Below are 72043 nucleotides of genomic sequence, written 5' to 3' on the forward strand. Positions count from 1 at the left end.
GAGATGTGTGAAATATAAAAAATGAAACAAAGTTGACAAAATATAGCCTCTTGGTTTTGTACTCTATACAACTTTTCTTCAATTCTAAATAAATATTAAATAAATCTTTTTCGTATTTGAAAACTATACTTTATACATCTCAGATATTTAGGAATGTAAAACTTGTGTTTTTTCTTTAAAATAATTTGTGTGAATGTGAGCAGATTTATTGTTATACGAAGCCAATATAGTTTATACCAAGTGGGGCCTCATATGGAACATATATATATATATATATATATATATAAGTAAGATACATATCAACCTTCGTAGAAAAGGAGCTCTTGTTCTAGGCTAAAAGCTAATGCTAGTTGAATGTTTTTTCTTTTTATCGTCCAGTTTTTTTCATCCCTTTACTCTAACCTCTATTCATACTAAACATACTGGACTACCTGAGCTTAGACAAACTATAGCAAAACATGTATCAGAAAGGAAAAGAATTGGCTTCTGGTGCGCACAGGTCTTAATCAGTTGGGGGGATATTGGTGGCGCAGTTTTTAGTCAGTTGTTGCGGGCACTTTCAGTTTTAAAAGGGCACTTTGGTTAATAAAGGGCAGAGTTGGTGGCACCACCTAATGTCTATGTGTGCACGCCACTGATAGGGGGAGTCCTAATGATGTATGAGTAGGTTGGGAAATTTGCTTTGTAAATTGGGGAGAAAATGGGAACAAAATTAATACAAAATTGTCTACCTCAAGATGTAGGTTTTGCAAAGTCTCCATTATGATCCTTCTCCGTTAATGCCATCACCAAAGATTAAGAGATTCTGGTTTTGGATGCTGTTCGCATTTCTAAACTATTTAAGGTGGGTTTTGTATTTTTTATTTTGGGAAAAGGGGCCTGAACAAAATATCTGCATTTACACACATGGCCAGAAGTAGATTTTAAAAGCCAATCACTTACTGTAGATTGACGTCCGTCACATGTAATATTTACATCACAATAACATTGCATTAAAGGAGAGGATGCCTCTGAAGGGTTAGCGGAGCTTGTATTCAATTTAGATCTGTTCTGATTTGTTTTAACGGCAGTATGGATTTATTTTTGCTAGTTCGGCACAAGCAATCAGCTTGAGAAGGTTTCATCATGGTCCTAACAATCCTCACACCAATCATAATTAAATATTCTGAAAAAATACCTTATGACAAATGAATATCATAGAACTAGAAGCCTTTTATAAAAAATATTTTTTTTAGATGAGAAGAAGAGAGTAGGAACATTGGGAAAACATTGAAGGCCTAGGACCACCTTGAAGAAAGTATCTTATTATTTCGAATAAATAATTGTATTACACCTAAAGCAGTGTCTGAAGTGTCTTCTTCCTCATCTTCAAGCATCTTCACAGCAAAGAGACACAGATTAACGGCAGCTGTTGCAAAAAACACTTCTTAAATAAGTATTACATTTTAAAAAAAATCGTTTTTGTTTTTAAACTTTTTTAAATTAGATTTGCTTGCTTACACACTAAAAAACAGAGGTATGATATGAGTAATTTTTTGTACTCAAAGGTACATTCTTCATAATTTTACCCTCACTGGTACAATATTGGTCTTTACAGGGTCAGATTTGTTCCCTCCGAAGTACAAAGTCATTCCTAACAGCAATAAGTACAAATTTGTACCAGTTAACCTGCAGCCAAAAGGTATATTCAGTATTCTGTATCACTGTACTAATAAACTATATATATTTAAATTGCACATTTTTTATTTGAAAGCCAGACAATTTTGGATTATCAAGTTTTTGAGCCATATTCAGTTGATGATAATGTTTTATATATTTATAATCTTTACTGGCACAAAAACATTGGTACAAAAAAGGACTTTCACTGAAAGGTACTTTTTTGTACCTCAATATAAGGTACAGCCCCAGTGACAAACATTATACTCTTTTAAGTACAAATCTGTACTTACTTTTCTTAGTGTGTAGCGATTCATAAAAAGAAAAAGTTCAACCAGGGTAGCCAAATCCCTTTGCTTGTTGTTGTTATAGGCTTGTTAGTGAATGCGTGTGCATTGAGCAGAGATGTTTTTGTACAGGGTTTCCACTGATCAGTGTCACTGTGTAAGTCTTGCACAGTAATACACAGCTGCATCTTCACTCTGCAGATTATGTCCCTTTAGCATTACTGTGTTGCTGCTTGTGTCTCGGGAGATGCTAAACTTGCTCTTCAGAGAATCTTTATAGCGTGTGTCTGCATCGTAATAAATGAGTCCAATCCACTCCAGAGCTTTTCCTGCAGGTTGTCTGATCCAGGCTGTACTATAGCCCGTAACTGAATAAGAAACTTTACAGCTGATGGTCAGAGTTTCACCTGGACGAACCGTCAGGAAATCAGGCTGATTAAGCTCAACAGAGCCGACCCCTGTAAATGAGTGTTACAGTTACTGCACAGATAATAATGAAATATACTAAAACAATTATTTAACATAAATTACAGCTCACATGATGGAGAGATCAGCAGAAGTATCACAGAAACAGACCACATGATTAAGTTTTGGATGCTGTTCCCATTTCTCAATTTCTTAAGGTGGGTTTTGTAGTTTTAAGGAAACGGGGCATGAACACATGATTTGCATTTACACATGTGACCAGAAGTGGGTTTTAAAAGCAGAATCATTGTAAGATGTAAAATTTCCACCATTTATATTACAACAAGACTGCATTTAAAGAGAAGATGCCTCTGATAGATTTTGTATTTGATTCATATTAGTTTTGATTCATATTAGTTCTGATTGTATTTGATTCATATTAGTTCTGATTGATTTTAATAACAGCCTGAATTGGGTTTTTTAGTCTTTTTTAATGCTATTTTTATTCTTATATATTATATTCAAGCTGTGGTGTGATAATCACAATACAAATATATACAAATCAATACATAATAAAAAATCAAACTGTTTTTACAAAAATTGCACAAGTTAGAATGTTATAATTGTATTATAACATTGCCAATAATTCCCAATAATTATAACATTATTGGGAATAATAGTCACGCTTGCTTGCTTCTATATTTATATATGTTAAGTAAAATGGTCTGTTCCTCATGTATAACATGCTGTAGTTCTACAGCACATTGTCAAACCTGAGTAAGTATACAATAATGGAATTAAAAAATAAAGGAATAAAAAAAATCATTTGATGAATGTGTTGGATGTGCTTCTCTGATGGAGACTTACTGACCTCTGCTGGTTATTTCACACATACATGAAATTAAATGGTGCTTTTTAAAGATCTTGTCACATCTTAGCCCATGTCTGTCTTGTGTTTCTCCCTCATTTGGTCTCTTGTGCTCCTGCCCCTCTGTTTACCTGTCATGTGTTCCCAGCCATGTGCTTCTGTTGTGTTTTGTCCCTGGCTGTGACCGAAATGGTTCCCTAATCCCTCATTAGTGTAGTGCTATTTAGGGAGACACTATGTAGTTCACTAAGTAGTGGTAAAAAAGGAGTGAATTCGGACACTACCTCGTCATTATCATGCACCAACACCGGTCGCATAAACACACACAGGTGAGAGGATGAGCCGTGTTTAAAACTCCATAAACACACTGAACTGAGCTCTGAATTAAAGTTAGTGAAGCTCTGAGCTGATCATGAAGACCTTTCTTTGCCTGTTATATTTACACTGTTTAAAAGATAATCCTCACATTATTGAATTACATGAAGAAAACCTAAAATTAACAGCATTAACCGGTTTTATCTGAATGCCACTGTAACAATCTGGCAACCCTGATGGCTCGCTGCCCACTCCGTTTGTTTACCTGCCTGTTGCTTAGTCGCAATGCATTTTGGGACACATTTAGCTCGCTTAGTAAGCAGCAAAGTTTACTATAAATCATGATGCATTATGGGAGTTTTTAGTGCCCTCAAAATCACTCTCGAATTCCCCCTTACGATTCGGACACTCAAATAAAAATGGCTGACTTACTCAATAGTGTCCTAACTAGTAAATAGGGAGCCATTTCGGTCACAGCCCATGTCTCCGCCCTAGCCCCACCCTGTCATCAGATATTTGTAACCCCGCCCCCTCTTAACAGATCCTCAGGTGTTTCCAGTTTCCTGTTCCCACCTTGTGTATATAAGCCCCTTTGTTTCAAGTCTTCTTGAACTAGTCTTTTGTTTGCTGTCTGTGGTCTTGTCAGGTTTGTTACTGTCTCATGCTGCTTGTTGTTAGGTTCCTGTTTTCTAGTTTAGTCTTTTTAAGTTTGTTTTCCCTTCTCTAGTTTTCATAGTTTAGTTATCCTAGTATTGTTTATTTTTGTTTTGCGTTTCCATACACGTGTTTGTTTTTGGTTTGTTTTCAGTATAGCTTTTATTTATTTATATAAGTTTATTAGTTTGTTTATTTTGATAAATATATTTCTGCACTTATGTCCATCCCTCTCATCCGTGACAGATCTTTTGAACTGTATATAATTTAATAAAATAACTTCGCGTCATACGTTACTGGCCTACTGCTGATCTTCAATGTTTCATTTCTTAGCAGTAAGAAATGTTATTGAATTTGATAAGATAATTTCTTATAATTAACAAAATTAATAATTATTCGGATTTCTGTTTATATGTTTAACTATTGATATGATATTTTATTTATTCAAATACATATAGTTTAAATAAGTGGTGTAATCAGGATCCTGTAATGTGAATTAAAAGCAAACACCCGCTGGAACACTTTGTTTAATTGAGGCAGTAACCGGCTGTTTAAAAAAGTTTACTTTTAATACGCATGCGTAGTACAAATCAGGTAGCAAAACTACGTATTTGTGAAGTAATTGTACTACGCATGCGGGTTTCCGGTTCAAATCGGATAGCGACACTACAGTCCGATATACTCACCTCTGAACAACAAAAGAGCTAGCACGGTTAGTGAGTAATGCTAATAATGCTCCAGCAGTGCTAGCCAGGGTTAGCAGCAGGCTATAGACCGATAATACTTACCTCTGAATGGGGAAATAGTGGTTAGCGGCTAATGCTAATGCTACTTCAGTCTGGATGCTGGATAACTAAACTGAAACTCCTGTATAACTCTGTACTTCAGTGGAGTGGCTTTACTGCTCCTTAATACCTGACTGGCAAAATTCACACATAAGGCTCACTAGATAAAAAGGGACACTGACAGTGTTTTGGAAAAAAAATATAAAGAATAAAGAATATTAAGTGTGCATTATAGTGCAAGAAATACAGTAAGGTTAATCATAATAGTTTCATTTTAAAGATACACACTTTAGGGATTTTTAACTGTAGTAAAATTGTATGCATTTTTATGATCATATATAAAATCCTGTATAGTTTTATATGCTAGTTGTTAAACTAGAGCCTGAATCTAAATGAACCACATAACCACATAGAAACAGTAGGGGGCATCATCCACTATTAAATCTAGTTAATTTTGTTCAGGCTTTTGCTTTTTGAATGTAGTGGAGATCATATCTGATATACTGTATATTGTATATGCAGATTAGCCATAACATTAAAACCACCTGCTTAATATTGTGTAGGGAATACTTGTGCCTACAAAGCAGCACTGACCCATTAAACCATGGACTCCTCAAGATCTTTGAAGGTCTCCTGTGGTATCTGGTACCAATACATCAGCAGCAAATCCATTAAAACCTGAATGTTGAGACTTGGGTGACTGGTTCACTGATTTGTTCACCAGTTGTCTTTCCTTGAAAATCCCTTTGGTCCTTTTGACCACCCGCAAACAAGGAACACCAAACCAAGATCTACTATTTGGAAGATGATCTGACCTAGTCTTTTAAACACCCCAAAATTGCCCTAGTCGGAGTCGTTCAGATTCTTAAGCTTTATTAACCCCTTAACAGGCCATGATTTTTGTCAATTTTCTGCCTGACATTAAAACACAAAATCTTGAGGATATCTATTCAAGAATTACATAACAACAGACATCCCAAGTTGCAAAAGTTGATTTCAGGGAGCTTACCCCCCCTTTTTCTCTCACTCACTGAACAAATCCTGTCCGGGAGGGGGGGGAAACACTGCCCGCCCACACTAAAAACTGATTGGCTGTCTCACAGACTCTTTGCAGAGAACAGGCCAATCAGAACCCTCTTTGTTTTCTCTCTCTCCTTCCCACCCGCGATTAGAGAAAAAAAGTCTGTGGCCTGTGTGCGCATTTGAATTCCGGGAGATTATATGTGACTCGTGGGCATCAGGGAGCCACTACCCAAATGCGGGAGACTCCCACAGCTTAAGGGAGACTTGGTTTGTCTGTAACAAGGTTTCGTGTTTGATACGGAACATTACTGAGAAGCATAACTGAAACTGTGAAAAATGGAAAATATAAAAAAATATATAAGTTAATCTGCTAATGTCAAAATATAATAAATAAAATCATAAAATTGGCTCTTTCCTGAACTTTTTAAAATAAATGTTTTCCTGAATGCAAATCAAATCATGTCCTTCAAACTTTTAGTTTCATTATGTTTGTCTAGTTTTTATGTCTATTTACAAACATTTTCAGAATGTAAATCAATTATTTTACTGCAGAAAAAACCTACAGCAGCCTGTATACGGGACAATACATTTTAAGGGGTTAAATAGTCTAATTATGTGATCAAATACTTACTTAAATATGCTAAAGAAATAACTACCACTCTCTATCACGTATGTAATTCATAACCAGTGCTGTATGTTCATTCCATATTATTTCAAGTGACTTTTAATTTTTTTTTCTTTTTTTTATACATAAATAAAAAAGCAAGCTGTGATTAAAACATAACATTTAGAATTAAATTAATTCATTTTTTTCTTGATTATTTAAGTCTATTTTTTGGTCATTGGAGCTCATACTTGTTTTACATCTTATTGTGGAGATATAAATGTAGGACATATTCAGTAACATAAGTGTGTGTTCACAGTGTTTCTGCTCTTAAAACCCACTTCCCTCTTCAAAAGCCTGGTAAATGTTGAAGTTGTTCCCAGATAGAGGGTTTTTGTACAGGGTTCCTGTTGATGTGTTTCACTGTGGGGTTGACGAGCACAGTAATACACAGCTGTATCTTCAGTCTGCAGATTCTGTCCTCTTAAAGACACTGTGCTGCTGGACGTGTCTCTGGATATTTGAAACTTATTTTTTAGTTTATCACTATAGTAAGTGCTACCATCACTACATATCCACCCAATCCACTCCAGAGCTTTTCCTGCAGGCTGTCGTATCCAGTGTGTGCAGTAGCTGCTATCAGTCAGTGAATATCCAGAAACTCTACAGGTCAGTGTAGTTGATTGACCAGGTGCTACAACTGTAGATCCAGACTGGCTCAGTTCAACACAGTTAACACCTGTTGAAAAAAAATAAAATTATAAGTAAAATATAAGTGATGAATATTTCTCTAATGTAAGCTAGCCATATTTATTATAATAAAGTCTCACAGGAAACAGCTGCTAACAGTAACAGCAGTAGAGGAGTAGAGAACATGGTTGATGTTGAATATGAACAAGAATAAACTGTTGATCTTCATCACAGCATGATTTAATATAGAGGGAAAAATGGGGGATTTGCATAGTGCAGCTCATCATGCAAATCTATTTCTTCTCTTCATCTTCATGATGCATTCACCTCTAAAACCAAACCACTGGAGGAAGGTCTGAATCCATAGAAGGAAATCATTAGAAAAAGATTACAGTAGAAAGCAATATATATATAATACAGTTTCTAATATATTTCTAATGTATTTCTAAAACAGTGTTATAAAAAAAGTTTGGGCACTCCTGATAATTTTCATGATTTTCCTTTATAAATCATTCCTTGTTCAGATCAGCACTTTCAGGTAAATATATCATTTAGCAGATGAACAAAGTGATATTTAAGGATTTATAGGATTTACAGAAAGTGTGCAATCATTCTTTAAACTAAATTAGGCAGGTGCATAAATTTGGGCCCCAACAGAAAAAATAACATCAATATTTAGTTGATCCTCCTTTTGCAGAAATAACAGCCTATAAACGCTTCCTATAGCTATAACCAATGAGAGTCTGGCTTTTGCTTGAAGGTATTTTGGATAATTTTTTTATAAACATCTCCAGTTCAGTCAGGTTTGATTCAGGTTTCTGATCATGAACAGCCCGCTTTAAATCACACCACTGATTATCAATAATATTCAGGAAATAATATTCAGGAAATGATCTGAGATGATCATTTCAGAATGTTGTACTTGTTCCTCTGCATGAATGCTTTAGTAGATATTAGCAGTGTTTAGTGTTTAGGGTCGTTGGCATGTTGAAATATCCAGCCCCGGGGGCAATTTCAACTTTCTCACGGATTCTTAAACATTGTTCTCAAGAATCTGCTGATATTGACTGGAATCCATGTGATCCTAAACTTTATAAATTCATAAATAACCACCCTGCAAATAACTCAATTTTAGCTTCATCAGTCCACAGCACATGGTTCCACGATGAAGCTTGATTGTACAAATGTGCTTTAGCTTTAGCATACCTCAAACGACTCTGTTTGTGGCGTGTGCTCAGAAAAGGCTTTTTTCTGCATCACTTTCCCATACAGCTTCTCCTTGTGTAAAGTGCACTGAATAGTGAGCGATGCACAGTGACTCCATCTGCAGCAAGATGATGTTGTAGGTGTTTGGAGCTGCTCTGTGGTCTGTTGACTATGACTGTTCTCACCATCCTTCTCCTCTGCTTATCTGAGATTTTTCTCGGTCTGCCACTTTGGGTCTTAACTAGAACTGTGCCTGTGGTTCTTTCATTTATTCACTATGTTCCTCACAGTGGAAACTGCAGATGAAATCTGAGATTTAAGCTTTTTATATTCTTCCTCTAAACCATGATGTTGAACAATCTTTATTTTCAGGTCATTTGATAGTTGTGTTTTGAGGCTCTCATGTTGCCGCTCTTCAAAGAAGATGCAACCTTTTCTCATAATTGGATTCACCTGTGTATGTAGGTCAAGAGTCAATGACCTTAACAAACAAATGTTGTGTTCCGATAATTACTGCTTAAGTTTCTTTTAAATCAATAAAACCACAAGGGTTACCAAATGTATGCACCTGCCTAATTTTGTTTAAAGAATTATGATTGTATACTTTCTGTAAATCCTATAAACTTCATTTCACTTCTTAAATATCACTGTGTTCATCTCATATATGATATATTTAACTGAAATTGCTAATCCTAACAACCAATGATTTATAAAGGAAAATCATGAAAGTTATCAGAGGTGCCCAAACCTTTTCATACCACTGAATCTTTCAAATACTGTATATCATTGATAATTGTTTTTTTTTTTTTTTGCAGTTTAATCTGTCTTGAAATGAAATAATTTACATTGACTTTAACTGACTTCACTTTTTTCCTGAACCTGGAAACACAAAACCTGTTCTAATCTTTTATTAGGGAATATGTTCTGTAATTGTGCGGTTTGGGAAATCTGAGCCATATTTATTAGTGTAGACTGACACCTACTGGTTGTTATGTGACACTGACTAAACATCTCTTTAAAAGTCTCTTAATGTGTCTCAGTGTTTCTACAGCAGGAGGTTTTTGTACAGGGTTCCTGTTGATGTGTTTCACTGTGGGTATCGAGCACAGTAATACACAGCTGTATCTTCAGTCTGCAGATTCTGTCCTCTTAAAGACACTGTGCTGCTGGACGTGTCTCTGGATATTTCAAACCTGCTCTTCAGTTTATCACTATATCCAGTGCTACCACCACTACATATATATCCAATCCACTCCATAGCTTTTCCGGCAGGATGTCTTATCCAGTTTGTACAGTAGCTGCTATCAGTCAGTGAATATCCAGAAACTCTACAGGTCAGTGTAGTTGATTGACCAGGTGCTACAACTGTAGATCCAGACTGGCTCAGTTCAACACAGTGAACACCTGTTAAAATAAAACATTTTAGATTAATATTTAATAATATAAAAACATTAATGATAAAACTAGTCTAATAATATCTGTAATAAAGACTCACAGGAAACAGCTGCTAACAGTAACAGCAGTAGAGGAGTAGAGAACATGGTTGATGATGAAGATGATCAAGAATAAACTGTTGATCTTCACCACAGCATGATTTAATACACAGATATGAGAGTTTTACATAGAGAATCTCTTCATGCAAATCTGTTGGTGGAAACTTCAACTTCATGATGTGCCACACCTCTTAACCAAACCCCTGAAAGAAGCTTATATTTTATAGACTGAAGTGTTAGAGATTATTTACTGTAGAAATAAAGCAATAGATACACACAGGCTGAACACCAGAGGATTTCAAAAAGATCATGCATTCAAATGTTTTATGTAGTTCATTTTAACATGATAACATTTGAAATAGAAATACACATACTTAAAGTATCACTGAAATTGATCTTCTAACCTGTTAAACCTCATACTTCATCTCAGTGCTTCTCAATCCAGTTCTTAAAGTACCAATACCCTGCAGGTTTTATAGTTTATATTAATTAAATCACACCTGATCTAACCAAAGAATTAACACCTATGCTGAGATAAAGCAGGACAGTGATACTCCAGAACCAGGACTGAAAATAACTGCTCTATAAAATGATTTTAAACATAATATAAAAAATGTAAATGGTTTATTCTTTCCTTTTCCTTGTTCTGTTCTCTTTCTGGTAATGATTTCTAATCATTAAACCAGATTATAAACAGTGCTACTTTTTTAAAATTATTAAAGTTTTCACTAATTGCACTAATCCATTTAAAGGTGTGTGTTCTGTTTATCTGTCCAGCTGTAGAAATATTAATTCTTGTTGTTTTGATGTGTATTTAGCATTAAGCTGAATATAATTGTACTTTGAATACATATTTTTCTACAGTATAGCAGAATAAATATCTTGTTGAGTGTCTTATGAACAGCTGTATATTCAGTCTGTTGATTGAACTTGTTTCTTGAGGCAAAAGAATGAACAAACAAATATATTCCACTGCTTAAGTATAGAAGTAGACTGCCACCCACTGGTTATAATGTGGTAAATGTTGTAATGTGGAAACACTTTGGATTTTGCTCCCATTTTTCAGGAGCTGATCTAAGACTTTTCTATGTACACAAAATGCAGTTTTCTCTCAATTTTTGTTCACAACTGGATCTAAATCTGTGTTAGTGAACACTTTTTCTTTTAGGAAACCTCTTAGATCTTTGAGTTCAGCTCATAAAAAATGGGAGCAAAACCAAAAGACGTTAAATTTATATATTTGTTCAGTATATATTTTTTATTTGCATCATCATCATTTACAAAGAATGTATCAATGATAAAATGTTCTCCTCTAAACTAATCCTATTTACTGTAATAAAGATGAACAGGAAACAGATGCTATTAACAGTAACAGCAGTAGACGTGTAGAAAACATGATTGATGTTGAAGCTTTATAAACAGGAATAAACTGCTTCTTTTCACCACAGCAAGTTTAAATATAGAGGAAAATGTGGAGGATTTGAATAGAGCATCACTCCATACAAATCTGTTGGTCAGTTGCAGCTTTATTTTTATTATTCTCACAACTCTAAAACCAAACCACTGGAGGAGGATCTGATTTTATAGAATGACAGTGGTATAGAGAGAGTGATTTGTGGAAGCAGATCAGGGCTTTTTGGAGAAGAATATAGAAGATTAATTCCTCCCCAATACACACCTTTACAAAAATATATATTATATTTATAATGTATATTTATAATGTTTATTCACTTTAACTAATGGCTGGACCTGCACTGAGGCAAATGATGTGTCAAATGTGACTTAATATGACTTAATAAACAAATGATCTTCTATGCTGAGACTGTTTCAGTTTGATCAGAAAAATCCTGATTTTCAGAGAAATTATGGAGCCTCTCATAATAATTATTCAGAATATTCTCTTTTGAATTCCCATCTTTTAAAAGTGCTCTATTTTTATACAAACCCTTTTGTAGAGACCCCTGATATGCATGTGGGAACCTGAATTACATTAAAAACAAATATTAAGCAAAAATAAAGTCAAACTGAGAGACCTAATCAACTCTACTACAAATTCTGATGCACTGTGGATAGATTTACCAGATAGAGGGTTTTTGTACAGGGTTCCTGTTGATGTGTTTTACTGTGGTATTCTCGAGCGCAGTAATACACAGCTGTATCTTCAGTCTGCAGATTCTGTCCTCTTAAAGACATTGTGCTGCTGGACGTGTCTCTGGTAACTACAAACCTGCTCTTCAGTTTATCACTGTAGTAAGTGTCACCACCACCACATACACATCCAACCCACTCCAGAGCTTTTCCTGCAGGCTGTCGTATCCAGTGTGAACAGTAGCTGCTATCAGTTAGTGAATATCCAGAAACTCTACAGGTCAGTGTAGTTGATTGACCAGGTGCTACAACTGTAGATCCAGACTGGGTTAGTTCAACACAGTGAACACCTGTTAAAAAAGAAGTATTTTATCATTTATAAAGAAAATGTATGAGAGATGAATGATTCTAATTTAACTGAATTGTATTTACTCTAATAAAGACTCACAGGAAACAGCTGCTAACAGTAACAGCAGTAGAGGAGTAGAGAACATGGTTGATGTTGAAGATGAACAAGAATAAACTGTTGATCTTCACCACAGCATGATTTAATACATGGTTAGGATGGAGAATTTGCATAGAGCAGCTCTTCATGCTAATGTGTTGCTCTGCCCCATCTACATAATACCCCCACCTCTAAAACTAAATCCACTGGAGGAGGTTCTGATTTTATTGAAATAACGTCTTAGAGAGGGATCATCTTCTTGAGCTTCTTAATATAATTTTAGAAATTTTAATTCTAGAATTGCAAAGATTTACTGGTAGATTATCCTCAACATGCCATAGATCTTCTTCTCATGGTGTTTTTTTTTTGTACAGAGATTTGAATTAAAATGCTGGTTGTTTTTAAAAGAGCACTAAATCACCATCTATCCACCCACTAACTGAAACTAAATATGTAGAACTGAACATGTTGTAAATAACTGAACCATGCTGTTCACAGATAAAGTACACTATTATAAACTGTTATTAACACCAAATAAACATTTACAAATGGAAACATAACACCACCTATAAATTAGATTTAATATGCTGTTCAAAATTAAATTTTACATTATAAAATTATTCATAATAAGTATGTATTTGTGGGAAAGTTTATTTTATTGTGAAACTTTCAAGTAAGTTTTCTAAGGTTTCTGATCACATAAATTTGTAAACCTGAACAGAACTTTTTTTAAATACTGAAAGAATACGAATGAGTTCTGTCCCATAGTATATTATACATATGTTATTTTCAATTAAATAAATAATCAATATTTAGCATGATCAAAATGTTATTCAGTTTTAGTTCATGATCTTTGGTTAATTATTTTAAGTGATTTATATGTAAACATGAGTACAGCTTCTTATGTGCTGTATTTACTAAGAAAGGCTTTAAGTTCTTACTGAGTTGATATGAAAACTGTACATTAAATCAGTATTTTGTGAGATAGACTATCTGAGATATGTGTGAGATATACTGTATGTGAGTTTCATGCGTGTTATCTGTGCATCTTAACAACTTAACAGCAGATAGAAATGTATGGTGTCTGATTTTAGATTAAAACAGTCTAATCCAACAAATTTAGATCAGTCATCATCAGCGTGTTCAGGTAAATTTATGACGTATTTCTATCTTGGCGGAGGAAAACACAGGTGCTCCACTGACCGATTTAAACCCTGACAACAGTCAATAGTCACGTGTCCATACCTCTCTTGGCTACGCAAGTGTGCCAAGCGTAAGGGACACGCTTAGCTTGTGTACACCCTGCTCCTTTCACAATAAAATTACATTGATGATCTCATAAATTACCACATAAATTATCACAAGCGTGAACACACAGGTCAGTATCCTCTGCCGAGACACGCAAAGCGATGCACTGTTCAGATACTAACGCGCCAGACACACCCGGCTATTAAAGGGACAAGCTGATTGATGAAGTAAAATAATTAATACATGTCTTCTGCACATTTTGAACAGCACAGAGCATATATTTGTGCCCTCATAATACCAAAGACACACAGACACGCCCTAAATCCATCTGCACTATGCAGAATTGACCTCTCGCCTATTGATCACTAAAATAGGGCCCTTAGACGAGTATGAGCCCTGGTAACTCTGACTAGGATGAGCCGATAGCTTTTTACCAAAGCCAAGACAGTAAGTTCAGTCAGAATATCTTGTACAGTCAGCACTCTAAAGCCTCACTGTTTGGATGTCGTTTTTTTACTTATAATAGAATTATTTTCCTTTATTTTTCATTATGCAGTTAATTCCAAAAACACTGTTTTGTGCAGAAGATTCTTTGAATAAACTGGTAAAGCTATTTTTGGACTGGGATTTTTTTTCTTTTGTTGTATCAAACCAGATCAATTGATTAAATCTTTCAAATACTGTATATGAAAGATAATTTTTTTGCAATGAATTCTGTAAAAAAAATGCAACACAAAATCTGTTCTGATTTTATATAAGGTAATACGGAGTTTTGTAATTGTGTGGTTTGGGAAATCTGAGCCATATTTATTAGTGTAGACTGACACCTACTGGTTGTTATGTGACACTGACTAAAGCATCTCTTTAAAAGTCTCTTAATGTGTCTCAGTGTTTCTACAGCAGGAGGTTTTTGTACAGGGTTCCTGTTGATGTGTTTCACTGTGGGTATCGAGCACAGTAATACACAGCTGTATCTTCAGTCTGCAGATTCTGTCCTCTTAAAGACACTGTGCTGCTGGACGTGTCTCTGGATATTTCAAACCTGCTTTTTAGTTTATCACTGTAGCGAGTGCTACCATCACCACATATTCTCCCAACCCACTCCAGAGCTTTTCCTGCAGGCTGTCGTATCCAGTTTGTACAGTAGCTGCTATCAGTCAGTGAATATCCAGAAACTCTGCAGGTCAGTGTAGTTGATTGACCAGGTGCTACAACTGTAGATCCAGACTGGCTCAGTTCAACACAGTGAACACCTGTTAAAATAAAACATTTTAGATTACTATTTAATAATATAAAAACATTAATGATAAAACTAGTCTAATAATATCTGTAATAAAGACTCACAGGAAACAGCTGCTAACAGTAACAGCAGTAGAGGAGTAGAGAACATGGTTGATGGTGAAGATGATCAAGAATAAACTGTTGATCTTCACCACAGCATGATTTAATACACAGATATGAGAGTTTTACATAGAGAATCTCTTCATGCAAATCTGTTGGTGGAAACTTCAACTTCATGATGTGCCACACCTCTTAACCAAACCCCTGAAAGAAGCTTATATTTTATAGACTGAAGTGTTAGAGATTATTTACTGTAGAAATAAAGCAATAGATACACACAGGCTGAACACCAGAGGATTTCAAAAAGATCATGCATTCAAATGTTTTATGTAGTTCATTTTAACATGATAACATTTGAAATAGAAATACACATACTTAAAGTATCACTGAAATTGATCTTCTAACCTGTTAAACCTCATACTTCATCTCAGTGCTTCTCAATCCAGTTCTTAAAGTACCAATACCCTGCAGGTTTTATAGTTTATATTAATTAAATCACACCTGATCTAACCAAAGAATTAACACCTATGCTGAGATAAAGCAGGACAGTGATACTCCAGAACCAGGACTGAAAATAACTGCTCTATGAAATGATTTTAAACATAATATAAAAAATGTAAATGGTTTATTCTTTCCTTTTCCTTGTTCTGTTCTCTTTCTGGTAATGATTTCTAATCATTTAACCAGATTATAAACAGTGCTACTTTTTTAAAATTATTAAAGTTTTCACTAATTGCACTAATCCATTTAAAGGTGTGTGTTCTGTTTATCTGTCCAGCTGTAGAAATATTAATTCTTGTTGTTTTGATGTGTATTTAGCATTAAGCTGAATATAATTGTACTTTGAATACATATTTTTCTACAGTATAGCAGAATAAATATCTTGTTGAGTGTCTTATGAACAGCTGTATATTCAGTCTGTTGATTGAACTTGTTTCTTGAGGCAAAAGAATGAATAAACAAATATATTCCACTGCTTAAGTATAGAAGTAGACTGCCACCCACTGGTTATAATGTGGTAAATGTTGTAATGTGGAAACACTTTGGATTTTGCTCCCATTTTTCACGAGCTGATCTAAGACTTTTCTATGTACACAAAATGCAGTTTTCTCTCAATTTTTCTTCACAACTGGATCTAAATTTGTGTTAGTGAACACTTTTTCTTTTAGGAAATCTCTTAGATCTTTGAGTTCAGCTCATAAAAAATGGGAGCAAAACCAAAAGACGTTAAATGTATATAATTGTTCAGTATATATTTGTTATTTGCATCATCATCATTTACAAAGAATGTATCAATGATAAAATGTTCTCCTCTAAACTAATCCTATTTACTGTAATAAAGATGAACAGGAAACAGATGCTATTAACAGTATCAGCAGTAGACGTGTAGAAAACATGATTGATGTTGAAGCTTTATTAACAGGAATAAACTGCTTCTTTTCACCACAGCAAGTTTAAATATAGAGGTTTTTATAGATTTTATAGAATGACAGTGGTATAGAGAGAGTTATTTGTGGGAAGCACATCAGGGCTTTTTGGAGAAGAATATAGAAGATTAATTCCTCTCCAATACACACCTTCACAAAAAATATATATTATTATATTTATAATGTATATTTATAATGTTTACTCACTTCACTCACTTTAACTAATGGCTGGACCTGCACTGAGGCAAAGGATGTTTCAAATGTGACTTAATATGACTTAATAAACAAATGATCTTTTGTGCTGAGACTGTTTCAGTTTGAACAGAAAAATCCTGATATTCAGAGAAATTATGGAGCCTCTCATAATAATATTGCAGAACATTCTCTTTTGATTTCCCATCTTTAAAAGTGCTCTATTTTTATACAAACCCTTTTGTAGAGACCCCTGATATGCATGTGGGAACCTGAATTACAATAAAAACAAATATAAAGCAAAAATAAAGTCAAACTGAGAGACCTAATCAACTCTACTACAAATTCTGATGCACTGTGGATAGATTTACCAGATAGAGGGTTTTTGTACAGGGTTCCTGTTGATGTGTTTCACTGTGGGGTTGACGAGCGCAGTAATACACAGCTGTATCTTCAGTCTGCAGATTCTGTCCTCTTAAAGACACTGTGCTGCTGGACGTGTCTCTGGATATTTGAAACCTGCTTTTTAGTTTATTATTGTTGTCAGTGCCACCACCAGCACATATCCTCCCAATCCACTCCAGAGCTTTTCCTGCAGGCTGTCTTATCCAGTTTTTATTTGGTGTTATTAACACCAAATAAACATTTACAAATGGAAACATAACACCACCTATACATTAGATTTAATATACTGTTCAAAATTAAATTTTACATTATAAAATTATTCATAATAAGTATATATTTGTGGGAGTGTTTATTTTATTGTGAAACTTTCAAGTAAATTTTCTAAGGTTTCTGTTCACATAAATTTGTAAACCTGAACAGAACTTTTTTTAAATACTGAAAGAATATGAATGAGTTCTGTCCCATAGTATATTATATGTGTGTTATTCAGTTATTAATGTTATTCAGTTTTAGTTCATGATCTTTGGTTAATTATTTAAAGTGATTTATATGTAAACATGAGTACAGCCTCATATGTGCTGTATTTACTAAGAAAGGCTTTAAGTTCTTACTGAGTTGATATGAAAACTGTGCATTTAATCAGTATTTTGTGAGATAGACTATGTGAGATATGTGTGAGATATACTGTATGTGAGCTTCATGCGTGTTATCTATGCATCTTAACAACTTAACAGCAGATAGAAATGTATGGTGTCTGATTTAAGATTAAAACAGTCTAATCCAACAAATTTAGATCAGTCATCATCAGCGTGTTCAGGTAATTTATTTTATTACGTATTTTATCTTGGCGGAGGAAAACACAGGTGCTCCACTGACCGATTTAAACCCTGTTAACAGTCAATAGTCACGTGTCGATACCTCTCTTAGCTACGCAGATGTGCCATGTGAGAGGGACATGTTTAGCACGCGTACACCCCGCTCCTTTCACAATAAAATTACATTGATGATCTCATAAATTACCACGTAAATTATCACAAGCGTGAACACACAGGTCAGTATCCTCTGCTGAGACGAGCAAAGCGATGCAGTGTTCAGAAACCAACACGCCAAAGTCAGACACACCTGGCTATTAAAGGGACACGCTGATTGATGAAGAAAAATAATTAGTACATGTCTTTTGCGCATTTTGAACAGCACAGAGCATATATTTGTGCCCTCATAATACCAAAGACACACAGACACGCCCTAAATCCATCTGCACTATGCAGAATTGACCTCTCGCCTATTGATCACTAAAATAGGGCCCTTAGACGAGTATGAGCCCTGGTAACTCTGACTAGGATGAGCCGATAGCTTTTAGATCTAAGACAAGACAGTAAGTTCAGTCAGAATATCTTGTACAGTCAGCACTCTAAAGCCTCACTGTTTGGATGTTGTTGTTTTTTACTTATAATAGAATTATTTTCCTTTATTTTTCATTATGCAGTTAATTCCAAAAACGCTGTTTTGAAGATTCTTTGAATAAACTGGTAAAGCTATTTTTGGACTGGGATTTTTTTTCTTTGCTTTTGTTGTATCACACCAGATCAATCGATTAAATCATTTAAATACTGTATATCAAAGATAATTTTTTTGCAATGAATTCTGTCTTTAAAAAAAAAAGTGCAACACAAAATCTGTTCTGATTTTATATAAGGTAATATGGAGTTTTGTAATTGTATGGTTTGGGAAATCTAAGTCATATTTATTAGTGTAGACTGACACCTACTGGTTGTTATGTGACACTGACTAAAGCATCTCTTTAAAAGTCTCTTGATGTGTCTCAGTGTTTCTACAGCAGGAGGTTTTTGTACAGGGTTCCTGTTAATGTGTTTCACTGTGGGTATCGAGCACAGTAATACACAGCTGTATCTTCAGTCTGCAGATTCTGTCCTCTTAAAGACACTGTGCTGCTGGACGTGTCTCTGGATATTTCAAACCTGCTTTTTAGTTTATCACTATAGTAAGTGCTACCAGTATAACATATATATCCAATCCACTCCAGAGCTTTTCCTGCAGGCTGTCGTATCCAGCTTGTACAGTAGCTGCTATCAGTTAGTGAATATCCAGAAACTCTACAGGTCAGTGTAGTTGATTGACCAGGTGCTACAACTGTAGATCCAGACTGGCTCAGTTCAACACAGTGAACACCTGTTAAAAATAAAACATTTAAAATAAATATTTAATAGAATAAAAACATTAATGATGAAACTAGTCTAATAATATCTGATGTAATAAAGACTCACAGGAAACAGCTGCTAACAGTAACAGCAGTAGAGGAGTAGAGAACATGATTGATGTTGAAAATGAACAAGAATAAACTGTTGATCTTCATCACAGCATTATTTAATACATGGTTAGGATGGAGAATTTGCATAGAGCAGCTCTTCATGCTAATCTGTTGCTCTATTTTCATAATACCTCCACCTCTAAAACTAAATCCACTGGAGGAGGATCTGATTTTATAAAGTGAAAGAAAATACTCATCAGATCAGGATCATTTTCTGGAGTTCCTGAAATAAAACCTTCTTAACATAATTTTGATAAAACAATCTTATAGTTCTGTAAGAATGACTTGTATGTACACATATTTACTTCTACATCACACTCACTCAGCTTGCCATAGAAATTTCTCCTTAAGCTCTGTTTGGACGGGATTATTTGTACATGGGGTGATATATATTTGAGTGATATATTTGTATTACAGGATTTCAGGAAAATCTATCAAATGTGAGTCTCACAGGATAAGAAATCGTGGAGCAAATGATTGAAATGGTGTGGATACTTAACTGCACACTGCTGACTCCTCCAACATCATGATGATAACCTTATAAGTCTTATAAGACACTTTTGTATTTATGATGAACGTTTAATTAGAAAATTAGCAGCTGTGTGTTCATAACATGCATGTAGACTACAGGCTGTGCTACACAATGGGCTCTATTATACATGATGATCTTACACCCCATCAACAGTAAATTAGTGTCAGAGTATAGAAATATACTGTATTTACGCTGATGAATGTGGTGGTCTGGAAGTGAGGTGTGTAAGGTTAAACTTCTGCCGTGTTTCTATTTTGGCAGCAGGAAATACAGGTGCTGAAGGCTGAATTTCTAACAACTTGGTGCCGTGACCCAGATTTCTCTAAAGAAAAACACCTCTAAAAATCGTTTAGCTCATTTTCTGTGTTTGTCTGACATTTATATATTATTTATACCTGAGGTTTACCAGACGTTTAAAAGATGCATGGTATTTCAGGTGTGCAAAACATGGGTATTTTTACCCACAGAATATTTACCCACAGTTTGATTTCCATGAGATTAATATAACCTGGGGTTTATTTTATGGCCCATTTTTAGCAAAGGTAAAAGGCTCTGGAATCTTTAATCTGGAAAAATGACTGACATGGTGCATTCTGACAGAACTAAAATCCTGATGATGTCTGCTAATTATTACTTTGCCACAGCTTCCCAGGTTTAAATAATTATTGCACACTTTGTGTGAATCCTATAAACTGTCACTGTCTCGATCATTAACTGAAATTGATGATCTGACCAATTATAATTTATAAAGGAAAATCATGAACATTACCAGGGGTGCCCAAACATTTTCATACCACTGTTTATACACCTGATTTTATACAGTATGTATACACCTGATTTAGCTAAGTACAACTGATTCAGTTCTGTGTATTCCTGAGTATATAACACTGACTAAACATCTCTTTTAAAGTCTCTTAATGTGTCTCAGTGTTTCTACAGCAGGAGGTTTTTGTACAGGGTTCCTGTTGATGTGTTTTACTGTGGTTTTCTCGAGCGCAGTAATACACAGCTGTATCTTCAGTCTGCAGATTCTGTCCTCTTAAAGACACTGTGCTGCTGGACGTGTCTCTGGATATTTCAAACCTGCTCTTCAGTTTATCACTGTAGTAAGTGTTACCAGAACTGCATATCCTCCCAGTCCACTCCAGAGCTTTTCCTGCAGGCTGTCGTATCCAGTTTGTACAGTAGGGCCAAGTCGTTAGTGAATATCCAGAAACTCTACAGGTCAGTGTAGTTGATTGACCAGGTGCTACAACTGTGGATCCAGACTGGCTCAGTTCAACACAGTGAACACCTGTTAAAAAAGAAGTATTTTATCATTTATAAAGAAAATGTATGAGTGATTAATGATTCTAATTTAACTGAATTGTATTTACTCTAATAAAGACTCACAGGAAACAGCTGCTAACAGTAACAGCAGTAGAGGAGTAGAGAACATGGTTGATGTTGAAGATGAACAAGAATAAACTGCTGATCTTCATCACAGCATGATTTAATACATGGTTAGGATGGAGAATTTGCATAGAGCTGCTCTTCATGCTAATCTGTTGCTCTGCTCCATTTTCATAATACCTCCACCTCTAAAACTAAATCCACTGGAGGAGGTTCTGATTTTATTGAAATAACGTCTTAGAGAGGGATCATCTTCTTGAGCTTCTTAATATAATTTTAGAAATTTTAATTCTAGAATTGCAAAGATTTACTGGTAGATTATCCTCAACATGCCATAGATCTTCTTCTCATGGTGTTTTTTTGTACAGAGATTTGAATTAAAATGCTGGTTGTTTTTAAAAGAGCACTAAATCACCATCTATCCACCCACTAACTGAAACTAAATATGTAGAACTGAACATGTTGTAAATAACTGAACCATGCTGTTCACAGATAAAGTACACTATTATAAACTGTTATTAACACCAAATAAACATTTACAAATGGAAACATAACACCACCTATAAATTAGATTTAATATGCTGTTCGGAATTAAATTTTACATTATAAAATTATTCATAATAAGTATATATTTGTGGGAAAGTTTATTTTATTGTGAAACTTTCAAGTAAGTTTTCTAAGGTTTCTGTTCACATAAATTTGTAAACCTGAACAGAACTTTTTTTAAATACTGAAAGAATACGAATGAGTTCTGTCCCATAGTATATTATACATATGTTATTTTCAATGAAATAAATAATCAATATTTAGCATGATCAAAATGTTATTCAGTTTTAGTTCATGATCTTTGGTTAATTATTTTAAGTGATTTATATGTAAACATGAGTACAGCTTCATATGTGCTGTATCTACTAAGAAAGGCTTTAAGTTCTTACTGAGTTGATATGAAAACTGTACATTTAATCAGTATTTTGTGAGATAGACTATCTGAGATATGTGTGAGATATACTGTATGTGAGCTTCATGCGTTATATCTATGCATCTTAACAACTTAACAGCAGATAGAAATGTATGGTGTCTGATTTTAGATTAAAACAGTCTAATCCAACGAATTTAGATCAGTCATCATCAGCGTGTTCAGGTAAATTTATGACGTATTTCTATCTTGGCGGAGGAAAACACAGGTGCTCCACTGACCGATTTAAACCCTGACAACAGACAATAGTCCCGTGTCCATACCTCTCTTGGCTACGCAAGTGTGCCAAGCGTAAGGGACACGCTTAGCTTGTGTACACCCTGCTCCTTTCACAATAAAATTACATTGATGATCTCATAAATTACCACATAAATTATCACAAGCGTGAACACACAGGTCAGTATCCTCTGCCGAGACACGCAAAGCGATGCAGTGTTCAGATATCAACTTGCCAAAGTAATCCATACCTTGCTATTAAAGGGACACGCTGATTGATTAAGTAAAATAATTAGTAAAGGTCTTTTGCGCATTTTGAACAGCACAGAGCATATATTTGTGCCCTCATAATACCAAAGACACACAGACACGCCCTAAATCCATCTGCACTATGCAGAATTGACCTCTCGCCTATTGATCACTAAAATAGGGCCCTTAGACGAGTATGGACCCTGGTAACTCTGACTAGGATGAGCCGATAGCTTTTAGATCTAAGACAAGACAGTAAATTCAGTCAGAATATCTTGTACAGTCAGCACTCTAAAGCTTCACTGTTTGGATGTCGTTTTTTTACTTATAATAGAAATATTTTCCTTTATTTTTCATTATGCAGTTAATTCCAAAAACGCTGTTTTGAAGATTCTTTGAATAAACTGGTAAAGCTATTTTTTTTCTTTGCTTTTGTTGTATCACACCAGATCAATCGATTAAATCTTTTAAATACTGTATATCAAAGATAATTTTTTTGCAATGAATTCTGTCTTTAAAAATGCAACACAAAATCTGTTCTGATTTTATTGAAGGTAATATGGAGTTTTGTAATTGTGTGGTTTGGGAAATCTGAGCCATATTTATTAGTGTAGACTGACACCTACTGGTTGTTATGTGACACTGACTAAAGCATCTCTTTAAAAGTCTCTTAATGTGTCTCAGTGTTTCTACAGCAGGAGGTTTTTGTACAGGGTTCCTGTTGATGTGTTTCACTGTGGGTATCGAGCACAGTAATACACAGCTGTATCTTCAGTCTGCAGATTCTGTCCTCTTAAAGACACTGTGCTGCTGGACGTGTCTCTGGATATTTCAAACCTGCTTTTTAGTTTATCACTATAGTAAGTGCTACCACTACCACATATTCTCCCAATCCACTCCAGAGCTTTTCCTGCAGGCTGTCGTATCCAGCTTGTACAGTAGCTGCTATCAGTCAGTGAATATCCAGAAACTCTACAGGTCAGTGTAGTTGATTGACCAGGTGCTACAACTGCAGATCCAGACTGGCTCAGTTCAACACAGTGAACACCTGTTAAAATAAAACATTTAAAATAAATATTTAATAGAATAAAAACATTAATGATGAAACTAGTCTAATAATATCTGATGTAAAAAAGTCTCACAGGAAACAGCTGCTAACAGTAACAGCAGTAGAGGAGTAGAGAACATGGTTGATGTTGAAGATGATCAAGAATAAACTGTTGATCTTCATCACAGCATTATTTAATACATGGTTAGGATGGAGAATTTGCATAGAGCAGCTCTTCATGCTAATCTGTTGCTCTATTTTCATAATACCTCCACCTCTAAAACTAAATCCACTGGAGGAGGATCTGATTTTATAAAGTGAAATTAAATACTCATCAGATCAGGATCATTTTCTGGAGTTCCTGAAATAAAACCTTCTTAAAATAATTTTGCTAGAACAATCTTATAGTTCTGTAAGAATGACTTGTATGTACAAATGTTTACACATATTTACTTCTACATCACACTCACTCAGCTTGCCATAGAAATTTCTCCTTAAGCTCTGTTTGGACGGGATTATTTGTACATGGGGTGATATATATTTGAGTGATATATTTGTATTACAGGATTTCAGGAAAATCTATCAAATGTGAGTCTCACAGGATAAGAAATCGTGGAGCAAATGATTGAAATGGTGTGGATACTTAACTGCACACTGCTGACTCCTCCAACATCATGATGATAACCTTATAAGTCTTATAAAACACTTTTGTATTTATGATGAACTTTTAATTAGAAAATTAGCAGCTGTGTGTTCATAACATGCATGTAGACTACAGGCTGTGCTACACAATGAGCTCTATTATACATGATGATCTTACACCCCATCAACAGTAAATTAGTGTCAGAGTATAGAAATATACTGTATTTACGCTGATGAATGTGGTGGTCTGGAAGTGAGGTGTGTAAGGTTAAACTTCTGCCGTGTTTCTATTTTGGCAGCAGGAAATACAGGTGCTGAAGGCTGAATTTCTAACAACTTGGTGCCGTGACCCAGAAAAACACCTCTAAAAATCTTTTAGCTCATTTTCTGTGTTTGTCTGACATTTATATATTATTTATACCTGAGATTACCAGACGTTTAAAACATGCATGGTATTTGAGCTGTGCAAAACATGGGTATTTTTACCCACATAATATTTACCCACAGTTTGATTTCCATGAGATTAATATAACCTGGGGTTTATTTTATGGCCCATTTTTAGCAAAGGTAAAAGGCTCTGGAATCTTTAATCTGGAAAACTGACTGACATGGTGCATTCTGATAGAACTAAAATCCTGATGATGTCTGCTAATTATTACTTTGCCACAGCTTCCCAGGTTTAAATAATTATTGCACACTTTCTGTGAATCATATAAACTGTCACTGTACTCGTCTGCTATATAATATGTTTAACTGAAATTGATGATCTGACCAATTATGATTTATAAAGGAAAATCATGAACATTACCAGGGGTGCCCAAACATTTTCATACCACTGTTTATACACCTGATTTTATACAGTATGTATAAACCTGATTTAGCAAGAAGTACAACTGATTCAGTTCTGTGTATTCCTGGGTATATAACACTGACTAAACATCTCTTTAAAAGTCTCTTAATGTGTCTCAGTGTTTCTACAACAGGAGGTTTTTGTACAGGGTTCCTGTTGATGTGTTTCACTGTGGTATTCTCGAGCGCAGTAATACACAGCTGTATCTTCAGTCTGCAGATTCTGTCCTCTTAAAGACACTGTGCTGCTGGACGTGTCTCTAGTAACTTGAAATCTGCTCTTTAGTTTATTACTATAGTAAGTGTTACCACTTCCACATATCTCTCCAATCCACTCCAGAGCTTTTCCTGCAGGCTGTCGTATCCAGTGTGAACAGTAGCTGCTATCACTCAGTGAATATCCAGAAACTCTACAGGTCAGTGTAGTTGATTGACCAGGTGCTACAACTGTAGATCCAGACTGGCTCAGTTCAACACAGTGAACACCTGTTAAAAAAGAAGCATTTTATCATTTATAAAGAAAATGTATGAGAGATGAATGATTCTAGTTTAACTGAATTGTATTTACTCTAATAAAGACTCACAGGAAACAGCTGCTAACAGTAACAGCAGTAGAGGAGTAGAGAACATGGTTGATGTTGAAGATGAACAAGAATAAACTGCTGATCTTCATCACAGCATGATTTAATACATGGTTAGGATGGAGAATTTGCATAGAGCTGCTCTTCATGCTAATGTGTTGCTCTGCCCCATCTACATAATACCTCCACCTCTAAAACTAAAAACACTGGAGGAGGATCTGATTTTATTGAAATAAAGTCTTAGAGAGGGATCATCTTCTTGAGCTTCTTAATATAATTTTAGAAATTTTAATTCTAGAATTGCAAAGATTTATTGGTAGATTATCCTCAACATGCCACAGGATCTTGTGATGTTTTTTTTTTTTTTTTTACAGAGATTTGAATAAAAATGCTGGTTGTTTTTAAAAGAGCACTAAATCACCATCTATCCACCCACTAACTGAAACTAAATATGTAGAACTGAACATGTTGTAAATAACTGAACCATGCTGTTCACAGATAAAGTACACTATTATAAACTGTTATTAACACCAAATAAACATTTACAAATGGAAACATAACACCACCTATAAATTAGATTTAATATACTGTTTGGAATTAAATTTTACATTATAAAATTATTCATAATAAGTATATATTTGTGGGAATGTTTATTTTATTGTGAAACTTTCAAGTAAATTTTCTAAGGTTTCTGTTCACATAAATTTGTAAACCTGACCAGAACTTTTTTTAAATACTGAAAGAATACGAATGAGTTCTGGCCCATAGTATATTATACATATGTTATTTTCAATGAAATAAATAATCAATATTTAGCATGATCAAAATGTTATTCAGTTTTAGTTCATGATCTTTGGTTAATTATTTTAAGTGATTTATATGTAAACATGAGTACAGCTTCATATGTGCTGTATTTACTAAGAAAGGCTTTAAGTTCTTACTGAGTTGATATGAAAACTGTACATTTAATCAGTATTTTGTGAGATAAACAATCTGAGATATATGTGAGATATACTGTATGTGAGTTTCATGCGTGTTATCTGTGCATCTTAACAACTTAACAGCAGATAGAAATGTATGGTGTCTGATTTAAGATTAAAACAGTCTAATCCAACAAATTTAGATCAGTCATCATCAGTGTGTTCTGGTAATTTATTTTATTACGTATTTTATCTTGGCGGAGGAAAACACAGGTGCTCCACTGACCGATTTAAACCCTGTCAACAGTCAATAGTCACGTGTCCATACCTCTCTTAGCTACGCAGATGTGCCATGTGAGAGGGACACGCTTAGCACACGTACACCCCGCTCCTTTCACAATAAAATTACATTGATGATCTCATAAATTACCACATAAATTATCACAAGCGTGAACACACAGGTCAGTATCCTCTGCTGAGACGAGCAAAGCGATGCACTGTTCAGATACCAACTCGCCAAAGTCATCCACACCTGGCTATTAAAGGGACACGCTGATTGATGAAGAAAAATAATTAGTACATGTCTTTTGTGCATTTTGAACAGCACAGAGCATATATTTGTGCCCTCATAATACCAAAGACACACTGACACACCCTAAATCCATCTGCACTATGCAGAATTGACCTCTCGCCTATTGATCACTAAAATATGTCCTTAGACGAGTATGAGCCCTGGTAACTCTAGCATGAGCCAATAGCTTTCAGACCAAAGAAAAGGCAGTAAGTTCAGTCATGATATCTTGCATAGTCAGCACTCTAAAGCATAAGTGTTTTGATGTTGTTTTTTCCCTTATAATTTAATTAGTTTCCTTTATTTTTCCTTATCTATTTAATTCCAAAAATGCTGTTTTGTCCGGAAGATTTTTGGACTGATTCTTTTTTTTTTTTTTTTTTTTTTTTTGTATCACACCAGATACTAGATACATCATATTTCAAAGATCTTTTTTTGCAATTTATTCTGTCTTAAAATAAAAAATTTACAACACAAAATCTGTTCTGATTTTATATAAGGTAATATGGAGTTTTGTAATTGTGTGGTTTGGGAAATCTGAGCCATATTTATTAGTGTAGACTGACACCTACTGGTTGTTATGTGACACTGACTAAAGCATCTCTTTAAAAGTCTCTTAATGTGTCTCAGTGTTTCTACAGCAGGAGGTTTTTGTACAGGGTTCCTGTTGATGTGTTTCACTGTGGGTATCGAGCGCAGTAATACACAGCTGTATCTTCAGTCTGCAGATTCTGTCCTCTTAAAGACACTGTGCTGCTGGACGTGTCTCTGGATATTTCAAACCTGCTTTTTAGTTTATCACTGTAGCGAGTGCTACCATCACCACATATTCTCCCAATCCACTCCAGAGCTTTTCCTGCAGGCTGTCGTATCCAGCTTGTACAGTAGCTGCTATCACTCAGTGAATATCCAGAAACTCTACAGGTCAGTGTAGTTGATTGACCAGGTGCTACAACTGTAGATCCAGACTGGCTCAGTTCAACACAGTGAACACCTGTTAAAAAGAAGTATTTTATCATTTATAAAGAAAATGTATGAGAGATGAATGATTCTAATTTAACTGAATTGTATTTACTCTAATAAAGACTCACAGGAAACAGCTGCTAACAGTAACAGCAGTAGAGGAGTAGAGAACATGGTTGATGTTGAAGATGAACAAGAATAAACTGTTGATCTTCACCACAGCATGATTTAATACATGGTTAGGATGGAGAATTTGCATAGAGCTGCTCTTCATGCTAATTTGTTGCTCTGCGCCATCTACATAATACCCCCACCTCTAAAACTAAAAACACTGGAGGAGGTTCTGATTTTATTGAAATAGTCTTAGAGAGGGATCATCTTCTTGAGCGATGCATAAAAAAAGTCATTGGGTAAGAAGCATCATACCTGAGAGATTCTGTCTACAACAAATTCTGCACTCCCTTACCCTCTTTATTCCCTTATACTGCTAACATTACAACTTTCCACCACCTGAAGAGAGCTGATGATCATCCGTCTCTACAGGGAGTCGATATTCCTCCTCTTTTTATAAGTCGTTTATATGATCATCTGAATTTCTTACTAAAGTGACGACCATCTGACAGCCATCACCCTCCCAATGATGATACCCCAAGTGCCCTCACTTCATCCCACATATACCCTTCCCTAAACTCCTATCCTTCATCCTCCTGCACCCCTGCAGTGTTTAAATCAGTTTCCAATGTAAGAAAAGTCCTCCAGTAATGTTTTAATCAGTCAGATGAACAGAGAGAGAGAAAAGAAGGACCTGGACCCAACAGACTGTCGACTAACTAAGTTGTTCCAGTGTATATGAATAAAATCACAATCTGAACATCCAGCCTCCTGAATCCTGAATCTGATTCCTGAAGGCTGAATTTCTAACAACTTGGTGCCGTGACCCGGATTTATAAAACACCTAATTTTCTATGTTTGAGGTTTGTACATTGTTTTTACCTAAGCTTTACCACATGTTTTGAAAGACACAATGTATTTGAGCCATGCAAAACAAACTAAATGCCCTCTTTTCTGCTTCAAGAAAGCCTCTGACCATTTTTTTCTATGGGATTCAACAGAATATTTACCCACATTTTAATTTCTATGAGATTAATATAACCTGGGGTTGATTTTATGGCTTATTTTTAGTAAAGGTATAAAGGACTGGATTTTTTTACTGATGCAGGAATGTGCATCGTGGAAAGTGGAAAAATGACTGACATGGTGCATTCTGACAGGACTAAAAATCCTGAGGATGTATGGTAATTATTAATTGTCCCACCTTACCAGATATGGTATATTTAGGTCTCTTGAACAGAGTTGAAAATGCTAGTACCGTATAAAAGAATAATATACCACTCACTCCCACAGACTGGCCCTGTAGCTTCAGTGTTGTAATTTTTATCTGGCTTGAATTTAAACCCTCTTACATTGATTTTTATTGACTTCCAATTTCTCCTATGAAGTTTTTATCTTTTATAAGCAAACCACTGATAGTTTGGGAACCGTGGGAGCTTTATTTATTATTGTAGACTGACACCTACTGGCATCTCTTTAAAAGTCTCTTAATGTGTCTCGGTGTTTCTACAGCAGGAGGTTTTTGTACAGGGTTCCTGTTGATGTGTTTCACTGTGTCTCTCGAGCGCAGTAATACACAGCTGTATCTTCAGTCTGCAGATTCTGTCCTCTTAAGGACATTGTGCTGGTGGATGAGCCTCTGGTAACTTCAAACCTGCTCTTCAGTTTATCACTATAGTATATGCCTCCATGACCACATATCCCTACAATCCACTCCAGAGCTTTTCCTGCAGGCTGTCGTATCCAGTGTGAACAGTAGCTGCTATCACTCAGTGAATATCCAGAAACTCTACAGGTCAGTGTAGTTGATTGACCAGGTGCTACAACTGTAGATCCAGACTGGCTCAGTTCAACACAGTGAACACCTGTTAAAAAAGAAGTATTTTATCATTTATAAAGAAAATGTATGAGAGATGAATGATTCTAATTTAACTGAATTGTATTTACTCTAATAAAGACTCACAGGAAACAGCTGCTAACAGTAACAGCAGTAGAGGAGTAGAGAACATGGTTGATGTTGAAGATGAACAAGAATAAACTGTTGATCTTCACCACAGCATGATTTAATACATGGTTAGGATGGAGAATTTGCATAGAGCAGCTCTTCATGCTAATTTGTTTCTCTGCCCATCTACATAATACCTGCACCTCTAAAACCACTGGAGGAGGATCTGATTTTATGAAGTAAAAGACTAAGAGAGGGATTACAGGAAAATACTCTTCAGATCAGGATCATTTTCTGGAGTTCATGAATTAAAACCTTCTTAAAATAATTTTGATAAACTATCTTATAGTTCTGCAAGTATGACTTGTATGTGCAAATGTTTAAACATATTTACTTCTACATCACTCCTAACATCTTCTTAAACTATTTTTAAGACCCAGTGGTTTTGAGCCGTGCAAAACAAACTAAATGTCTTCTTTTGTGTTTCAGGAAAGCCTCCAACCTTTTATTTCTATGGTATTCAACAGAATATTCAACCACATTTTTATTTATATGAGATTAATATAACCTGGGGTTTATTTAATGGCTATTTTTTTAGCAAAGGTAAAAGGCTTTGGAATCTTTACTATTGCAGGAATGTGCTGTTAGGAAAAATGACTGATATGATGCATTCTGACAGGATTAATAATCCTGAGGATTACTTTGCCACACCTTCCCAGGTACAATATATATAGAGCTCTTGAAAAGAAATGAAAATGCTTGTACCTCATAAAGGAATATTATACCACTCCCTCCCATAAACTGGATTTGTAGCCTTAAACATGTTCTGAACAATACTGAACAATCCAATATACAATATTAAAATTTTCCTAAACAGCAAACAACCATTTAAAAACCTGTTTATAAGAACTCAAAATATCATATCCTTTCAAAATCTTGTATGTATTGTTTTGAATTCCTGTAAGAAACATTAAACTATTGGGGCTCCAATTGGTCCAGGAGAAATAGGCACTTCCACTATGAGATCAGGAGATCGCTGGATCGAATCCTGGTCATGCTGCTTGCCATCAGCAGCCAGAGTCTAAGCGGGCACAATTGGTCATGCTTTCTATGGGTGGGTAGATGGCACCCTTTCTCCACATTACTCTATAGGTGATGTCAGTTAGCACAGGGTCTGTTGGTTTATGTATGAGAGATGAGTTGCTGCACTTTACTCTGAGTGCACTGGCTATTCGGTAATGTTTGAAAAGAGGCGATAGCTGACCTCACATGTATTGGAGGAGGCATGTGCTAGTCTTAACCCTCCTGGTGTTGTGGCATCATTAGTGATAGAGAGAGTGCAGCTGACTGGGTGGAATAATCGGAATAGCTAAAATTGGAGTGAAAATGGGATAAAAATGAATAAAATAATTAGTAGAAAAAGTAAAATAAAATAAAATAAAATATAATTATGTATTTATGGGAATTTTTATTTTTATAGAGTTCTTTTTTTACATTCTTCATTGTATTTTTTCAGTTTCCAAGTAAATATCTAAACTATCTTTGCATAAACATGTGAGGTTGAAAATAAATGTTGTGTATACAGTATGCCTTTAATATATTGTAGCAATTTTATTTGGCTTTATTCTTCTTACATGGAAATTTGTTATTTTTTATAATTAAAACACTGATAGTATGGAAACTCTTGGGAGCTTTATTTATTAGTGTAGACTGACACCTACTGGTTTTAATGTAGTTCTGACTAAACATCTCTTTAAAAGTCTCTTAATGTGTCTCAGAGTTTCTACAGCAGGAGGTTTTTGTACAGGGTTCCTGTTGATGTGTTTCACTGTGTCTCTCGAGCGCAGTAATACACAGCTGTATCTTCAGTCTGCAGATTCTGTCCTCTTAAAGACACTGTGCTGCTGGACGTGTCTCTGGTAACTTGAAACCTGCTCTTTAGTTTATCACTATAGTAAGTGTTACCACTTCCACACATCTCTCCAATCCACTCCAGAGCTTTTCCTGCAGGCTGTCGTATCCAGTGTGTACAGTAGCTCCTATCAGTTACTGAATATCCAGAAACTCTACAGGTCAGTGTAGTTGATTGACCAGGTGCTACAACTGTAGATCCAGACTGGCTCAGTTCAACACAGTGAACACCTGTTGAAAGTGAAGGACGTTTTGACGTTTAGTGAGAAATATTTAGTGCATATAAATAAAAAAAATTAAAAGAAACATCATCAATCATATTTATTATAATGATAATTATTAACTTACAGGAAACAGCTGCTATCAGTAACAGCAGTAGACGTGTAGAGAACATGTTGAGTTCTGGAGCAGAACAAGAATATGCTGCTGCTGATCTTCACCACAGTCTTCTTAAATACTGTAAATAGGAAGAGGTGAGGAATCAGAATTGAGCATCAGTTTATGCAAATGTATGACTCTGTTCCAACCATTTAAATAAGGTCCTCTCTGTATATATAATGTATCTCTGATGCTGACCACAGTCTTCAGCTGAACTTGTTGTGTATTTCTAAAGTGGTCAGTGAAGAGACATATGGTAATCTTCTCTGTTTCTTACAGTACCAGATGTTCTCTTGTTGATGACAGAAGAAGAAAGAGTTTGAGATCTTCAGATACAGCTTTATTTCATTTGGAAATTTGTCCAAAGCTCAGACACTGACAGTAGCCAGGCCGGAGTCTGGCATTGATGGCCGAGCACCACGACCCAACTGTGGCCCAACCTCACAGCCTCACTCTTAATCCAGACAACACAGATTATATATACACTTTTTCATGGGGGGCAGGAGCACTCAGTAATCAATAATTATTAGTTGCAGATCCTAAGTTAGATGGTCGATCCCTGATTTTTTACATTTTAAAAGATTATATTCTACAAATTTTCTGGGTTTTAGGTGTAGTATCTTGAGCTGTGATGTCATGTAGATGTATGTAATAGGTCTTCGCTGATACTGTTCTTTGTAAAAGAAAATCTGATCCTTGAGCTCTCTCTCTGGCCAGGTTCTTTGTTCAAGGTTTTTAAATACCCCTAAACATCCAATCAGAAATCAGAAATCCAGAGGCTATTTTGTGTGGAATATATTTACAGGATAATGGTGAATAGCCTTGCTTACAAATGTGTATGCTCAAATATACGTCATAGGTTAGAAAGTATTTTACTTTTTGGTCATGAACTAATGTTTCGCAACATTCTTAACTGACTAATTTCCCAATCTACACTTCAACAAATGTGACTAAAGCAAGAAAAATGTTACAATGTAAAAGATACTGTCAGCAGTTTATTTAGTGATATTTAGAGTCTCTCTTACAGCATACATGCAGTTCTTCCCATCACCCAGCATAGGACAGGTCTGCAGGTCTCGGCCACCTTTACAAAGTATAACACAGCACTGAGTGTTTTAATATCTAGCTCTAATACACAGCACCACAAAGCATCTTATAGGTACAAACTTTCACTGTCACTTACTGCACATTAAAATACTAAAACACTGCATAAAAATATAAATTTGTGAAAATAAACAATTAACAGAGCCATATTTTACACTTAAAACACAAATATTTCACCTCAATATATTAAAACCATGCGGTTCCCTCCAGAGCTGCACATTCAACATAAAACCATGAAAATAATTTACAAAACATCTCAATATAAAGTAAATACTCTTTCATACAGTGTTCCAGAACCTTTTACTCTAGTTTAAAGCACAATATAACTGTGGGGAGTTTTCTAAAACAAATATTTTTAACTGAACGCTTTAGAACAGATCCTACCTTCACAAGGTATAACACAGAACTGAGGCTCACTGCTTCCCAGTGTTGCCAACTCCTCAGTAAGGAAAGTAGCTATTGGCTGTCCAAAAAATCGCTAGAAGTCGCTAAATGACGTCATCGTCATGTTTTTTAAGCTGTAAAGCATTAAGGTTGTGGGAGAGAAAAAAGTGAGTAAAAAACACCATAAATGTGTTAGAAATGTTACAAATGAACAACTTCTGTTGTTTTTTAAATAGGAGGTCACATTTTTACAGTAACTTCATTTTTACGTGAATTACATAAATTAGTTTTTTGCCATGTTCTTAAATGTTATTATAAGAGCAGCAGTTAGCCGGAACTGTTATTCTACGTCTTTTTTAGTTTTTTTTGTTTGTTTGTTTATTTTAGTTTTATTTTTTACGTTTTCTTAAGTTTTCTTTATTTTTAAACCTATCATAGACAAATTGTTCAATGGTTCAATAGATATTTAGCTTTGTTTTATTAATTTATTTATTTTTAGCTTTGTATTTAGCTTTGTTTTATTTTATTTTATTTTTTTTTACGTTTTCTTCTACCTATCATAGACAAATTGTTCAATAGATATTTAGCTTTTTATAAAGAGGCAGACACTGTGGAGGAGGTGAGTGACAGGCGAATGAGGTGAGAGAATGACTGATACTGTGTGAGTTAAATTAAGGGATTTCTGTTCGTCACACTAAAGACACATTAATATTTATACTTCTGCTCTGTAAATACAGAGCGGGGTCAGTCAGCGGCGGCTGTGGGCACGCGCGATTCATTTACAGTGTGTTGGTGGAGCGGTGTGTGTGTGCTCTGACAGTCAGACTGCACTGTGAGTGGTGTGGGGCGGGGCTGACGGCAGCGCCCGCTGCAGCGCGGAGGACAGTAACTAACCCACTAAACAAAGAGACGTTGAAACGACGTCTTTTCTAGGTCATTTTTGCACGTCCAATTTTGGTCTCCTGAAGGTGCAGACTGTGACGCCAGACGACGTCTTTTTTCTGACGTCTTCTGCACGTCCAGTATTGACGTCCCCCAGACCTCGGGATAAGGGCTAATTCTAGTTTAAATTAAGTCGTTGTGGACGTCTTTTCTACGTGAAATTTACATGTATATGTTTTATAGACCAACTACTTTGAGGCTCCCTGCATAACTGTAGTGCCATTTCAGACGGTGGCAACTGTTCCATTGTTCCAGCTTCAGCAGTTAACTGGAAACGCATACAAAGCTAAGCCAAACAATTACTGGAACAGGTTCACAACCTTCTGGAACTAGTTATGCACGTTAGTTATACACAATATGCTTTACAAATAAATTGCATTTCAACCCTCTCACTTTTTTCAAAACATGTCAACCTGCAAAGAACCAGTAAAAGCAAGGGATAAATTAATTACCCCCATCTTACCACTGTTGATTTTAAATTGACCCTTTCTGTTTGGGGAAACATTAATATAATAATAAACATAATGAGTAAATCTCATTTGGGGTTAATGCCTTTATTTTACATCAACATAACATACACCTTAGATTCACACCATAACAATTTCACTAAACATTTACCTTCCCTTAAAACTATTACAGCTTTACATTACACCTTCCCTTAACATTATTATACCTTCCCTCAACACTATTACACCTTTACATTACACCAGGGGTCTCAAAGTACCGGCCCACGCGGTTTCATACGGCCCCTCACGGGTTAACAAAATAAACATACATCTGGCCCGCAATTCAATTTAATTATTTATGCTTTATTATGTTCGTTTTCATATTTTATCTTAACTTGTATTTTGGTGTGTGTGTGTGTGTGGTTTTTTTTTTTTTTTTTGCTTACTTTACTTTTACTTGCCTGCTTTAGTAGTCTTCAGTAGCCTTCAACAGTCTAACCTTGCTGCCGTGGTGTGTCCACTAAACTCCGTAGTTATAAACATCCTGAGGTTAGCAGCGCGCTAACTGACCTGTTTATAATGTAATCCGAGCAGTGACTCCGTGACGCTGCTCTAAACTGCTGCTGTTAGCTGCTTGGGCTGAAAGATGAACTGTAGAGAGCTGTATTATCCGGTTAGTGGGGTTATTTTATTTCATACACAGAAGAACTTAAAAAATTTCAAAACGCTCCAGACAGGCTCAGCTGAGTCCTGTAGCCCGTGGCTGGGCTGTAGCAAGAGCGCGTGTTCATCTCAGAGTCGCCAAAAGTCTCTAATAACACCACAAAAACTGGCTAGATTTGTCGCTAGTCGCTTTTTAACAAAAAAATTCGCTAGAGGGTCTGAAAAGTCGCTAAATATAGCGACATAGTCGCTAAGTTGGCAACACTGCTGCTTCCTGAGCAGCCAATTACTGTAGGCGGAGCCAGAGTGCGACCAAGCGGCTCAGAGGGGAACTACCGCCTACAATACCATAACACACGTTAGATTACTCGCTAATAGAAAAAAATGTTCAGATAAGAGTATTAAGACCACTAGTATTAAGACTATTCTCAATAAATGTTGAATTATTAAATAGGTTCTTAGACTGCTCTCAGCTTTAGCTTTGATTGCTGCTCAAATTCACTGTGGCATTGTTTCAATAAGTTTCTGCAATGTCACAAAATTGATTTCAATCCAGTGTTGTTTGATTAATTTTTCACCAAGATCTTGCAGCAGCATTGATGATGATATGATAAGTCTGACTACTGCACAAAGCAGCTCTTCTCCATGCAGCACATCCCAAAGATTCTCAATGAGTTTAAGATCTTGACTCTGTGGTGAACTCTCTCTCAATCCATGTGTGAAAATGATGATCTCATGCTCCCTGAACTCTGCACTCTTTCACAATTCCAGCCTCATGAATCCTGACATTGTTATCTTGGAATATGGCCGTGCCATCAGAGAAGAAATAATTAATCCATTGATGGAATAACCTGGTCTATATTCAGTATATTCAGGTAGTCAGCTGACCTCATTCTTTCAGCACATACTGTTGCTGAACCTAAACCTGCAGACCAACTGCAGCATCAACCCCACATCATTTACTCATTTAAATCCAGGTGGAGACTTTTTTTTTTTTTACTAGGCAGTGTATACTGTATATGAACATACTTGTCAGAAGTTTGATACAAAACAAACTGTCTTAAAATAATATATATATATATATATATATATATATATATATATATATATATATATATATATATATATATATATATATATATATATATATATATATATGTATGTATAAAATAATACAACATAAGATCTTTTGGAACTCTATTATGATTTTCTTACTTGTTATGAGTTTATTCCTTTTTGAGTAGATTTAAATTGATCTTAAAATTAAATTGTTTACATTGTATTTTTTTTTACTTCATGAACCGTTTTCATATGGCTAGTAAAAGTGCAATTTTATAATACTAAACAGTATCTGTTTTGAGTATATATGAGGGGATAGGAAGTTTTCTAATTGGGTTTTCTCAGGAAAAAATGAGTTTGATTTAGTGAAGTACACTGACACCTACTGGTTGTAATGTGGTACTGACTGTAATATATCTTCAAACGTCTCAGTGTTTCTACAGCAGGAGGTTTTTGTACAGGGTTCCTGTTGATGTGGTTCACTGTGGGTATCGAGCGCAGTAATACACAGCTGTATCTTCAGTCTGCAGATTCTGTCCTCTTAAAGACACTGTGCTGCTGGACGAGTCTCTGGTAGCTTCAAACCTGCTCTTCAGTTTATCACTGTAGAAAGTGCTACCCCAACCACATATACCTCCAACCCACTCCAGAGCTTTTCCTGCAGGCTGTCGTATCCAGTATGTACAGTAGCTGCTATCAGTCAGTGAATATCCAGAAACTCTACAGGTCAGTGTAGTTGATTGACCAGGTGCTACAACTGTAGATCCAGACTGGCTCAGTTCAACACAGTGAACACCTGTTAAAAAAGTGTATGATAAAAAGTGTATAACAAATAATTAAAAAGCAACATCATTAATCAGCTCTACTGTTAGAAAGACTCACAGGAAACAGCTGCTATCAGTAACAGCAGTAGACGTGTAGAGAACATGTTGAGTTCAAGAGCAGAAGAAGAATATGCTGCTGGTCTTCCCCACAGTGTTCTTAAATACTTTTAATAGGGAGAGTTGAGGAATCAGAACTGAGCATCAGTTTATGCAAATGCATGACTCTGTTCCAACTTCCAAATAAGGTTTGTGGCCCAACCTTACATCCTCACTCTTACTCCAGACAGCTCAGATTATATATACACTTTTTCATGTGAGATAGGAGCACTCAGTAATCAATAATTATTAGTTGCAGACCCAAGTTGGACAAGTTAGATGGTCGACCCCCTGCTTTTTACATTTTGTAAAAGAGTATATTCTACACAAGTAAACTGTGTTGATTTTTTTATTACAGTGGCAAACATAGTCATACCCCTTGAACTTTTCCATATTTTGTCACATTACAACCACAAACAGAAATATATTTAATTGAATTGAAATATATTTAATTAATTTGAAGTGAAGTGTGAAAAGTATTCAGCCCCCTTTTCTCTCTTAGTGCAACCACTTGCCTTCAGAGGTTGCCTGATAACTGCTAATGACTTAAAAGAAAAGAGTTCACCTGTGTTTAATCTAATCTCAGTACAAATACAGCTGCTCTGTGACAGCCTCAGAGGTTGGTTAAGAGAGTATTGGGGAGTAAACAGCATCATGAAGTCCAAAGAACACACCAGACAGGTCAGAAATAAGGCTGTGGAGAATTTTAAAGCAGACTTAGGCTATAAAAAGATTTCCCAATCTTTAAAAATCTCACAGAGCACTGTTTAATCCATAATCTGGAAATGGAAAGAGTATGGCACAACTGTAAACCTACCAAGACAAGGCCATCCACCTAAACTTACAGGCCGAACAAGGAGAGCACTGACCAGAGATGCAGCCAAGAGGCCCATGGTGACTCTGGACGAAATGCAGAGATCCACAGCTCAGTTTGGGGTATTTGTCTACAGAACCACTATTTGTCGTGCACTGCACAAATGTGGTCTTTATGGAAGAGTGGCACGAAGAAAGTCATTGTTAAAAGAAAATCATAAAAACTCCCGTTTGCAGTTTGTAGCCAGAAGCCATGTTGGAGACACAGCTAACATGTGGAACAAGCTGCTTTGGTCAGATGAGAGCAAAATTCAAAATGTTATTTATGTATGGTGGAGAATTAACACTGCACATCACTCTGAACACACCATCCCCACTGTGAAACATGGTGGTGGCGGCATCATGCTCTGGGGCTGCTTCTCTTCAGCAGGAACAGGAAAGTTGGTCAGAGTTGATGGGAAGATGGATGGAGAAAAATACAGGGCTGAAATCCTGGAAGAAAACCTGTTGGAGTCTGCAAAAGACTTGAGACTGGGATGGAGGTTCACCTTCCAGCAGGACAATGACCCTAAACATAAAGCCAGGGCTACAATGGAATATTTTAAAACAAAACATATTCATGTGTTAGAATGGCCCAGTCAAAGTCCAGACCTAAACCCAATCGAGAACTTGTGGCAAGATCTGAAAACTGCTGTTCAAAAACGCTCTTCATCTAATCCGATCACTAGATGTGCAAACTTGGTGGAAACATACCTTAAAGGACTTGCAGCTGTAATTTCAGCAAAATATGGTTCCACAAAGTGTTTACTCTAACTACTAATGCTGAATACTTTTGCACATCACACTTTTCCGTTTTTATTTTGTTATTTGTAACAAATGTTTTGAATCATGCATCATTTTCCTTCCTCTTCACACAGTATACCACTGTGTGTTGGTCTTTAACATTAAATTGCAATGAAATATATTTATGTTTCTGGTTATAATGTGGCAAAATATGGAAAAGTTCAAGGGGTCTGATGAATAAATTATATCAGTGGTCCTCCGTAAAGGAATGAGGAAGTTTTTGTACAGCTCTGCTGCTGTTTTCAACCACTGTGAGTCTCTGGCACAGTAATACACAGCAGTATCTTCACTCTTCAGATTGGTCATCTGTAAATACAGCTGACTGCTGGAGTCAGATCTGGAGATTGTGAATCTTCCCTGAACTGACTGAGAGTAGTAGATGTGAGTGCTGCCTGTGTGTATAAACGCAATCCACTCCAGTCCTTTCCCAGGAGCCTGTCTGATCCAGTTCATAGCATAGCTGCTGAATGTGTATCCAGATCCTGTACAGGTCAGTTTATGAGATTCTCCAGGTTTTATAATCACAGATTCAGACTGAGTGAGAGTCTGACTCTGAAAACCTGCAGAAAAAGAGAAGAATTAGGAAACTAAGAGATTTTCATGATTTTCTCTGTAATACTATTCTAATATCATGCAGATTCAGACACTTACATGGTAGGTTAGTGAGTATCAGCAGTATTAGAGAGCTGCTAAACATGGTGGAGGTTGTATCTGAGCTGATGGGTAAAGGCTTTCCCCTACAGATCTCTCATACCAGCACTTTATAAAGGAAGGAGAAGGATTTGAATAGTTACAGGGGGGTCTCAGGGGGATTTACATCACTCACACAGAGAAGAGTATGTATCTGTTAAAGTCTTGGTTTATTTGGATATTTTTATTATTAATAATTTGATAGATGCTGATTTTTCATTTATATTACAATAACTAACCACATGTCCGCCAGTCTTATAGAAGTGAATTCTTCTCTTAGTGTTTTTTTTAGCATGCAGTTCATTCTTACAATTTGTTAACTGACCCTCATTTTTTAAAGTCATTTTTGTTCTTTACTTAGTTGAGTAGTTCTCGCTTCTCATAATCTGGATTAGAACATTACTCAAATATTCACTATTCACTGTATACCTGTAACTCTACCTCTTCACTACTTTACTTTAACTGATGCTCTCAAACTTTACATTAAGAGACAAGAAATTCAAGTAATTAACTCTTGACGGGTTCAGCACAGCTGTTAACTGAAAGCCTGAATTCCAGGTGACTCTACCTCATAAAGCTGACTCAGAAAATCCAGCCAAGATGTGTTAAGCTGTCGTCTTAACAAGAGGGGCTACTTTGGTGAATGTCAAAATAAAAGCAATCTAAAACAATTCCATATATCTTAAATAATATCCATATAAATTTATCAATGGTAAGTTTTATGGAAGGATGGGTATCTGGTGGAAAAGGTGAAAGAGTTGCAGGGATCTTCACAGCTTTAAGAGGATTGTTAAGAAATATTAATTCAATAAGTTGGTGCTAGGCTGGTGTCAGTGAATCAACAGCCACCACACAGACATTTAGCATTTTAGTAGAAATCATTTCTCTAGATTCTGGAGAATGAGTGAATATTTATGTAATCTATTAGAGATTAAAGATTTCTACATTCTGTGATGTTTTAAGGTGCTATTTCATCTGTTTTTAGTTGCTATAAAGGGGACAGGAAGTTTTCTAATTGTGTTTTCTCAGGAAAAATGAGTTTGATTTAGTGGAGTAGACTGACACCTACTGGTTGTAATGTGGTTCTGACTGTAATATATCTTCAGAAGTGTTTTTTACAGCAGGAGGTTTTTGTACAGGGTTCCTGTTGATGTGTTTCACTGTGGTGCTCGAGCGCAGTAATACACAGCTGTATCTTCAGTCTGCAGATTCTGTCCTCTTAAAGACACTGTGCTGCTGGACGTGTCTCTGGTAACTACAAACCTGCTCTTCAGTTTATCACTGTAGCCAGTGCTACCACCACCACATATACCTCCAATCCACTCCAGAGCTTTTCCTGCAGGCTGTCGTATCCAGTCTGTACAGTAGCTGCTATCAGTTACTGAATATCCAGAAACTCTACAGGTCAGTGTAGTTGATTGACCAGGTGCTACAACTGTAGATCCAGACTGACTCAGTTCAACACAGTGAACACCTGTTAAAAATAAAACATTTATTTTTTTTTATAAAGGTAACATATGACTAATAAATGTTTATAATCTAAACGTATCTCTTACAAAAAAATAAAGACTCACAGGAAACAGCTGCTAACAGTAACAGCAGTAGAGGAGTAGAGAACATGGTTGATGTTGAAGCTGAACCAGAATAATCTGTTGATCTTCACCACAACATGATTTAATATAGAGGGAAATGTGGGTTATTTGAATAGGTCAGCTCATCATGCAAATCTGCTGGTGAAACTCCATGATAAACCACACCTCTAAAACTAAACCACTGGAGAAGCTCTGATTTACTAGAATGAAATCATTAGAAAAGGATTACAGGAGAAACTGAATTCTGACATATAAGCACACAGAGTACTGATACTCTAGAATACTGTACCAGAAGAAATCTAATGGAAAATAAATTCCCCCTATACCACAGTATATTACCTAAATTGCCCTATACAACCCTGTATTTACTATACTACTGTACAATCCCTATTGCCCTATACTCCCTATAGTACCCTACACTTCCTATACTACACTAAACTACCTTATATTTACTATACTACCCTTTATTCCATATATTACGCTAAATTATCCAATATTCACTATACTACTCTAGCTTCCCTATGCTACCCTATACTACCTTATATTCCCTATACTATCCTAAACACCCTATTCTACCCTATACTACACTATATTCACTATACTACTCTATATTCACTATACTACCCTATATTCCCTATATTACCCTAAACTCCCTATACTCCCTTATATTCACTCTACTAATCTAGATTCCCTATACTTCCCTACATTCACTATACTACCTTATATTCCCTATGCTATCCTAAACACCCTATTCTACCCTATACTACACTATATTTACTATACTAATCGAGATTCCCTATACTACCCTCCATTCACTATACTACCTTATATTCCCTATACTATCCAAAACTCCCTATACTACACCGTATTTACTATACTACTCTAGATTTCCTATCCTACCCATAACTCCCTATACTACCCTATATTCCTTACACTACCCTAAACACCCTATACTACCCTATATTCCCTACACTACCTTTAACTCCCTATACTACCATATATTTACTATACTACTCTAGATTCCTTATTCTACCCTAAACTCCCTATACTACCTTAAATTCCCTATACTATCCTAAACTCCCTATTTTACTCTATACTACCCTATAATTACTACACTATATAATCTGTACGACTCTAAACTCCCTATTCTACCTTATATTTCATATATAACTCTATATGCCCTATACTACCCTGTAATCACTACACTTAAATTTACTCTCTACACTACCCTAAACTAGGATTTTAAGTGCGCCTTATACTGTGAAAAATACGGTACATGAGATGTAGAGAACATGGTGTGTGTTGATCAAGCTGTTCTTCATTGGTTTTTGCTTAAATATGTAGTAGACGGTAGAATATTTGCATAATTCATTTTCTTTGCTACATGTAATGAAACATGGTGTCCAATAAAGGTCTAATAACGTCAAAGTATAATTATAGATGATATGGATTCATATAGACTTTACCACAAACTTTGTAGCACCTATGCGACTCTGATTATTAAAAAATAATAATAAACAATATTGCTGGTTCCCAGAGTCACACTTGGGACTCCATGTTCAGAATTTTTAGTGCTATTTTTTAGAATATCTGTAGACATTTCTTTTTTTATTTAAGCTGCTTATCACTATAAATCCGTTGATCCAGAAACAGGAAGTTAGTTGTCTGTTTGTTATTAGTCAGAAAGGCACATTTGGCCTGTTTTTTTTTCCTGTCATTTATATGTTTCAACTTCTTCTTCTTAATTATAATGAATTCAGTTACTTTAAACCATTTATAACCAGTTTATAAGGGTGGATATATAGAGGAAAACTGTTATGCTGTTTATGCATTATTATATATTTTGAATATATTTTACAAAGCTTTAGATATATTTTTGCCTTATCTTCTATATTTAGGTCTGTCTTACAGTCATGCAGTACAGATACTAAAATACAAAGCTGATACAACATGGGGAACAATAATGTTGCAAAACTCCTCCACTTTAGGCACACTAAAATTTCAAACACTTACAAATCAACATTACAGACAACATTACTTCCGGCGCCGACGTGAGTGGCTGCCTGTTCCAGTAGCTCTGTCTCCTTTGTGTGTTTTTTCGAGTTTTTCTACGTTTATTTATCGTCTCTGTGCTACTACACACGTCTAGTGTGCATCTTATTTATATCCTAAGGATATTTTTAGTGTAAATATGCAGGGCAGCGAGGAATATCGTGTTTATTTCAAGAATTTCCCCTCAGGGATCAATAAAGTATCTATCTATCTATCTATCTATCTATCTATCTATCTATCTATCTATCTATCTATCTAAATCAATACAGTTCACATTTATTTCTCACTAATAAATCATATGGATGGATTTTATTTTATTCACGTACTCTGGATTCTGATCATAAATGGCTCTGAAGTTGATAAAAATGAACTTATGATGAATTTTCTCTTGATAAGCAGACAGTTAGACAGTTGCTCCACTAAAGAGCTATACATTATTATACATTTGTACATGAACCATGTATCAAGGTAAAATTACTTACCAATCGTTTTAGCTAGAGTATTTTCCACAGCTTTAAAGTGGAACAGTGGTCTAACAGCTGCTCACTAAATGGGAAGAGATCATAAGTTCATACCAGCAAGCCCTTATCATTTTATTGCCAAAAGTCTCCCAGTTAGAGGATGTCATGTGATAGTAGCAGTTTCAACCTGCAGATGGGAATCATTTTAGGTTCATTTTAAGTATTTGAAGTAATTTTTTTAAGTATTTTCCTTAAAAATAAAAATCTTAGTGATCAGTTATTTTATCTCTTTAGTTGCCCTGACCTTTCAATTTGTACAGTGTATAAAATATATGATTTTTGTTGTTGTCTTTTGCTTATTAGCTTAGTAATACACTGTTTATGTCCAGCTACTTGTGTATTAGGTCAAAAACACCCTTTCCATGTTATATTTCCAAATAAAACCTAAAAACTATGCTCGATGGATATATTTACATTTGGTGTTTTATATAGTCTAAATATTTTGCACTGGTTATTCTTAAACACACAATCACACAGTAAAATAGTGTTTTTGCCAGTGTTAAATCAACTTTATTAGTGTTAGTGTGATTTGCCACATTTAAAGTGTTGTCTTAACCCTGGCAAATCTACTGTGTTGTTTTTCTTGTTTTATGTAATTTAATGTGAGGAAACTAATTTGACTGAATTTCACTTCTATTAGATTCTCTCTGTAAGTGAATGAGGAAGTTTTTGTACAGCTCTGCTGCTGTTTTCAACCACTGTGTGAGTCTCGTCTGGCACAATAATACACAGCAGTATCTTCACTCTTTAGATTGTTCATCTGTAAATATACCTGACTGCTGGAGTCAGATCTGGAGATTGTGAATCTTCCCTGAACTGACTGAGAATAGTATATAGGAGAGCTGCCTGTGCTGATATATGCAATCCACTCCAGTCCTTTACCAGGAGCCTGTCTGATCCAGGCCATACGATAGTCCCTGAATGTGAATCCAGATCCTGTACAGGTCAGTTTATGAGATTCTCCAGGTTTTATAACCACAGATTCAGACTGAGTGAGAGTCTGACTCTGAAAACCTGCAGAAAAACACAATAATTATAATAACAGTTTAGACAGAACAGTATATATTATTCTAATATCCTAATACCTAATATTCATGCCAATCTAGACACTTACATGGTAGGTAAGTGAGTATCAGCAGTAATAGAGTTCTGCTAAACATGGTGGAGGTTGCAGCTGAGCTGATAAGTGATGGCTTTTCTTTGCTGCAGGTCTCTCACACCAACACTTTATAAAGGAAGGAGGAGGATGTGCAGAGTTGCAGTCTCAGAGGGATTACATCACACACAGATACACAAATATATATGTGGTTTGTAGCGTTTTGTACTGTAAGTCTTTGTAACACCTTATTTGCATATTCTAAATTAAAGATGCTTTAAAGATGCAGAGTTTTCATTTCAACTGAACAAATGTCTACCAGTCTTTCAGATATGATTTCTAACTATTTGTTCTTGAAGTGAGTAATTTTACAGTATGAAGAAGCAGCTGTTTATATATTCAGACAATGTTCCTTATGGACCTTGTGGTAATTTATATTTTTCTAATATTTTTGGCATATTTTAATAAAGTGGTAATACATTTTGACTTTGTGTATTGTATTTACTGGAACATATAATATATAAATAAATTGTGCATCAAAGTTCCAGCGTAATAATTGTGGAACATGTAACCTTTTGCACCATTTAAGGTGGAATGAAAAAATTTAAACTAATGATTACCTTCATCCTTGAGCACGCAGCCATGTTTGTGACAATGCCACTAATTATCAAATTTCATTGATGGCAAACAATTTTATACTGAGGTTATGTGATAAACTAGAAGGTAAACATGACAATATATGAAATATATATATATATATATATATATATATATATATATATATATATATATATATATATATATATATTAAATATATATTAAATAAAATTTGATAAAATCGGTCATACTAAAAACACTGTCTTTTGCATCAAATCTGAGGAAAATTGATCAAATCAGAAGAGTGGTATCTGAAGGCCACAATAGCCTGACTCAACTTCATGTGGTCAAAAAGTCTGAACCGTCTAAAAAAAACATGGTTCAGCTGATCTGGACTGAGACCAAATGCTTTAATACACAGCTGTATCATCACTTTTCAGACTTTTCATCTGTACAGCTGACTGCTGGAGTCAGATCTGGAGATTGTGAATCTTCCCTCAACTGACTGAGAATAGTAGATGTACAGAGGTTGGTCAAAGAAACTGAAACTCCTGTCATTTTAGTGTGGGATTTTAGGTTTCATGGCTACATTGGAGCAGCCTGGTGGCCAATCTTCATTAATTGCACATTGCACCAGTAAGAGCAGAGTGTGAAGGTTTAATTAGCAGGGTAAGAGCACAGTTTTGCTCAAAATTTAGTAATGCACACAACATTATTCAAAATGTTCAAAAGAGGACAAATTGTTGGTGCACGTCTTGCTGGCGCATCTGTGACCAAGACAGCAAGTCTTTCTGATGTATCAAGAGCCACGGTATCCAGGGTAATGTCAGCATACCACCAAGAAGAACCAACCACCTCCAACAGGATTAACTGTGGACGCTGTAAGAGGAAGCTGTCTGAAAGGGATGTTCAGGTGCTAACCCGGATTGTATCCAAAAAACATAAAACCACGGCTGATCAAATCACCGCAGAATTCAATATGCCCCTCAACTCTCCTTTTTCCAAAAGAACTGTCCGTCACCACAATAAATTATTGTGTTCTAAAACCAGGTGTTTCAGTTTCATTTTCCAACCCCTGTATGTACAGTATCTATTACATTCCTCTTTAGTGTTATTATTGACTGTATATTAGTTGTAAATATTTTAGGCATTTGTTTCTATATTTATAGTTTACAAACTGTCTATATATCTTATCTTCCTTATGCTAATGTATATATTTAAATTGTATCTTGATGTTTTGTTTTGTATGATCCTGCAGTCATCAAAGCATTTTACTTTATGACTATGAATATGATAAATACAATTTTGAACTTTGAAAATTGAACAATGTGAGAAAAAATTAATAGCTGAATATGTAAAGATGATGGAAAGTTAATTAACAGATAATTAATGTAATTAGCAAATAAAACAGTTAATAATACTACTACTACTAAGTTGTCACATTACTTATTTAAATAGTTATAAACATTTATATATATATTTTAACAATGTAATAAGCAGCAGTTAAAACATCACGAGTAAATAAGGTTTAAACTAATGTCAAACTAATACATAAGACATGAGACATTAACAATTGATTGTATATAATTAATATATTTAACTAATATATAATTAGTTTGCAACAATTCATGTAAAATGTTAGCATAAACTCACAGCCTCACAGTTACAGGATGGCTCTGAGGCTGAAGGTCGACATATGTGACCTGTTTTACTGTGTGAGGAGGAGGAAGATTCTTTATTAATGAAGCCATGCTGCCCTCTGCAGGTAAAAATCTCTCAGAGTCCACACATTTGAACTCTGGTTACTTTAAAGTCATTCACAGTGAAAATTAGTTATTATATTAGTACTAATTTGAGAAAAGATTATTGCGGTTACTTTGTATTTTTATCTGCTCTCTCTGGATGGAGTGAAGTGTTTAATGATCTTCTGTTGTTTCCAACCATAAAGTAATAGTTTAGACCCTCCTGGTTAAAATGTCTGTTACTGTAAATCAGGGGTGACCAAACTACGGCCCGCGAGCCATGTCCGGCCCGTTTCCTTTTTTGGAGCGGCCCGCGAGTATTTTAGAAATGGAATGAAAGTTGGCCCGCTGTTAAGCAGGTTTTTATAATGTGAGATTCAAAGTTTGAACGCTAGGTGTCAGAAATGGGCCAAAGAGTCTAAAAGCAGAGAGGGTGCGCATTTCTAGCGCAGAAAAACGGGCCAAAGAGTCTAAAAGCGGAGAGGGTGCACATTTCTAGCGCAGAAAAACTGGCCAAAGAGTCTAAAAATTGCCGTAATTAAGGAGTTTATTATTAAGAGACATCTTGAAATTAAACATAAATTTGAAAAATCTTAGTTTACACAACACTGTCAAAGATAAAGATAGTAAGTCAGGTAAAATGGTGTGTTAATGAAATAATCAGGAAAAAAAAGTATTATTTAAAGTGGTATATTTCATTATTTGTTTTATTACAGAGTGTGGACCGTGACTTCAAATATATTTCTCCTTCTGGCCCCCAACAAAAAAGTTTGCTGAGTATAATTGTTGGTAAATAAAATAAAGTGGCACCATGAAAAATATATATTTTTAACACCTTTTATCCAGAAAAATAAAATAAACTGCAGAGTAAATGATGCTAAAGCTGGGCTCAGCTGAGCAGGAGCAGGATAGCCAAGATGACTTACATCAAGTGTTTTTTTTTTTATTTGAACATGTGACTTTACAGTAGTGGACAGCAAAAATATAAACATAATTGGTTATTGTACTTTTGCTATTTTCTCTTGTAGCTGTACTGAAGTATTTCCATTTTAGAGGCCTGTTTTTAACTTTTATCCCATTACATTTTGCAGACCTAGTTTGAATCTCTTGCCTGCTTTAAAACACATAAAAAGAAGCATGAAGCAGCACGATCAGAGTACAGTGTAAACTTTGTTTTCAATGTATTTTGACCTGTTGGATGTACAGTAGCTATCTAGTGTAAGCATATCATGCCATGTCAGAGCAGCAATGTAATATTCGAGAAGAGCCTATGCCTGCATAAATTATGGAATATATAGAAATATATTGATTCAGTGTAGAAAACTGTTAATGTAGAATCTAAAATTTTGAACTAAAACGTTGCTTGTTTCTAGCTTAAAGGAGTGTATTTGCCCTGAGTGTTGTGTGTTTTTTAGAATTTTAATATTTGACATCTTTGGCCGAGAAATATATGACATTCTATTAAAATATTAATGAAACAAGAGTTGCTACAGTCATTTTAAAAAATGATAATAGGATATTAGAGTCATAATAAATCATGGTGCTTTTATGTTCGATACCTTAGTACATCTCAAGCTGAATACTTTTGCATTTTTACACAAGTGAAATTTTACACAAGGGAGAATTTCTGCTTTAACTCGAATTATATTTTACCTTAACTCCCTAACAGGCCAATATTTTTCACAATTGTCGGCCTGACATTACACCATTACATTTTGAGGATTTCTATTCAAGTATTACATAAAAAGCTTTCATGTTGGTTTACGAACATTACTGAAAAGCATAAATGTAATTGTAATAGAAAATATGAAAAAATATTTATGTAAATCTGCTAATGTAATGTGTCTTTTTCCTGAACTAAATATTTTTTTAAAAATACAAATAAAACAGTTCATGTTCTCCAAACCTTTTAGTTTTGTTATGTATGTCTATGTTTTTATGTCTATTTTCAAACCTGCAGAATTTGGGTTGATTCTTGATTGATTGTTACTGATCTGGAATTATTGATTATTAATAGAAAGAAAAAAGGCAACTCCTTCAAGTGTCCTGTGCGAGATTTGAAAGCCCTCAAATCTTCAGAATGTTAATAAGTTTTTTTAATGCAGAAAAAAAGAATTTTGTATCATCTACACCTGTAGCTCATATATGGGTCAAGGAATCATACTCACGTAGACTACATACATGGTTTGTCTAATTTGTTTAATACGGTGTCTTTTTAAAGACAATTCAATCATTTAAACAGGTAAGCAGTAATAAATAATGATGTACACTGCAGGTAATGATATGGTAAGTTACAGCATGGTGCAGTATGATATGGTGTTTTACACTTTCCACAGAAACAGAAAGAAAAACAGAAGCTGATTGAAGGACTGACTGTATGAAATGCAGTGGATCCACATGTTTACTCAGTAAAGAGAAGGTGGTGTTTTTGTTAAAGCACTTCCTCCACCTGTAGCACTGTGTTGTTCCATATCCTCTCCGAGTGCAGTAATACACAGCTGTGTCTTCAGTCTGAACACTCTGCTGTATTAAAGTCACCGTGCTGCTGGAGGAATCTTTGAAGATACTGAACTTGCTCTTTAAAATATCACTATAACGTGTCGCTGCATCTCCACATGTCTCTCCAATCCACTCCAATGTGTTTCCTGAAGACTGACGGATGAAGGTGGTGCAATAGCTGTCAGTAAATGAATATCCAGAGACCTTACAGCTGATGCTCAGAGTCTGTCCATGCTGGAGTATTACAGCCGCTGACTGACTGAACTCAACTTTACCAGACACACCTGCAAATAATCAACAGCCTCATTTTAAAATCACTACTACTCTTATTTTTATATTATTTTATTGTTTAATATAAATGTGTAAATAAGTGAGTAAAGCAGCTCACAGGATGCAGTTGTCAGCAGCAGCAGCAGCAGCAGCAGTATAGGGGTCATGTTGGAAGGTTTATAGGAAGCTGACTCTCAGGCTCCTCTGGGTTTGGGTTGGTTTATATGCAGGTAAATATGAGAGGAGGAGAAACATCTTTTACATCCTCATATTCACACATTCATGTAAACTCTTCCAGTGATGAAACAGAAGAGTTTCTCTATTAAACTATTATTTTAAAAGATTTATGATAAAGATAGTAGTAAATAATAACAATATATAATGAACAGATAAGTATAGATCTTTAAAATAAAATACAAGAACTATAAAAACAGAAAAATATTGTGTTAATGTATCTATCTTAGTTTTGTGACACTTATAATCATTATCAATCACATTTTCCAGAGAATAAATTCTCCAGAGAGAAAATATTCTCTAGTCCTTTTTCTTTTACAGTAATAACTAGAGATTTGGTTAAAATAAAAGCCCTTTTTTTAGAATAACTGAACTAAATTACACATTACCAAAATACCAGCATCACAAATCAGAAATAATTTATTCTCTCTTAATATCATTTTGTTAGTCAAACAAAATTACAACATGATTTAATTTAAGATGATAAAGCTTAATACATTGAAGATTTACCTAATCCATTATTCTTACCATTCTCTGCTGCTCACATTAAGCCTGAAAAGTTCACAGAACTGAAATAACGTGCTGAAGCAACCTGCTGCCTTAAAAACAAAGCTTAACTGTCCTATGTTTGTGGTCAATGCCAGTCAATGTTTAATGCCTTTAAATAAGCAGTTAATATCATTTTATTTACTTGTGGTGTGTTTTCTGTGCCCTGTACACATGTGTACATTGGTGTTGTTTGGGACAGGGGACATGGTGGGTAAAACATAATTCTTATAAGAACTTGATATTTCTATAAAGGGATATATTGTTCCTAAAAACATATTGATAGTCCACACAACACAGTGGTAATGCAGACATATGAAAGGTTTCTACAGAAGTTTCTAAAGCAGTTCTCTTGGTGGTTCTCTTGGTATATCTGTCTTTGGGTAAGGTTTATTTTTCTGTGATGGTATGGGGTATTTTGGAGCGCAGGGCGCAGGGTAATCAATCGCAAAGCTTTTTTCCGCCGCCAAGATAGAAACACGCCAGAAATTTACCTGAACACACATCATTTATGATAAATCCTCCTCTGATGAGAATCAGCCCCTTACTGTAGAACATCTTTTTGTCTCTCATCCGAAATCAAACAGACTACTTTTCAAAAGTGAAAGGATATAATGGTCTGTCTCACCACTTGAACAGTAGGATAGATTAGCACTGCTAATGTCATCAAACTACTTCCAGGTCTCACCAGATACACTATAAGGCCAAGTCCAAGAAAAATAATCAGCATCTGAGTTCTTCAGAACACCATCAGTGGAAAAGGATAAACTACTTTAGATGATACATTTAGAGGGATGTGTAAAAGGATAGTTGGAAAGACTTGGATGTAACCCCTTCATATGTGAATCCTGCTTCTTAACAGTTTTATAACAAAAGCACAGGTATTGCACTTTGATTATAAAGCACTTTACATGGAATCACTTTAAGGCCATCAAATGGTGATTATTCTGATCTGATTACTTCATTTAAAAGGACACTCTGCCCTCTGCTGGTTAAACTTCTCTCTGAATCGCACTGAAGCTTCTCCAGGGGTTTTTGTACAGCTCTGCTGCTGTTTTCAACCACTGTGCGTCTCTGGCACAGTAATACACAGCAGTGTCTTCACTCTTCAGACTGTTCATCTGTAAATATAGCTGACTGCTGGAGTCAGATCTGGAGATTGTGAATCTTCCCTCAACTGACTGAGAATAGTAGATTGGATAGCTGTCTGTGTGGATGTATGCAATCCACTCCAGACCTTTCCCAGGAGCCTGTCTGATCCAGGCCAGAGCAGAGTACTCAAAGCTGAATCCAGATCCTGTACAGGTCAGTTTATGAGATTCTCCAGGTTTTATAACCACATATTCAGATTGTGTGAAAGTCTGACTCTGAAAACCTGCAGAAAAGAAGAGGATTTAGAGGAAAATGTGTCATAATTTCCTCTGCTTTGCAATTCTAATATCATGCAGATACAGACACTTACATGGTAGGTAAGAGAGTATCAGCAGTATTAGAGATCTGCTAAACATGGTGGAGGTTGCAGCTGAGCTGATGTGTCATGGATTTTCAGTGCTGTTGAGGTTTCACACATTCTTTATAAAGGGAGGAGGGTGATTTGCATATTACAGTTTTGGAAGGGTTGCCTCTCTTCACCCTTCATAGACTTGTTTAAAGATTGAGGAACGTCTCAGGTTGTACAACATTCAGTGACGACACGTTTATCTTATGATTCAGAGGGATATTGTGCTCTGGTTACTGCAATACTGTAGTGGACAATTAAAGAAACTCATTAGTGAGAAATTGCGAGAAAATGTGCTCAACCTGTTTTTTTTTTTGTGCCGAATTATATTAAATATAATTTAGCACATTTTGTTTAGTAATATTTAAATTTGTTTGATGATCAGAAAAAAAATTATTATTTGAGTGACAAACATACAAAAATATAAGAAATCATGAGGGCAAAAACTTTTTCACACTACTGTATTATATAAATACTTTTTACTAGAAATATTGTCCATCTATCTTGCAGTTCATCAGAAGGTAAAACACTCATTCACTCATGCTGTGTGTTTTTGATAGGTTAAAAGAAGCTGACCAGGAGAAAAACCCACCATAAAACACCAAACTCTTACAGATAGAGATCAGAGTGAAAATCTACATCTACTTGGTCCTGAAAATATGTAGTACAGACACACACACACACACACACACACAGACACACACACAATCCACAACAGCAATCGCTTTACTCATACTTTACAGTGCACTATAAGATGTTAATGGGTTTAGTATAATAAAATACCATTTAATTGTATAATATGTACACAAAACATCGAGTAAACAACTGAATTTGGGAGCTTCCAAACCTTCACCCACACTGAAATATGTGGAGCAAGATTTATTTCAACTAAAACTTGAGTTGCTGTATCTGTATGTATGTATATCTTAAATCAAGTATAAATAAATATACAGTTGTGGTCAAAAGTTTACATACACTTGTAAAAAAACATAATGTTATGGCTGTCTTGAGTTTTCAATAAGTTCTACAACTCTTATTTTTCTGTGATAGAGTGATCGGAACACATACATGTTTGTCACAAAAAACAGTCATAAAATTTGGTTCTTTCATAAATTTATTATGGGTCTGCTGAAAATGTCACCAAATCTGCTGGGTCAAAAATATACATACAGCAACAAAATTTGTCAATTTTGGTGATGTAGCGAGTTGTGTCAATCAAATTAGCTTCATGTCATGGCCTCTTCACTTCTTGTAAGTGATTCTGATTGACTACAGCTGTTGACTTCTCATGAGCCCATTTAAATAGGGCTCATTTGACCCAGTGATTAGACTCAGCTACAAAAGCTACAATGGGAAAGTCAAAGGAACTCAGTGTGGATCTGAAAAAGCGAATTATTGACTTGAACAAGTCAGGGAAGTCACTTGGAGCCATTTCAAAGCAGCTACAGGTCCCAAGAGCAACTGTGCAGACAATTATACGCAAGTATAAAGTGCATGGAACAGTTGTGTCACTGCCACGATCAGGAAGAAAACGCAAGCTATCACATGCTGCCGAGAGGAGATTGGTCAGGATGGTCAAGAGTCAACCAAGAATCACCAAGAAGCAGGTCTGCAAGGATTTGGAAGCTGATGGAACACAGGTGTCAGTCTCCACAGTCAAGCGTGTTTTACATCGCCATGGACTGAGAGGCTGCCGTGCAAGAAAGAAGCCCTTGCTCCAGAAAAGGCACCTTAAGACTCGGCTGAAGTTTGCTGCTGATCACATGGACAAAGATAAAACCTTCTGGAGGAAAGTTCTCTGGTCAGACGAAACAAAAATTGAGCTGTTTGGCCACAACACCCAGCAATATGTTTGGAGGAGAAAAGGTGAGGCCTTTAACCCAGGAACACCATGCCTACTGTCAAGCATGGTGGTGGTAGTATTATGCTCTGGGGATGTTTTGCTGCCAGTGGAACTGGTTCTTTGCAGAAAGTAAATGGGATAATGAAGAAGGAGGATTACCTCCAAATTCTGCAGGAAAACTTAAAACCATCAGCCCGAAGGTTGGGTCTTGGGCGCAGTTGGGTGTTCCAACAAGACAATGACCCAAAACACACATCAAAAGTGGTAAAGGAATGGCTAAACCAGGCTAGAATTAAGGTTTTAGAATGGCCTTCCCAAAGTCCTGACTTAAACCCCATTGAGAACATGTGGACAGTGCTAAAGAAACGGGTTCATGCAAGAAAACCATCACATTTAGCTGAACTGCTCCAATTCTGTCAAGAAGAGTGGTCAAACATTCGACCTGAAGCTTGCCAGGAGCTTGTGGATGGCTACCAAAAGCGCCTAGTTGCCGTGAAAATGGCCAAGGGACATGTAACCAAATACTAATGTTGCTGTATGTATATTTTTGACCCAGCAGATTTGGTGACATTTTCAGCAGACCCATAATAAATTTATGAAAGAACCAAATTTTATGACTGTTTTTTGTGACAAACATGTATGTGTTCCGATCACTCTATCACAGAAAAATAAGAGTTGTAGAACTTATTGAAAACTCAAGACAGCCATAACATTATGTTTTTTTACAAGTGTATGTAAACTTTTGACCACAACTGTATATGGATCTTATATTCACTTATATTTTGTACAAATATAAGCCTGGTTGGCTGCAAAGTGTTTTAAGCCATAAGCTAACATATTTATATGAAGGACTAATGAAAAATTACAGTGGGTTTTCTCTTACTCTTACTCTTACTCTTAACTGAATATTCAAGGTAAAGTAGACCTGGTAAACAAGATTATACCCTCATGGTAAATAAATGGTATGCAAATAAATGATGCCAGGAACCAATAGAAAACATGTACTTCTTTTTGTGTAATGCACTAAGAAATATTAAGTAAACTTTACCTTATTTTTTTGTCTTACATGTTCAGTGTAGGTAATATTTTTTCACAATGTGGAGTAAACTCTAATCTAATAACATGAGAGCAAATGGTTACCAGTTTTGTAAATTCTATGAGTTGTTTTTTACAGTGTAGGACATCATACATAAAGTCACATGACACCTATAATAACCTTTCTTCACAACTGACCTAAAGCTGTACAAACATTTATAAATTATTTATTCCAACCAGCATGATTTCTCAAAACGCTGAACAGACATTAAACTTAAAGCAAAAAATTAAAGCAGCGTGCTGCTTTATTATTAACAGCTTCTCTCTGTAAGTGAGTGAGGAAGTTTTTGTACAGCTCTGCTGCTGTTTTTAACCACTGTGTAAGTCTAGTCTGGCACAGTAATACACAGCAGTATCTTCACTCCTCATATTGTTCATCTGTAAATACAGCTGACTGCTGGAGTCAGATCTGGAGATTGTAAATCTTCCCTCAACTGACTGAGAATAGTAGATAGGAGTGCTGCTTGTGCCTATAACTGCAATCCACTCCAGACCTTTCCCAGGAGCCTGTCTGACCCAGGCCATAGCATAGCTGCTGAATGTGAATCCAGATCCTGTACAGGTCAGTTTATGAGATTCTCCAGGTTTTATAACCACAGATTCAGACTGAGTGAGAGTCTGACTCTGAAAACCTGCAGAAAAGGAAAATAATTAGAGAAAAATGTTCCATAATTTCCTCTGTTTTGCAATTCTGATATCATGCAGATCCAGACACTTACATGGTAGGTTAGTGAGTATCAGCAGTATTAGAGATCTGCTAAACATGGTGGAGGTTGTATTTGAGCTGCTGGGTGATGGCTTTTCTTCACTCAGTGCTGTTCAGCTTTTAGATGTGCTTTATAGTGGGAGGAGGAGGATTTGCATAATCACAGTTTCAGGGGCTTACCTGACTTGTCTGTACACATGTGTGTTTTAATACATTATTATATAAAAGCGCTTTGGATTTTAAATTTGCTTCATAAATAAATGAATAAAGTTCTAACTGTGCTTACATTGTCTCAGCTCATGTAGGTTAGGAACGAGTTTAATTTACTATGAGCAATGTTTGGAGGATGATTTTTTTAAGGATATTTTAGTCTGAGATATGCAGTTCTCATATGTGTCACACAATGAGCATCTTCATGTTTTGATTGTGCTTACCTTACTACAAAATTAGACGATGATGAAAGCTAACCTGTGAGAAGTAAACTGCACTTTTATTTTTAAAGTGTTTGCTGGATTTTAATGAATAAAATCTTGTACTTACCAAAAAATATTATCTCAGCAGTCGTACTATTTGATATATGTAATATAATAACACTTATAATGATATGATGTCCATTTATCTTCTTATCCACTGTTTTCAGGTTCATGGTTGATCTGGTATCTATACCTGCAATCACTGGGTGCAAAAAGCAAGACAGTTTCTGGACAGGATTCCAGTTGATCACAGGTTATAACAGACTTACCCAACCCTGATCCTGGAGTCACACTGTACTGCACATTTGTTTCCCTGTTCAACCAATAACAATCTCTCTCAGAGTTGTAGTGGGTGGGTTATATCAGGTACAACACTAACACTGTGTAGGTCAGAGTTACTTCAGAACCAGGGTTGGGAAACACTAGGGTATAACACCTGTTCTCTCACACCAGGGGGCAATTTATCATAGTCGATTTACCTGTTCTGTGTTTTAAGGAGGTAGAAGGAAACCCAATAGAAGACACCAAAGTCCCCACAGACAGAAATCTGAGCAGGATTTTAATCTAAAACCCCTGGATCCTGCTAATATCTGTCACACATACACACACCAACTACCCAACAGCTACAGCTTCAGTACACTTTACAGTAGGACAACATTTAGAAAATTATGTTACATCTACAAAAGCCTTTCTTTCATTTTTTTTTTATTATTTATTCCAGCAAGCATCAGTTATCATATCACTCATAACATGGATAAACTGGTATCAAACTGTCACAATATGTTCTGTGTGGAAAAAGCCTTTACAGATGTTTATGTAGATTTATGACACTTTAATATTAGGGGTACCACTTTAAAATAAGACTACCTTTATAAAGGGTTTATAAATGGTTTACAATTAGTTTATTAATGGTTACTAATTAGGTTGTAAATGCCTTAAAATCATTAATAATCAGTTATAACACATACGTAGAAAGGGCAGCAATGACCTGTTGTTTGCCAAATAGTGAACCTACAGCCATCTTTTGTTGTTGTATTGTTAAACCTCAGATCTTGTAAGATACTCACAACAGGCCATTGTTGCCCTTTCTACGTATGTGTTATAACTGATTATTAATGATTTTTAAAGCATTTACAACCTAATTAGTAACCATTAATAAACTAATTGTAAACCATTTATAAACCCTTTATAAAGGTAGTCTTATTTTAAAGTGGTACCAAAATAACTTTCTAACATGATCCTTTAGGATTGACTGTGTGAGGAAGAATAACATTCTGCATCTTTATTCTTCTGGTGATTCTCATATAATAACTCCATTTATGAGAACATGCTGCCCTCTACTGGTAAAATCTCTCTCTAAATTACACTGTTTTCACTCTGCTTTATTATTACAGCACTTACAGCTTATCCAGATTCTCTCTGTGAGTGAATGAGGAAGTTTTTGTACAGCTCTGCCATTACATTGAAGCACTGTGTGTGTCTGGTACAGTAATACACAGCAGTATCTTCACTCTTCAGATTGTTCATCTGTAAATATACCTGACTGCTGGAGTCAGATCTGGAGATTGTAAATCTTCCCTCAACTGACTGAGAGTAGTAGGTTGGATAGCCGAGTGTGCCAATATATGCAATCCACTCCAGACCTTTCCCAGGAGCCTGTCTGACCCAGGACATAGGATGGCTGCTGAATGTGAATCCAGATCCAGTACAGATCAGTTTATGAGATTCTCCAGGTTTTATAACCACAGATTCAGACTGAGTGAGAGTCTGACTCTGAAAACCTGCAGAAAAGGAAAATAATTAGAATAATAGTTTTGACAAAATTTTCTATTATTCTGTCTGGTAAACAATTCTAACATTATTCAGATCTGAACACTTACACGGAAGGTTAAGAAATATCAGCAGTATTAGTGGTCTGATAAACATGGTGGAGGTTGTGCAGAAGCCGGTATGTGCTTTTCCCTGCAGATCTTCTGATGGTGTTAATCTTTCACTCTCACTCATGCTTTATATAAAGGGAGGAGGAGGATTTGCATAGTCATAGTTTCAGAGGGCTTACTTCACTTATCTGTACTTATGTGTTTAAATTAAGCAATAGAACATGAGAGGGAGTGTGTTATCACGTATTACATCACGACCTTAAGTGTTCTTTTGCTTTTATACAACAGTTTCTTTTTACAAAATAAATGTTGTTTGCCAAATAGTGATCCCCAGCAATCTTTTGTTGTTGTATTGTTAAACTTCAGATCTTGTAAGATACTCAACTTACTTTGTCTTTTCCATCTAACTCAGCTTGCTTCTTCACCTCCATATTCTCCATCAGTCAACATCAGTTTAACCATTTAACTCCCAGATTTAATCATTCCACCAGTAACGCTTTTAGTCATTTATAAACAACAGGTCATTGTTGCCCTTTCTAAGTATGTGTTATAACTGATTATTAATGATTTTTAAGGCATTTACAACCTAATTAGTAACCCTTAATAAACTAATTGTTAACCATTTATAGACCCTTTATAAAGGTAGTCTTTTTTTAAAGTGGTACCAAACTAACTTCATAACATGAACCTTTAGGATTAATAGTTTTCTTCTGGTAATTCTCATATAATAACTCCATTTATGAGAACATGTTGCCCTCTACTGGTAAAATCTCTCTCTAAATTACACTGTTTTTATACTGCTTTATTATTACAGCACTTACAGCTTCTCCAGATTCTCTCTGTGAGTGAATGAGGAAGTTTTTGTACAGCTCTGTCATTACATTGAAGCACTGTGTGTGTCTGGTACAGTAATACACAGCAGTATCTTCACTCTTCAGATTGGTCATCTGTAAATATACCTGACTGCTGGAGTCAGATCTGGAGATTGTGAATCTTCCCTGAACTGACTGAGAATAGATGATTGGAGAGTTGTAGGTGCCAATAACTGCAATCCACTCCAGTCCTTTACCAGGAGCCTGTCTGACCCAGTTCATATAATAGCTACTGAATGTGAATCCAGATCCTGTACAGATCAGTTTATGAGATTCTCCAGGTTTTATAACCACAGATTCAGACTGAGTGAGAGTCTGACTCTGAAAACCTGCAGAAAAAGAGAAGAATTAAAAATCTAACTGATTTTCATGATTCTCCCTGTGATACTATTCTAATATCATGCAGATACAGACACTTACATGGTAGGTTAGTGAGTATTATCAGCAGTATTAGAGATCTGCTAAACATGGTGGAGGTTGTATCTAAGCTGATGGGTGATGGCTTTCCTCTGCAGATCTCAGTGCTGTTCAGATTTCAGATGTGCTTTATAGAGGGAGGAGGAAGATTTACATAACCACAGTTTTAGGAGCTTTCCTCACTTGCCTGTACACATGTTTAGTGTATTATTATATAAAATCACAAGTTTAAAATTGCTATAGGTTAAGAACGAGATGTCACTCAATAATGTCAATTACATGTGAGCACAGGCAATTAGTACTTGTAATAAAAGGTCAATGTCCATTCGAAAAAATTATTTTAAGGTAAATCTTATTCCTGTTTTGTTTGTATGCACTATAAAATAATAAAAAGGCTTAATTTTTCATATTTATTTACTCTTTATTGGTGACTAATGATCTTAATAAGACATCTTTATTAAATAATTTTATTTTGACAGGAAGTTCCTGTATTTTCTTTTAACTGAAAGATGAACTGTGACTGTCCCTGACAGCATGGCATGGCAGCAGATCCAGTATCTGAGTCAGTATCTGGAACGGCAGAACTATTGTTCTGTGTTTTGAATTCACTTGTTCCTTCATTTGTTTTCAATATGATCAAAAATAACTAATCCCTAGAATTTTAGAATTAATCTAATGTTATTATAAGTAATTAGAGTATAGTTGTAGATTTCAATTGGCCAACAATGTAGTAAAATATTTTTTATTGAGGTGGGGGGTAAATACATGGACATGTACATATGGGTGGTCCTGGCACTTGTCCATGTTTCATTCAAGTGTAAACATAATATGATCTCTGTGACTAGAAGCCTAAATATGTGTTAATAAAAACATTAATACAGCTATTTGTCAGTGTGGATCTTGGAAATCAGTGGTTTACAGGATATGAAATGCATTTCAGCACCAGGTGTAAACTGACCCTAACAATCTTAACTATAATTTCACCTTTTATATTTAAAGCTAATATGTGATGTCCAGAGGTGGAATGTAATAAATTACATTTACTCAAATTACTGTAATTGAGTAGATTTTATGGGTAATTTGTAATTTTTAAAGTAGTTTTTAAATAAGGTAATTTTACTTTTACTCAAGTACATTTTGACACAATTAATTTAGTTCACTACATTGGAAAACTCCCCCTTACTGAGTAAATAATTAAATGCTAGGGGAAAAGAAAACAAATTGTCTGAATTAAACAATGATAATGGAAACATTAAACAATCTGCATAAATGTTAAAATAACATGTAAATAGCAGTTAAAGCATAGCAATAGCAAGTTAAAAAATAATAACGAACTGTAAAACCATAAAAATACAGTTTATAGTCACCTATATAAAAGACATAACCTTTTAACTGTAAAGAAAAAAATGGATCTTTGAAATTTATGCCACTTGTTCTTGAAAATGTTTTATGTGGTGGTCTGAACAAATACTGATTGAAAGATACAAATTATTATGTGGAATAATAGTTTATTAAAAATATTTTATTTATGATTAGTATTTTTTTATCAAATAATTAAAAGTAACTATGTAACTTTTACTCAAAGTAAATTTTAAATTGAGTACTTTTTTACTTTTACCCAAGTAGATTTTTAGATGGGTACTTTTCCTTTTACTTGAGTAGAATTTTAGCACAGTAAAGGTACTTTTACTTAATTACAATTTTTCAAGTACTTTTTCCACCTCAGGTGATGTCTGCTCCCTGATAAACCACTCTGCTGAGTTTTTGTACAGCTGCATCATATGTTTACACCACTGTGGTTTCTTGCACAGTAATACACAGCTGAATCCTGATCAGTTAAACCAGTCAGCTTCAGATACACCATGTTCTTGGAGTTTTCTCTGGTAATTTCCATACGTCCCTCGACAGGTTTGTCATATACAGTTCGACTGGCATCATACCAGATTGCTCCAATGTGCTCCAGTGCTTTCCCAGTCTGTTGTCTGATCCAGTGAATACCATAGCTCCCAAAGTTAAATCCAGATCCTCTACAGGAGAGACTCAGAGTTTCTCCAGGTTGTTTTAGAACAGAATTAGAGGGAATGGACTCAAGAGTCTGGCATTTTACACCTGTTACAGAAAACACAGGGACATTAAATGCAACCGATTTCTATATTAACTTTACTCACAACACTAAAATAGACTACAATAAAACATTGTAGAACTCACTGCTGAAGGTGAGCAGTATCAGTAATAAGCAGAGTGTGTTTTTCATGGTGAGAGCTAAGATGAGACTGTACTGCTCCACTCAGATCAGCAGCATATAAGCATTAGATAGAGTCACACCACACTGGATTTGCATCCTCCCATAGGAAAAACAATACATATTAGATTGTGTTTTACATTTATATTTACATATCTGCATACACTATTTATACTGCAGTGTATTCTCAAGTGTGCAAAAAAAAACTTTCAACATTAAACACACATTAAATCTATTTTTGAATTGTGCTCTTTAATTATATACTTAACTGTCAAATACAGTTTCAAGAAAAAATATGTGAACCCTTTGGGATTACTTTGATTTTTTGCATGAATTGGTCATTAAATGTGTTCTGATCTTCATCTAAGTCACAACAATAGACAAACACAGTCTGCTTAAACTAATACCAGACAAAAATGTGTTTGCATGGTTTTATCGAACAGAACATGTTAACATTCACAGTGCAGGGTTGAACAAGTATCTGAATCTTTGGATTTAATAACTGGTTGACCCTCAGCAAAAACCTCATCCAGACGTTTCCTGTAGTTGTTGCAGACCAGACCTGCTCAACAGTCAGGAGGAATTTTAATTCATTCCTCTTCACTAAACTGTTTCAGTTCAGCTATAATATTCTAGGGATATCTGGTGTGAATCATTCTGTTGAGGTCATGATGCCACAGTCTCTAAATTGGGTTCAGGAGGTCTGGAATCTCCAGAAGGATTCCGTACAGACCCTGAGGCAGCAAAGTAGCCCCAAACCATGATGCCCCCTCCACCATATTTCACAAATGGGATGAGGTTTTGATGGTTTCATTATATTCTGGCTCCAATTAGCTCTTAGAAAAGTACTTTTTCTTCCCTTACATGTTGAGTTTAATAAAACCATGCAAACATATATTTTTGTGTGGTATTAGGTTAAGCAGACTGTGTTTGTCTATTGTTGTGACTTAGATGAAGATCAGAACACATTTAATGATCAATGTATGCTGAAATTCAAGTAATCCCAAAGGGTTTAAATACTTTTTCTTGTTACTGTAAACACAGTACGTGTGTTTAAATAAGGTGCCAGGGCTTATATAGTTAAGCTTCACAGTGAGGAGCTACGTTTAAACAGCAGTGAGGTTTTTACAGGGTTATGTTGATGTGTTCCACCTGTTTGTAGGTGGTCATTTCTGTCTCTCTACCTGTTCCAATCAAGTTGCTAACAGATAGATGGCACATTGCCAACTGAATCCATTCCCACATTTAATATAGGTTTTCTTCTTCCCACAGTGCATCTATGTGCCATCACTTCCACATGTGTATTAATGCTGCACATCTAACAGGCCATGAACATGACGTAGAAAGAAACAAGACTCCAGGAGATATCTGTCCCCAGCTCTAAGGTCTAAATCTGGTGATCAATAATAGTACTGAAACATTTGATGTTGTTCTGTTCTGACATAAGTACATATTTCAGTATAAAACTGATCAGACATTTATGAACTCTGATTTTGCTCAGTTCATTTTGTACTCACTTCAAGTGCGTATTCTCCTCTATAGAGATTATCTGGCCTGCCATCACTAGTTCTCATGTGTGTTTAGTTCAGGTGTGTTTTCTTGTGACAAAACTATTTTTTGGAAAGCAGCCAGGTGACTCATGTAATCATGTAATTTGTGACCCTGCGTTTGCTGATCAGTCATGTTGTGTGAAAGTTACAACAGTAAGCTGCCACTGTTACAGACCCACAAACAAAGCCCTTAACCTGCATGCTCAATAGATACTTCAGCAATGGCTCTGTGGGTCTAAAACATAAGGTAAATAAGGTAAAATTTTCCCTATATCTTTTCCTGACAAATGTGTGTTAAAACCATTTTGGAAATAATTTTGGAGAACATTCAGACGTGTACCATGGATTTATGGTGATTAAAATTATATTAAGACTAAGACTGCTTTAAAAAAAAACAAAGTAATCTATTAATGAGATACCTGGACAATGTTGATGCCTATGTAAGACACAGTTACAATGATTTGTAATCTTGTGGCACCATCTGCTGGTGTGATAAATGTGATCCACTCATATTTAAAGTTAGTTCCCTTATTTCAGCTTCTCTGCTGAGTTTTTGTGCAGCTGCTTCATGTGTTTGCACCACTGTGGGGTCTTGCACAGTAATACACAGCTGAATCCTGATCAGTCAAACCAGTCAGCTTCAGATACACCATGTTCTTGGAGTTTTCTCTCGTAATTTCCAAACGTCCCTCAACTGCTTTGGCATATATAGTTTTGCTGGCATCATACCAAATAACCCCCATCCACTCCAGTGCTTTTCCAGTCTGCTGTCTGATCCAGTGCATGCCATAGCCCCCAAAGTTAAATCCAGATCCTCTACAGGAGAGACTCAGAGTTTCTCCAGGTTTTATCTGAACTGCAGTTTCCAATGATTCCATACTCTGACATTTCACTCCTGTTAAAAACAAGAAAAATATTATTATTACAGTATTAGAGTATTAAAGCCATTATGTTTGGTTTTTAGTCAAATGGTGAATTCACTCACTGCTGAAGGTGAGCAGTAGCAGTAATAAGGAGAGTGTGATTTTCATGATGAGAACTGATGAGACTCTACTGCTCCACTCAGATCAGCAGCTCATAAGGACTGGATGAACACACATCTCACTGGATTTGCATCATGATGTCATAGTGCATCCTTTAAACATATCTTTATCTGTTTTTGCAAATTTGCAACTTCTTGTTTTTTGCTGATCTTTGATCTTAATGTGGTATCTTGTCCTTGATAAACCATACATGTTGCAAATGAAGTAGAAATAAAAGTATCGGCTCTGTGAGTTAATGGTAAAGTTACACATAGGTCATGTGTAGAAAAATGGGAAAAAGAAGAATCTGGAGTATCTGACCATTTTAGTGTCAAAAGCAGCATAAAAACCTGACCAAAAACAGTATTATATTTAACATATTAATTAAAATTATTACTTAATAAAATTACACACTAAGCAGGATTCCATTTATATTTCGCAAACTGAAATTTGGGAAACATTATTTTCATAAATACATTTTTATAAAATATTATCCTTTGCTTGAACACTTCTTTATATGCATCCATAGGACACTGTGTAGTCTATAGTTGAAACCCAAAGGAATCTAACTAGTGTGTACAGTTGAATATTTAAAGAGTAGAAATCATAATTTCATTGCTTATATTGTGCACTATGTATGGAACAAGGAGCAATATTAAATTCCCTCAGCATTGTTCACTATTGTCATGTTTGCCACTGTGCTTTGTGTCTTTATTGCCTTACAGGAGAATAACAGAGCTATTGTTTATGATGATTTTGAGGCTTATTTCTATCTAATCAGCAGAGCAGAAGCAGGATAATCAAGATGGAATGACTTATGTTAAGTATTTTATTCAAATCTATATCTATCTATACTGAAGTGTTTCCATAAAAAATCTTACTGTATTTTTTGCACCATAAGGTGTACTTAAAATCCTTCCATTTTCCCAAAAGCTGTCAGTGCACCCTATAATCCGGTGCACCTTATGTATAAAAATAGACATTTATTAAGAGCACGCTTTATAACCCGGTGTGCCTTATAGTGCAAAAAATACTGTACTTTTACTCTACTTTATGCAGAATTAGTTTGAATCTTACTTTTTGCTTTTGCCTGCATTAAAACATAACATATCAAAACAAAAGAAGCATGAAGCAGCAGAATCAGAGAACAGTGTAAACTTTGTTTTTAATGTGTTTTCACCTGTTGGATGTACAGTAGCTATCTAGTGTAAACATATCATGCAACATCAGAGTAGCAGTGTAATATTCTAGGAAAGCATATGCCTGCATCAATTATGGAATACATAGGAATATATTGATGAATATTAAATTTAATCTTAAACTGAAACTTTGCTTGTTTTTAGCTTAAAGGAACGTACTTGATATGGTAAGTTACAGCATGGTACAGTATGATATGGTGTTTTACACTTTCCACAGAAACAGAAAGAAAAACAGAAGCTGACAGAAGGACTGACTGTATGAAATGCAGTGGATCCACATGTTTATTCAGTAAAGAGAAGGTGGTGTTTTTGTTAAAGGACTTCCTCCACCTGTAGCACTGTGTTGTTCCATATCCTCTCCGAGTGCAGTAATACACAGCTGTGTCTTCAGTCTGAACACTCTGCCGTATTAAAGTCACCGTGCTGCTGGAGGAATCTTTGAAGATGCTGAACTTGCTCTTTAAAATATCACTATAACGTGTCGCTGCATCTCCACATGTCTCTCCAATCCACTCCAATGTGTTTCCTGAAGACTGACAGATGAAGGTGGTGCAATAGCTGTCAGTAAATGAATATCCAGAGACCTTACAGCTGATGCTCAGAGTCTGTCCATGCTGGAGTATTACAGCCGCTGACTGACTGAACTCAACTTTACCAGACACACCTGCAAATAATCAACAGCCTCATTTTAAAATCACTATTACTCTTATTTTTATATTATTTTATTGTTTAATATAAATGTGTAAATAAGCGAGTAAAGCAGCTCACAGGATGCAGTTGTCAGCAGCAGCAGCAGCAGCAGTATAGGGGTCATGTTGGAAGGTTTATAGGAAGCTGACTCTCAGGCTCCTCTGGGTTTGGGTTGGTTTATATGCAGGTAAATATGAGAGGAGGGGAAACATCTTTTACATCCTCATATTCACACATTCATGTAAACTCTTCCAGTGATGAAACAGAAGAGTTTCTCTATTAAACTATTATTTTAAAAGATTTATGATAAAGATAGTAGTAAATAATAACAATATATAATGAACAGATAAGTATAGATCTTTAAAATAAAATACAAGAACTATAAAAACAGACAAATATTGTGTTAATGTATCTATCTTAGTTTTGTGACTAAACAGTTATAATCATTATCAATCACATTTTCCAGAGAATACATTTCTCAAGGGCCGGGAAAATATTCTCTGGTCCGTTCTCCTGCACTTAAAATATAGTGGATCTACTTTGTAATGAATCAGTGTATAATTTTTACAGTAATAACTACAGGTTTGGTCAAATAAAAAACACAAGCCTTTCATTTTTAGAATAACTGAACTTAATACCACATTACCAAAATACCAGCATCACAAATCAGAAATAATTTATTCTCTCTTAATATCATTTTGTTAGTCAAACAAAATTACAACATGATTTAATTTAAGATGATAAAGCTTAATACATTGAAGCTTTACCTAATCCATTATTCTTACCATTCTCTGCTGCTCACATTAAGCCTGAAAAGTTCACAGAACTGAAATAACGCGCTGAAGCAACCTGCTGCCTTAAAAACAAAGCTTAACTGTCCTATGTTTGTGGTCAGTTTGACTCCAGTCAATGTTTAATGCCTTTAAATAAGCAGTTAATATCATTTTATTTACTTGTGGTGTTTTCTGTGCCCTGTACACATGTGTACATTGGTGTTGTTTGGGACAGGGGACATGGTGGGTAAAACATAATTCTTATAAGAACTTGATATTTCTATAAAGGGATATATTGTTCCTAAAAACATATTGATAGTCCACACAACACAGTGGTAATGCAGACATATGAAAGGTTTCTACAGAAGCTTCTAAAGCAGTTCTCTTGGTGATCTGTGTCTCTCTCTTTCTGTTCTCTCTACCAGTGTTGGGCACGTTACTTTAAAAAAGTAGTTATATTTAGTAATTAGTTATAGTTACTTACGGAGTTACTTCACTATAAATGTAACTAGTTACCAGTAAAAGTAACTATTTGCTACTTTTTTTATTTGCCCCGTAAAAAATGGACAAAAGGAAATAAATTATGTAATTACTATTATTATTAGAAAAATAACAAACGAAAATAAACCCAAAATGTTGACAAAAATATAATCTAACGAATTTAAAAAAATAAGAAAGAAAGACTCCACCAAACAAACCAAATCAAAGGAAAAATGTATAAATAAACAAAACAAAAGAATGGACACAAACAACAATGCATTAAAAAACTAATATAAAACAATCACAGGCTTTCTGCTCAGAATAATAAAAGTTTCAGTTAGTTTCAGTTTCAAATCAGGAAAACAGCTTACCAAAACCTCAACATATCTTTTATATTTGACAATATTTGATTAACTTAAAGGTCCTTACTTATTTTTATTTAACTGAACTGAGTTTTATATTATTTAAAGCCTCGCGCTGAATTCAGCTCCTTGCTGTAAACAAGAGAGAGAGAGTCGCAGGGCATTTTGCTTGATTTCTTTTAATTAATTATCAGTACATTTGTTGGCTTTAGTGAACAACATGAATTTTACTACACTTGTCCAACCTTATTTATTAAAACGCTTTTTTTTTGAAGACAGAGGTTATTCTGCGCGCAATGCCGCTCGCGATGCGCCATGCACCACTTTGCACCTGCGGCATTTCAGAGCGCTGGACAAGATTTTAATTAATTAATTAATTAATTAATTAATTATTTTTTTAATCAAGTTTCCCTGGTGATAAGAAACGAATGCTAACATATAGCTTTGTATTTCTGTGCGTTTCAAAAGTTTCAAGTTTTCTATAATTGACGGACAGCACCAGAGGCCGACAATGTGCTTTATTTCTCAGATATAAAAGTGAAATTCAGTTAAATAATAGCAAAGTTAAATAAAATAAATTTAGGTTTAGTCAAAGTTCTTTTCTCTTTTAATTTTCCATTTCAAAAACTGCAGCATTTGACTGAGAATAAGCATCTGTTGAAATTCTTAAACAGCAGAATGCCTGTCTGCTATATTAAGTTAGAGTGATTTAGTCTGTGTTCTAAACATAAATATAAATCCTTTTAACTGACAGAAATAAATATAACTAATAATAATTTATATTTAACCTGGATTTTTAAGTATATTTTATTTTAATATTTGACTGCTGAAGGCTTTGGGTGAGGTTTATTTTTCTGTGATGGTATGGGGTATTTTGGAGCGCAGGGCGCAGGGTAATCAATCGCAAAGCTTTTTTCCGCCGCCAAGATAGAAACACGCCAGAAATTTACCTGAACACACATCATTTATGATAAATCCTCCTCTGATGAGAATCAGCCCCTTACTGTAGAACATCTTTTTGTCTCTCATCCGAAATCAAACAGACTACTTTTCAAAAGTGAAAGGATATAATGGTCTGTCTCACCACTTGAACAGTAGGATAGACTTAGCACTGCTAATGTCATCAAACTACTTCCAGGTCTCACCAGATACACTATCAGCCACGTCCAAGAAAAATAATCAGTATCTGAGTTCTTCAGAACACCATCAGTGGAAAAGGATAAACTACTTTAGATGATACATTTAGAGGGATGTGTAAAAGGATAGTTGGAAAGACATGGATGTAACCCCTTCATATGTGAATCCTGCTTCTTAAAAGTGTTATAACAAAAGCACAGGTATTGCACTTTGATTATAAAGCACTTTACATGGAATCACTTTAAGGCCATCAAATGGTGATTATTCTGATCTGATTACTTCATTTAAAAGGACACTCTGCCCTCTGCTGGTTAAACTTCTCTCTGAATCGCACTGAAGCTTCTCCAGTGGTTTTTGTACAGCTCTGCTGCTGTTTTCAACCACTGTGTGTATCTGGCACAGTAATACACAGCAGTGTCTTCACTCTTCAGACTGTTCATCTGTAAATATAGCTGACTGCTGGAGTCAGATCTGGAGATTGTGAATCTTCCCTCAACTGACTGAGAATACTTGGTGTTAGAGCTGTCTCTTGAAATTCTAGCAATCCACTCCAGTCCTTTCCCAGGAGCCTGTCTGATCCAGTGCATATAATAGCTGCTGAATGTAAATCCAGATCCTGTACAGGTCAGTTTATGAGATTCTCCAGGTTTTATAACCACAGATTCAGACTGAGTGAGAGTCTGACTCTGAAAACCTGCAGAAAAAGAGACGAATTAGAGAAACATGTTCCATAATTCATTCTACATAAAAATTCTGATATCAAGCAGATACAGACACTTACATGGTAGGTTAGTGAGTATCAGCAGTATTAGAGATCTGCTAAACATGGTGGAGGTTGCAGCTGAGCTGACGTGTGATTTTCTCTGCACTTCACTCAGTGTTGTTGACGTTATACTCATTCTTTTTATAAAGGGAGGAGGGTGATTTACATATTACAGTTTTGGAAGGGTTGCCTCTCTTCACCCTTCATAAACTTGTTCAGGTTGTACAACATTCAGTGACAACATGTTTATCTTATGATTCAGAGGGATATTGTGCTCTGGTTACTGCAATACTGTACTGGACAATTAAAGAAACTCATTAGTGAGAAATTGCGAGAAAATGTGATCAGCCTGTTTTTTTGTGCTGAATTATATTAAAGATAATTCAGCACATTTTGTTTAGTAATATTTAAATTTGTTTGATGATCAGAAAAAAAATTATTATTTGAGTGACAAACATACAAAAATATAAGAAATCATGAGGGCAAAAACGTTTTCACACTACTGTATTATATAAATACTTTTTACTAGAAATATTGTCCACCTATCTTGCAGTTCATCAGAAGTTAAAACACTCATTCACTCATGCTGTGTGTTTTTGATAGGTTAAAAGAAGCTGACCAGGAGAAAAACCCACCATAAAACACCAAACTCTTACAGATAGAGATCAGAGTGAAAATCTACATCTACTTGGTCCTGAAAATATGTAGTACAGACACACACACACACACAGACACACACACACACAATCCACTATCCAACAGCAATCGCTTTACTCATACTTTACAGTACACTGTCAGATGTTTAATGGGTTTAGTATAATAAAATACCATTTAATTGTATAACATGTACACAAAACATCGAGCAAACGACTGAATTTGGGAGCTTCCAAACCTTCACCCACACTGAAATATGTGGAGTAAGATTTATTTTAACTAAAACTTTAGTTGCTGTATCTTAAATCAAGTATAAATAAATATATATAGATCTTATATATATAGATCTTATATCACTTACATTTTGTACAATGGTTTACAGCCTGGCTGACTGCACAGTGTTGTAAGCCAAAAGCTAACATATTTATATAAAGGACTAATGAAAGATTACAGTGGGATTTCTCTTACTCTTACTTTTTTGTATATTAACTGAATATTCAAGGTAAAGTAGACCTGGTAAAAAGATTATACCCTGATGGTAAATAAATGTTATGCAAATAATTGATGCCAGGAACCAATAGAAAACATGTACTTCTTTTGTGTAATGTACTAAGAAATATAAGAAGTAA

General features: G+C 35.3%; 1 long non-coding RNA gene and 3 gene segments (V, D, J or C); all 4 read right to left on the minus strand.

Moving 5' to 3' along the window:
* Positions 1-27895: 27895 nt before the first annotated feature.
* Positions 27896-28627, minus strand: LOC111190139 (Ig heavy chain V region PJ14-like). The segment is given in 2 exon segments: positions 27896-28431; positions 28529-28627. Coding segments are annotated over 2 exon segments (363 nt in total).
* Positions 28628-37813: 9186 nt separating this feature from the next.
* Positions 37814-38325, minus strand: LOC125784361 (Ig heavy chain V region 914-like). The segment is given in 2 exon segments: positions 37814-38139; positions 38226-38325. Coding segments are annotated over 2 exon segments (363 nt in total).
* A 1854-nt stretch (positions 38326-40179) lies between these two features.
* Positions 40180-60622, minus strand: LOC125784364 (uncharacterized). Of its 2 annotated transcripts, none has more exons than XR_007427142.1 (4): positions 60546-60622; positions 56689-56826; positions 45547-45650; positions 40180-40237 (listed from the first exon to the last, which is right to left on the minus strand). It is a non-coding gene; the product is annotated as an uncharacterized LOC125784364 (long non-coding RNA). The 2 variants fall into 2 exon arrangements; XR_007427141.1 differs by lacking the exon at positions 60546-60622 and adding an exon at positions 56914-56998.
* LOC125784362 (Ig heavy chain V region 914-like) lies at positions 41610-42254 on the minus strand. The segment is given in 2 exon segments: positions 41610-42083; positions 42184-42254. Coding segments are annotated over 2 exon segments (363 nt in total).
* Positions 60623-72043: the final 11421 nt, after the last annotated feature.

The sequence above is a fragment of the Astyanax mexicanus genome, chromosome 19 (genome assembly GCF_023375975.1).
Source record: "Astyanax mexicanus isolate ESR-SI-001 chromosome 19, AstMex3_surface, whole genome shotgun sequence".
NCBI classification, from domain to species: Eukaryota; Metazoa; Chordata; class Actinopteri; order Characiformes; family Acestrorhamphidae; genus Astyanax; species Astyanax mexicanus.